This window comes from Leptodactylus fuscus, chromosome 1 (assembly GCF_031893055.1).
Source record: "Leptodactylus fuscus isolate aLepFus1 chromosome 1, aLepFus1.hap2, whole genome shotgun sequence".
Taxonomy (NCBI): Eukaryota; Metazoa; Chordata; class Amphibia; order Anura; family Leptodactylidae; genus Leptodactylus; species Leptodactylus fuscus.
In genome coordinates, this window is record NC_134265.1 from 35189353 (window position 1) to 35259862 (window position 70510).

Here is a 70510-nt window from a genome sequence, read left to right on the forward strand (position 1 = left end):
GGGGACGGAAACCCAGCAGTCAGTTTTCAAACCCATTGAAGTGAATGGGTTTGAAAAGTGAGCACCCGTGAGCGTTTTGTACCTGTCCACGACGAAACCTTTTGTTTGTAACCGGATACAAAGTCGGACATGCAGGACTTTGTGTCCTGTTAAAAGAAAAAAACGTCTTCTGCAGAAAACGGAAATCTGCAAAATAGAGATCAGGTGCTGGTGTGAACCCGCCCTAAGGCGCTAGCACTTACAAGTGAAGAGTACATGGCTCCTAGGAAACATCTGCTTACTGTAGTGTCCTATTACAGTGTAGGGCAGGAAGAGGTTAATTGCTAGCTGAGATTATGAGGGGGCCTCTGCAAATAAAAGGGGTCTAGTTATGTTCTTCATATGGGGAATGGAGGACACTCTGATAGTCGTGAAGTGTTTGGTGCTGTGACAGGAACATTATGCAGTAAAAACAGCTATTTGTGGGTTGTATTATGAGGGCAGAGGGGAATCTGACAGTAAGTTGATAATGTGACAGTATTTAGTCCTGGCATAGCGGTCAGCGGGTGATGTGACCGTATTTAGTCCTGGTATAGCGGTCAGGGGGTGAAGTGACAGTATTTAGTCCTGGTATAGCGGTCAACGGGTGACATGACAGCATTTAGTCCTGGTACGGCGGTCAGTGGCTGATGTGACAGTATTTAGTCCTGGTACGGTGGTCAGTGGCTGATGTGACAGTATTTAGTCCTGGTATAGCGGTCAACAGGTGATGTGAGTGTATTTAGTCCTGGTATAGCGGTCAGCGGGTGACGTGACAATATTTAGTCCTGGTACAGCGGTCAGTGGCTGATGTGACAGTATTTAGTCCTGGTATAGCGGTCAGGGGGTGAAGTGACAGTATTTAGTCCTGGTATAGCGGTCAACGGGTGACATGACAGCATTTAGTCCTGGTACGGCGGTCAGTGGCTGATGTGACAGTATTTAGTCCTGGTACGGTGGTCAGTGGCTGATGTGACAGTATTTAGTCCTGGTATAGCGGTCAACAGGTGATGTGAGTGTATTTAGTCCTGGTATAGCGGTCAGCGGGTGACGTGACAATATTTAGTCCTGGTACAGCGGTCAGTGGCTGATGTGACAGTATTTAGTCCTGGTATAGCGGTCAACAGGTGACGTGACAGTATTTAGTCCTGGTATATCGGTCAGCGGGTGACGTGAAATACTCACAGTGGACACATTGCAATTTCCAAAACTGTTGCAATTTTGGAAATCGCATCATGTCACTTATACCTACAGAATCACCTATAGTGTCCCTATAGGTATAAAGGAAGCAGAAAGTCCTCAGAGAAAAGCTCTGCGGAATTTCTGCAAAAAGCGCTGGGGGAAAACTGATGCGTTGCCGTCGGGGATTTTCCTGCAGCGCTTTTTTGCTGCGGGACGCTGTGTTAGGCCTTATCCAACAGCACCCCATTGTCCCTGCCTGTGTCTGTTCAGTTTAATGGCCTTATTTCTGGAAATCCTGCACCTATTTGGTCTCAGCAATCACATGAGGTGAAGGACTCCCAGCAAGGAGGCGGCGAGACTAAATTGACACTGGCGGCAGACAGCGGAGCAACGGGGACAGGTGAATATGAATATTTTTCACCTCCCACCCAGCACATGGTTTGCTCCTGGACAAACCTTTAAGGGTAAGTTCACAAGGGGTTTTTTGGTCAGGATTTTGAGGCCGTATCCTCCTCAAAATTCTGACCAAATAGACGGCTCCCATTAGAATCAATTGAAGCTGGTCAGTTCTTTTTTTTCCCGGGAGCTGGAAAAAAAAGCGAAATGCTCATTCTTTCAAGCAGATTCGCCTCGCGACATCCGCCTGAAGACACTGCCTCCTGACTAGTCCCATTCATTTGGGCCTAATCCGGAGCACCAGCATCCAGTCGCAGCTACCCATATTTTGGTTCCGGTCCAAAAAAACCCGTGTGAACTTACCCTAAAAGTAAGTTCACACAGAGTTTTTTGGTCAGGATTTTGAGGCCGTATTTGCCTCAAAATCCTGACCAAAAAGACGGCTCCCATTGAAATCAATGGGAGCCGCTCAGGAGCTTTTTCCAGGAGCTGGCTTGTGCCTCGCGATTCGGCCTGAAGACACACCCTCCTCCGGACTAGGCCCATTCATTTGGGCCTAATCCGGAGCAGAGAGCGTGGCTGGATACCGGAGCAGTGCACCGGCTTTCAATCGTGACTCCCCGGTTTTTGGATTGGAACCTCAGGTGGCCTCCGCCTCAGGTTCCGATCCAAAAAAAACCCGTGTGAACTTACCCTCAAGGATTTATCCATCTTTCTAATATTGATGGCCTGTCCTTAGGATAGGCCATCAATATTACATCTGTGATGATACAACAGCCAGGACCTCTGCAGATCAGCTCTTCCAGGACAGCGTGGTATAGCGGGTTTTTGCACCGAGAGTGACGCGGTGAGCCGCGTCACTCTTGGGTCAAAACCTGCCTGCCACAACTGTTGCGGTCGCGGCTTCCCCCCTGGAATCGGCTCAAATTAATGGGCCAACTCCGGAGGTTGCTGCCACCAGGTGGATGCCTCTGCTGAGCCGTGGAATCCACCTGAAGAAAGTGCAGCCTGCTTCTTTTTTCAGTGAACGGCAGCATTCCGCTCATGGAAAAAAGAAGCCTGGCGGTCTACATAGACCACCATTGTGAGGGAGCGGATTATGACGTGGATTACGTGCCATAATCCACCCCCTCTGTGCCCACGTGAACGAGCCCTTACATTTCTAGGAGCCATGCTGCTCACATTCCATACAGTGTGTAGCAGTGGGTTTAGGTACTGTAGTGGTGCACATCGTGTGGTGGGTGAGCAGCATGGCTCCCGACATGTTTTTAACTTTAGTCGCCCTGTCTCGATAACGCTGGTCTGCAGGGGTCCTGATGGTGGGCCCCTAGAAACAATTCCACTGGTGGGCCCTAGACACCCCAGTCCGACACTGGAGGAGTCATTCCAGCAGTCCCATTCAACAGGTATTGTGCGTGGATGGGGGGATGCAGAAGAGACTATAGTCAGCTTAGATTAGTTGGACAGTGATGAATCGCCACCAGGTACATTGGCACACGTGTGATTTCATGCTTAATTGTCTTCTGGAAGATAAACGTGTGAAAAACATCCTGGCAGATCCTGAATACTGGGTGGCAACCCTACTTGAACCTCGCTTCAGGGATAAAGTTCCGGGCTTCATTTCCATCACACCACAGGCTTATAGGGATATCGATATGTACCATCAAACACTGTTGGACGACTTAATGGACACATTTCCTACAGAAAGCAGTGAGTCAAGATCATCTCCATCTCCTGCACAACTTTCACAACGCCGTGGTGGTCCCAGAGACAGAAGCACAGCCTGTTGCAAGGGAAGTGTGGGCATAATGGCTAGTGTTTGGCTGTCTTTGTTGAGGCCTACTACACCAACATTAAATGTAGAGGTATCAGTCCGGAGACGGCATTTTTTGTTGCAGGTGAAAGACTATATGAAAACGCACATAGACATCTTACCACAAGAGTCTTTCCTGCTGGACTACTGGGTGTCAAAGATGGAAATGTGGCCTGAACTTGCCCAGTATGCCCTGGAGTTACATTCCTGTCCAGCAGCTAGCGTCTTTTCTGAACGACTGTTCAGCACTGCAGGTGGTGTTGTGACAGAGCTTCGGACAAGACTCTCTGCTGACAATGTCGATCGCCTGAGTTTTATAAAGATGAACGAGTCCTGGATTGAGAAGGGCTATAACACACCATTGGCATTATAAAGAAATCGATGTTTTTAAAAAATATATCATCGATTTTCTGTAGCTCCTACTGCACATATTTATTTATTTTTTTTTAAGTTACAATTTTTCAGAGGCTCATGTGCTTCAATTTTTGGACTACATGCTCTGTAGTGATTAGAAAACAATGTTTTTATGGCCATTTAAGTGTTCCCTTGCTGTTTCTATGCATTCTAAGAACTTGTATGTGTTTTTAGGTACAAGTTGCTTTTAAAAAACAATCTTAGAAAGAAAAAAAAAAATCCCATAGACTTGCATTGGGATCGGAATTGGTATCGAGATCGGGTTTGAATGAAAAATGATAGGAAATCGGAATTCAAAATCGATCCTGAAAAGTCAAGATCAGCTCAACCCTAGTCATAATAATGTACATTAGCACCGAGCAACAGAATAAAACCTCTATTGGAAATGTGTGTATAAAGGTTGCACTGTTGTCTATGAGAGAATTCTGACCTCAAAACATACAAATCTGGTGATATATGGTAATACCTCTCTTGATAACAGTACTAACCTCTGCCCACAACTTTGTCTGCATGTTGTTGGCGTTGATGATCCGCCTGTATTCAGCAAATTGATGCCATTGATGGTTTGCCTGCTCTGGCGTTTTGGCAGCTCTCACGATGTCCTGCTGCTGAACTTGTTCCTCACGCCAGGCTTGTGATTGTTCCGGCATCTCAGTAGCTCGCTGGGACGCCATATAATGAGCATGTTGTTGGCGTTGATGATCTGCTTGCTCTGGCGTTTCAGCAGCTGTCAAGCTGGCCTGTCGCTGAACTCATTCCTCTGTTGGCGCCGATGATCCCCCTCAGCTCCGCTTCAGAAGTCTGTAACTTCTAGCTACGTTCATAGCTCTCATTGTTCTGGAATTTTGCGACAAATTAGATTTTCTTTTCCCCGGCATATTTAAAAGTAGCAAACTGCCAATTTAGATTAAAGTTTTCCCATCCAGTGGGTCAGCACTGCCTGGAGCAGATCAGATAATATGCAAATGTGTGTACAGAATTCACTGAGGGTTAGCTGAGTGTTTACATAGAGAGATAACAGACCTGGTTATCAGAACCTGAGATAAGCTGCTGCAAGAGCAGTGTAATACAGTATGTGAACATAAATTCATAACAGTCATGAAGCCATGTGCCGAATTTCATTCAAATCCGTTCAACTGTTTTTACATGATTGAGGAACAAACATCTAAACACACAAACTTTCACATTTATAATGTTAGTAGAATTACCATATGGAAGACAACTACATCTTAAAAGTTACAGATTTCAGTAATGTTACTTAAAAAAGAAGCTCAAAAATAATTACAAAAAATATTTTCTGTATCTCTTCTGTCTTTTTGAATTGCCTGGAAATTTGTACAAAATAGAAAGTTGAGCACAAAATAATAAAAAAGTTATAAAGAAGTTAGATCAGATTGTGTCAAAAAAAAGACAATAATACCCAAAAATCTCTTGTTACAAAGAGGACCTGAACATTGATGATATTGGATTGCCTATCATATAACTAAATAACTCTGTCCATTATAAAGAAACTAGCAGTTACCCGCAACTTCTTCCGGGGGTTGGCGGTGGCGCTGAACCGCTTCTATTTCTTCTTCTCCCATGTCTGCCCCCAGTTTCTTGTCCCCCCCATCTCTGCCTCCAGTTTCTTGTCCCCCCATCTCTGCCCCCAGTTTCTTGTCCCCCTATCTCTGCCCCCAGTGTCTTGTCCCCCCCATCTCTGCCCCCAGTTTCTTGTCTCTCCCTTCATCTGACCCGAGTTTCTTGTCCCCTATCTCTGCCCCCAGTTTCTTGTTCCCCCTTTCATCGGCCCCCAGTTTCTTGTCCCCCTATCTCTGCCCCCAGTTTCTTGTCCCCCCTTTCATCGGCCCCCAGTTTTTTGTCCCCCGATCTCTGCCTCCAGTTGCTTGTCCCCCTTTCATCTGCCCCCAGTTTGTTGCCCCCCCATCTCTGCCTCCAGTTTGTTCCCCCCACCTTATCTCTGCCCCCAGTTTGTTGTCCCCCCATCTTTGCCTCCAGGTGCTTGTCCCCCCCTTCATCTGCCACCAGTTTCTTGTCCCCCATCTCTGCTCCCAGCCTCATGCCCCCCACCCCACATCGTCCCCAGTGTATTTGGACTTACCTTGCCACACTCCACTGCTGCTCTCGCTGCTCGCTTGATGCACATCAGTGTCGGGCGGCTGGCTGCATGTGGCATATAGGAGGCAGAGCGAGGGCGTCAGGTTGCTATGACAGCCGGAGCCTCGCTCTGCCAGGCGTGCACTTGTATTGCAGCCTAGGCAGGTAGACTGCAATCCAGGCACCGGTATCATACAGTGCATTGCCGAATACCGACGCCTGTATTGAAAGGTACCTGCCATACGCAGCCAGCCGCCGGACACCTTTGTGCATCGAGCGAGCGGAGAGAGCGTCGGGGGAGCGTGGCAAGGTGTGTCCAACTACACTAGGGCCAATGAAGGGGGGGGACATGAAGCTGGGGAATTGCCCCCCCCACCCCCACCCCCGGGACACCCCAACCACCTGTACCCGCTGCACTTACCTGTGGTATGTCGGGTGCAGCAGCCTCCTCCGTCCGATTGCTGTGTAGGTGGGCTGGGACAGCTGCGGCGCCGGGAGCATGTGGGCTGCCGCCATCTTCCTCAGTGCTTCCCTGCTGAATCAACATGCCCACCTTCAGCCCCAACCTATGGTGCCGCAGCCCTGGCTCCAGAGCCCGCCCACAGCCTGCCATGCACCAATAGGAGGTGCGTGCACAGACCAGCGCTGGCAGAATGCCAGCTGCTGCAGCCGAGCCGGAGGATTGTTTGGAGGGTCACGGTGGCGATTTGGGGTGAGTTACCCACATTTAAAGTAGCCTACTACTTGAGGATCACTACGTGATTGAGGAACAAACATCCAAACACACAAATCCACAAACATCCAAACTCACAAACTTTCACCTTTATAATATTGATAGGATAATTCATATACTTTGCCAAATTCACTACTTCAGGCAAAATACATGAAAAAAAATAACAAACGTATAAAGGGAGGGGAAAAGGGATCCCTGACTGGTTACCATGATCATGAAGGTGGTTCTCCCAGGGTGAGGCTCATCCATTGCACTCCGGGTGTGCTGACCCCTGCGATTTCCCCAAATGCGGGAAACTCGACTGCATAATTTGTGGTAGTGGGGGACTGCGTTCGCGCTTTCCCCTGATTTTCTCTGGTTGAAAGACAGTGCTCGTTCCTTGCTTCCTCTCGCTTGCTAGTTTGTTGCTCGATGCTGCGTACCTGTGCAGTACACTCAGATGGTTAGACTATCGCAACCGGGTTGCTGGCAGAGAGGCACGCTGCTGCTGCTGCTGCCGCTGCCACAGTGTAAGCAAAGCATTCCAGGTGGCCTTTGTCTCCCTCTAGTGGATGAGCGACAGTCCACTCATTCAGTCACACCGTTGGAACGTTAGAGTTTCAACTGTTATGGTGATGCAGCAAGTTCTCCGCTTCAGGCCTGAACCCGCCGCTTTCCATACCTGCCATTCATAGTTACATAGTAGATGAAGTTGGATAAAGACATGAGTCCATCAAGTCCAACCTATAGCCCTACAATCCCCTACAGTGTTGATCCAGGGGAAGGCAAAAACCCCCATGAGGCTCATGCCAATTGCCCTATTTCAGAGGAAAAAATTCCTTCCCGACTCCAAATCTGGCAGTCAGTATAAAACCCTGGATCAACGTGTCCTTAAAATCTAGAGACCATAACCCATTATATTTTTCTCTTCAAGAAAGGCATCCAGGCCCACTTTGAACTTGTTCAGTGAATCCGCCATCACCACTTCCTGGGGCAGAGACTTCCAGAGCCTCGCTGTTCTTACTGTGAAGAATCCCCTTCTATGTTTCTGGTGAAACCTTCTCTCCTCCATACGTAGTGGATGTCCTCTTGTCACTGTCACTGGCCTAGGAGTAAAAAGATCCTTAGAAAGTTCTTTGTATTGTCCCTTCATGTATTTGTACATTGTTATTAGATCTCCCCGTAGACGTCTTTTCTCTAAGCTGAATAACCCCAAGTTTGTTAATCTATCGTTGTACTCCAGTCCACCCATTCCCCTAATCATTTTGGTTGCCCGTCTTTGCACTTTTTCAAGTTCACGTATGTCTTTCTTGTATATCGGGGCCCAAAATTGTGCACAATATTCTAAGTGTGGCCGTACCAGTGATTTGTATAGAGGCATAACTATGTCCTTGTCATGAGAATCTAGACCTCTTTTGATGCATCCCATAATTTTATTTGCCTTGGCAGCAGCTGCCTGACACTGGTCATTAAAGGTAAGCTTGCTGTCCACCAAAATCCCTAAGTCTTTTTCATTGACAGTCTTACCCAGTAATTTACTATTTAGTACATAGTCATACATTTTATTACGTCGCCCAAAGTGCATTACTTTACATTTGTCAACATTAAACTTCATTTGCCAAGTCTCCGCCCATGCTTCCAGTTTCCTTAGATCCCCTTGTAATATTCTACTATCCTCCTCATTATTGATTACCCTACAAAGTTTAGTATCATCTGCAAATATAGACACCCTGCTTTGTAAACCCTCTACCAGGTCATTAATAAAGATGTTAAACAAGAGAGGACCTAATACTGACCCCTGCGGCACCCCACTGGTGACTGTGGCCCCGTCTGAATATTTACCATTAACAAGTACCCTCTGTTTCCTATCAGTGAGCCAGTTGCTAACCCAAATGCATATGTTTCCCCCCAGTCCCAACAATCTCATTTTGCATCCCAACCGTTTATCTGGAACAGTATCAAAAGCCTTTGAAAAGTCCAGGTACACCACGTCTACTGCATTAGCCATGTCCAGTCTTGAACTGACCTCCTCATAGAAGCTGATCAGATTAGTCTGACAGGACCGATTCCTCATAAACCCATGCTGATTGGGTGTTATAAGATTATTTACATTGAGATACCCCAGGATAGCATCTCTTAGAAAGCCCTCAAATATCTTTCCCACCACAGAAGTTAAACTTACTGGCCTATAGTTTCCAGGTTCCCTTTTACACCCCTTTTTGAAAATTGGCACCACATTTGCTATTCGCCAATCCTGTGGAACAGACCCAGTCATTACTGAATCCTTAAATATTAGATACAAGGGTCTATCTATGACCATGCTTAATTCCCTCAGAACTCGGGGGTGTATACCATCTGGACCGGGCGATTTCTCTATTTTAGTGTTTTGCAGGCGGCGCTGCACTTCTTCCTGGGTTAAGCAGGTGACATTTAATTGAGAGTTAACATTACCCCTAATCATGTTGCCGGCCAATGGATATTCTTGTGTAAACACTGTAGAGAAGAAGGCATTTAATACTTGTGCTCTTTCCTCATCCTCCTCCACCATTACACCCAGATTATTTTTGAGAGTGCCGACATTGTCAGTTTTTATTCTCTTATTATTTATGTAATTGAAGAATAATTTTGGATTACTTTTACTTTCCTTGGCAATTTTTCTCTCAGCCTCAATCTTCGCCTCCTTTATTTGTTTTTTGCACAATTTATTTTTCTCTGTTATAGTTTTTTAATGCTGTGTCGCTACTCTCTTGTTTTAGTACTTTAAATGCTTCCTTTTTATCCCTCATTGCATTCTGTACTGTTTTAGTTAGCCATATTGGTTTTCTATGATTTCTAGCCCGCTTATTCCCATAGGGTATGTGTTTTCTAGTGCTCTTATTTAGTATATTTTTGAAGATGTCCCATTTAGTTTGTGTTCCCGTCACGTTGAGGACATTGTCCCAGTTTATGCTGCTAGGCTCCTCTCTCAGCTGGTTAAAATTTGCCTTCCTGAAGTTTAGTGTTTTTGTACCCCCTCTAATGAACGTCTTCTTAATGTGTACAAGAAAACTTATTCTGTTATGGTCACTATTACCCAGATGTCCCCCAACCTCCACTTTTGATAGTGTGTCAGGTTCATTTGTTAAAATTAGGTCTAAAAGGGCCTGGCCTCTTGTTGGGTCCTGCACTAGTTGCGATAGGTAATTGTCTTTTATTACTGACAAGAACCTGCTCCCTTTGTTGGATCTGCAGGTTTCTGCCTCCCAGTTGATATCTGGGTAGTTGAAATCCCCCATAATAATGACTTTATTCTGCTTTGCGGCCTCATCTATTTGTTTTATTAGTACATTTTCAGCTTCTTCCATTATATTTGGAGATTTATAACAAACCCCTATCAGTATTTTATTATTTTTTGTTCCTCCCGTAATCTCCACCCATAAGGACTCCACATAATCATTTTCCTCCCAGATGTCCTCACGCAGGACTGGCTTAAGGCCGTTTTTTACGTATAAGCAAACCCCTCCCCCTTTCTTATTTGTACGCTCCTTTCTAAACATACTGTACCCTTGTTTATTTACAGCCCAGTCATAGCTAGAGTCCAGCCATGTCTCACTTACCCCCCACCATGTCATAATTGTCTTCCAACATCATCACTTCTAGTTCCTCCATCTTGTTAGTAAGACTTCGGGCATTCGTATGCATACATTTCATAGATTTATCTTCCCTACTCTTCCACTGCCTACTGACTGCTCTAACCCGACCCCCTGCTCCACCCCCAGTTTCAGTATCTAGCCCTCTTTCCATTTCTACACTATCTTGCCCTCTACATGTTACCCTCTCCCCCCAGTACCTAGTTTAAACACTCCTCCAACCGTCTAGCCATCTTCTCTTCTAATTCTAATGAGCCATCCCGGCTTAAGTAAACCAAAGGCACGCAGCTGCCTCGTGCCTGACTCTGCTGCCCAGCCGGAGCTCGGTTTCTGGAAGCCGCCACCCATTCGCCCCCTCCCCTTTCGTTTTATGCTAATGCCCTTGCTGCACTGCATCTTGGAAATGCCTAGCCGGGAACATTTGAATGCAGGCAGCGGGGTGTCGGGGCGAGGAATGGAGCGCAGCCTGTGCTACGGCCGCCTACCGAGGAAAACGCATGCGGTGTGGCATTGCACCATGCGGACCTCTGTTGGCCAAGGGCCAATGCCTCCCCAATGCGGCAGGGCTGCGGGGGAGGGGCGCTGGCCTAGCAGTCGGTGAATAACTCATACTTACCTGGCAGGGGAGATACCATGATCATGAAGGTGGTTCTCCCAGGGTGAGGCTCATCCATTGCACTCCGGGTGTGCTGACCCCTGCGATTTCCCCAAATGCGGGAAACTCGACTGCATAATTTGTGGTAGTGGGGGACTGCGTTCGCTCTTTCCCCTGATTTTCTCTGGTTGAAAGACAGTGCTTGTTCCTTGCTTCCTCTCGCTTGCTAGTTTGTTGCTCGATGCTGCGTACCTGTGCAGTACACTCAGATGGTTAGACTATCGCAACTGGGTTGCTGGCAGAGAGGCACGCTGCTGCTGCTGCTGCCGCCGCTGCCACAGTGTAAGCAAAGCATTCCAGGTGGCCTTTGTCTCCCTCTAGTGGATGAGCGACAGTCCACTCATTCAGTCACACCGTTGGAACGTTAGAGTTTCAACTGTTATGGTGATGCAGCAAGTTCTCCGCTTCAGGCCTGAACCCGCCGCTTTCCATACCTGCCATTCATAGTTACATAGTAGATGAAGTTGGATAAAGACATGAGTCCATCAAGTCCAACCTATAGCCCTACAATCCCCTACAGTGTTGATCCAGGGGAAGGCAAAAACCCCCATGAGGCTCATGCCAATTGCCCTATTTCAGAGGAAAAAATTCCTTCCCGACTCCAAATCTGGCAGTCAGTATAAAACCCTGGATCAACGTGTCCTTAAAATCTAGAGACCATAACCCATTATATTTTTCTCTTCAAGAAAGGCATCCAGGCCCACTTTGAACTTGTTCAGTGAATCCGCCATCACCACTTCCTGGGGCAGAGACTTCCAGAGCCTCGCTGTTCTTACTGTGAAGAATCCCCTTCTATGTTTCTGGTGAAACCTTCTCTCCTCCATACGTAGTGGATGTCCTCTTGTCACTGTCACTGGCCTAGGAGTAAAAAGATCCTTAGAAAGTTCTTTGTATTGTCCCTTCATGTATTTGTACATTGTTATTAGATCTCCCCGTAGACGTCTTTTCTCTAAGCTGAATAACCCCAAGTTTGTTAATCTATCGTTGTACTCCAGTCCACCCATTCCCCTAATCATTTTGGTTGCCCGTCTTTGCACTTTTTCAAGTTCACGTATGTCTTTCTTGTATATCGGGGCCCAAAATTGTGCACAATATTCTAAGTGTGGCCGTACCAGTGATTTGTATAGAGGCATAACTATGTCCTTGTCATGAGAATCTAGACCTCTTTTGATGCATCCCATAATTTTATTTGCCTTGGCAGCAGCTGCCTGACACTGGTCATTAAAGGTAAGCTTGCTGTCCACCAAAATCCCTAAGTCTTTTTCATTGACAGTCTTACCCAGTAATTTACTATTTAGTACATAGTCATACATTTTATTACGTCGCCCAAAGTGCATTACTTTACATTTGTCAACATTAAACTTCATTTGCCAAGTCTCCGCCCATGCTTCCAGTTTCCTTAGATCCCCTTGCAATATTCTACTATCCTCCTCATTATTGATTACCCTACAAAGTTTAGTATCATCTGCAAATATAGACACCCTGCTTTGTAAACCCTCTACCAGGTCATTAATAAAGATGTTAAACAAGAGAGGACCTAATACTGACCCCTGCGGCACCCCACTGGTGACTGTGGCCCCGTCTGAATATTTACCATTAACAAGTACCCTCTGTTTCCTATCAGTGAGCCAGTTGCTAACCCAAATGCATATGTTTCCCCCCAGTCCCAACAATCTCATTTTGCATCCCAACCGTTTATCTGGAACAGTATCAAAAGCCTTTGAAAAGTCCAGGTACACCACGTCTACTGCATTAGCCATGTCCAGTCTTGAACTGACCTCCTCATAGAAGCTGATCAGATTAGTCTGACAGGACCGATTCCTCATAAACCCATGCTGATTGGGTGTTATAAGATTATTTACATTGAGATACCCCAGGATAGCATCTCTTAGAAAGCCCTCAAATATCTTTCCCACCACAGAAGTTAAACTTACTGGCCTATAGTTTCCAGGTTCCCTTTTACACCCCTTTTTGAAAATTGGCACCACATTTGCTATTCGCCAATCCTGTGGAACAGACCCAGTCATTACTGAATCCTTAAATATTAGATACAAGGGTCTATCTATGACCATGCTTAATTCCCTCAGAACTCGGGGGTGTATACCATCTGGACCGGGCGATTTCTCTATTTTAGTGTTTTGCAGGCGGCGCTGCACTTCTTCCTGGGTTAAGCAGGTGACATTTAATTGAGAGTTAACATTACCCCTAATCATGTTGCCGGCCAATGGATATTCTTGTGTAAACACTGTAGAGAAGAAGGCATTTAATACTTGTGCTCTTTCCTCATCCTCCTCCACCATTACACCCAGATTATTTTTGAGAGTGCCGACATTGTCAGTTTTTATTCTCTTATTATTTATGTAATTGAAGAATAATTTTGGATTACTTTTACTTTCCTTGGCAATTTTTCTCTCAGCCTCAATCTTCGCCTCCTTTATTTGTTTTTTGCACAATTTATTTTTCTCTGTTATAGTTTTTTAATGCTGTGTCGCTACTCTCTTGTTTTAGTACTTTAAATGCTTCCTTTTTATCCCTCATTGCATTCTGTACTGTTTTAGTTAGCCATATTGGTTTTCTATGATTTCTAGCCCGCTTATTCCCATAGGGTATGTGTTTTCTAGTGCTCTTATTTAGTATATTTTTGAAGATGTCCCATTTAGTTTGTGTTCCCGTCACGTTGAGGACATTGTCCCAGTTTATGCTGCTAGGCTCCTCTCTCAGCTGGTTAAAATTTGCCTTCCTGAAGTTTAGTGTTTTTGTACCCCCTCTAATGAACGTCTTCTTAATGTGTACAAGAAAACTTATTCTGTTATGGTCACTATTACCCAGATGTCCCCCAACCTCCACTTTTGATAGTGTGTCAGGTTCATTTGTTAAAATTAGGTCTAAAAGGGCCTGGCCTCTTGTTGGGTCCTGCACTAGTTGCGATAGGTAATTGTCTTTTATTACTGACAAGAACCTGCTCCCTTTGTTGGATCTGCAGGTTTCTGCCTCCCAGTTGATATCTGGGTAGTTGAAATCCCCCATAATAATGACTTTATTCTGCTTTGCGGCCTCATCTATTTGTTTTATTAGTACATTTTCAGCTTCTTCCATTATATTTGGAGATTTATAACAAACCCCTATCAGTATTTTATTATTTTTTGTTCCTCCCGTAATCTCCACCCATAAGGACTCCACATAATCATTTTCCTCCCAGATGTCCTCACGCAGGACTGGCTTAAGGCCGTTTTTTACGTATAAGCAAACCCCTCCCCCTTTCTTATTTGTACGCTCCTTTCTAAACATACTGTACCCTTGTTTATTTACAGCCCAGTCATAGCTAGAGTCCAGCCATGTCTCACTTACCCCCCACCATGTCATAATTGTCTTCCAACATCATCACTTCTAGTTCCTCCATCTTGTTAGTAAGACTTCGGGCATTCGTATGCATACATTTCATAGATTTATCTTCCCTACTCTTCCACTGCCTACTGACTGCTCTAACCCGACCCCCTGCTCCACCCCCAGTTTCAGTATCTAGCCCTCTTTCCATTTCTACACTATCTTGCCCTCTACATGTTACCCTCTCCCCCCAGTACCTAGTTTAAACACTCCTCCAACCGTCTAGCCATCTTCTCTTCTAATTCTAATGAGCCATCCCGGCTTAAGTAAACCAAAGGCACGCAGCTGCCTCGTGCCTGACTCTGCTGCCCAGCCGGAGCTCGGTTTCTGGAAGCCGCCACCCATTCGCCCCCTCCCCTTTCGTTTTATGCTAATGCCCTTGCTGCACTGCATCTTGGAAATGCCTAGCCGGGAACATTTGAATGCAGGCAGCGGGGTGTCGGGGCGAGGAATGGAGCGCAGCCTGTGCTACGGCCGCCTACCGAGGAAAACGCATGCGGTGTGGCATTGCACCATGCGGACCTCTGTTGGCCAAGGGCCAATGCCTCCCCAATGCGGCAGGGCTGCGGGGGAGGGGCGCTGGCCTAGCAGTCGGTGAATAACTCATACTTACCTGGCAGGGGAGATACCATGATCATGAAGGTGGTTCTCCCAGGGTGAGGCTCATCCATTGCACTCCGGGTGTGCTGACCCCTGCGATTTCCCCAAATGCGGGAAACTCGACTGCATAATTTGTGGTAGTGGGGGACTGCGTTCGCGCTTTCCCCTGATTTTCTCTGGTTGAAAGACAGTGCTCGTTCCTTGCTTCCTCTCGCTTGCTAGTTTGTTGCTCGATGCTGCGTACCTGTGCAGTACACTCAGATGGTTAGACTATCGCAACCGGGTTGCTGGCAGAGAGGCACGCTGCTGCTGCCGCCGCTGCCACAGTGTAAGCAAAGCATTCCAGGTGGCCTTTGTCTCCCTCTAGTGGATGAGCGACAGTCCACTCATTCAGTCACACCGTTGGAACGTTAGAGTTTCAACTGTTATGGTGATGCAGCAAGTTCTCCGCTTCAGGCCTGAACCCGCCGCTTTCCATACCTGCCATTCATAGTTACATAGTAGATGAAGTTGGATAAAGACATGAGTCCATCAAGTCCAACCTATAGCCCTACAATCCCCTACAGTGTTGATCCAGGGGAAGGCAAAAACCCCCATGAGGCTCATGCCAATTGCCCTATTTCAGAGGAAAAAATTCCTTCCCGACTCCAAATCTGGCAGTCAGTATAAAACCCTGGATCAACGTGTCCTTAAAATCTAGAGACCATAACCCATTATATTTTTCTCTTCAAGAAAGGCATCCAGGCCCACTTTGAACTTGTTCAGTGAATCCGCCATCACCACTTCCTGGGGCAGAGACTTCCAGAGCCTCGCTGTTCTTACTGTGAAGAATCCCCTTCTATGTTTCTGGTGAAACCTTCTCTCCTCCATACGTAGTGGATGTCCTCTTGTCACTGTCACTGGCCTAGGAGTAAAAAGATCCTTAGAAAGTTCTTTGTATTGTCCCTTCATGTATTTGTACATTGTTATTAGATCTCCCCGTAGACGTCTTTTCTCTAAGCTGAATAACCCCAAGTTTGTTAATCTATCGTTGTACTCCAGTCCACCCATTCCCCTAATCATTTTGGTTGCCCGTCTTTGCACTTTTTCAAGTTCACGTATGTCTTTCTTGTATATCGGGGCCCAAAATTGTGCACAATATTCTAAGTGTGGCCGTACCAGTGATTTGTATAGAGGCATAACTATGTCCTTGTCATGAGAATCTAGACCTCTTTTGATGCATCCCATAATTTTATTTGCCTTGGCAGCAGCTGCCTGACACTGGTCATTAAAGGTAAGCTTGCTGTCCACCAAAATCCCTAAGTCTTTTTCATTGACAGTCTTACCCAGTAATTTACTATTTAGTACATAGTCATACATTTTATTACGTCGCCCAAAGTGCATTACTTTACATTTGTCAACATTAAACTTCATTTGCCAAGTCTCCGCCCATGCTTCCAGTTTCCTTAGATCCCCTTGCAATATTCTACTATCCTCCTCATTATTGATTACCCTACAAAGTTTAGTATCATCTGCAAATATAGACACCCTGCTTTGTAAACCCTCTACCAGGTCATTAATAAAGATGTTAAACAAGAGAGGACCTAATACTGACCCCTGCGGCACCCCACTGGTGACTGTGGCCCCGTCTGAATATTTACCATTAACAAGTACCCTCTGTTTCCTATCAGTGAGCCAGTTGCTAACCCAAATGCATATGTTTCCCCCCAGTCCCAACAATCTCATTTTGCATCCCAACTGTTTATCTGGAACAGTATCAAAAGCCTTTGAAAAGTCCAGGTACACCACGTCTACTGCATTAGCCATGTCCAGTCTTGAACTGACCTCCTCATAGAAGCTGATCAGATTAGTCTGACAGGACCGATTCCTCATAAACCCATGCTGATTGGGTGTTATAAGATTATTTACATTGAGATACCCCAGGATAGCATCTCTTAGAAAGCCCTCAAATATCTTTCCCACCACAGAAGTTAAACTTACTGGCCTATAGTTTCCAGGTTCCCTTTTACACCCCTTTTTGAAAATTGGCACCACATTTGCTATTCGCCAATCCTGTGGAACAGACCCAGTCATTACTGAATCCTTAAATATTAGATACAAGGGTCTATCTATGACCATGCTTAATTCCCTCAGAACTCGGGGGTGTATACCATCTGGACCGGGCGATTTCTCTATTTTAGTGTTTTGCAGGCGGCGCTGCACTTCTTCCTGGGTTAAGCAGGTGACATTTAATTGAGAGTTAACATTACCCCTAATCATGTTGCCGGCCAATGGATATTCTTGTGTAAACACTGTAGAGAAGAAGGCATTTAATACTTGTGCTCTTTCCTCATCCTCCTCCACCATTACACCCAGATTATTTTTGAGAGTGCCGACATTGTCAGTTTTTATTCTCTTATTATTTATGTAATTGAAGAATAATTTTGGATTACTTTTACTTTCCTTGGCAATTTTTCTCTCAGCCTCAATCTTCGCCTCCTTTATTTGTTTTTTGCACAATTTATTTTTCTCTGTTATAGTTTTTTAATGCTGTGTCGCTACTCTCTTGTTTTAGTACTTTAAATGCTTCCTTTTTATCCCTCATTGCATTCTGTACTGTTTTAGTTAGCCATATTGGTTTTCTATGATTTCTAGCCCGCTTATTCCCATAGGGTATGTGTTTTCTAGTGCTCTTATTTAGTATATTTTTGAAGATGTCCCATTTAGTTTGTGTTCCCGTCACGTTGAGGACATTGTCCCAGTTTATGCTGCTAGGCTCCTCTCTCAGCTGGTTAAAATTTGCCTTCCTGAAGTTTAGTGTTTTTGTACCCCCTCTAATGAACGTCTTCTTAATGTGTACAAGAAAACTTATTCTGTTATGGTCACTATTACCCAGATGTCCCCCAACCTCCACTTTTGATAGTGTGTCAGGTTCATTTGTTAAAATTAGGTCTAAAAGGGCCTGGCCTCTTGTTGGGTCCTGCACTAGTTGCGATAGGTAATTGTCTTTTATTACTGACAAGAACCTGCTCCCTTTGTTGGATCTGCAGGTTTCTGCCTCCCAGTTGATATCTGGGTAGTTGAAATCCCCCATAATAATGACTTTATTCTGCTTTGCGGCCTCATCTATTTGTTTTATTAGTACATTTTCAGCTTCTTCCATTATATTTGGAGATTTATAACAAACCCCTATCAGTATTTTATTATTTTTTGTTCCTCCCGTAATCTCCACCCATAAGGACTCCACATAATCATTTTCCTCCCAGATGTCCTCACGCAGGACTGGCTTAAGGCCGTTTTTTACGTATAAGCAAACCCCTCCCCCTTTCTTATTTGTACGCTCCTTTCTAAACATACTGTACCCTTGTTTATTTACAGCCCAGTCATAGCTAGAGTCCAGCCATGTCTCACTTACCCCCCACCATGTCATAATTGTCTTCCAACATCATCACTTCTAGTTCCTCCATCTTGTTAGTAAGACTTCGGGCATTCGTATGCATACATTTCATAGATTTATCTTCCCTACTCTTCCACTGCCTACTGACTGCTCTAACCCGACCCCCTGCTCCACCCCCAGTTTCAGTATCTAGCCCTCTTTCCATTTCTACACTATCTTGCCCTCTACATGTTACCCTCTCCCCCCAGTACCTAGTTTAAACACTCCTCCAACCGTCTAGCCATCTTCTCTTCTAATTCTAATGAGCCATCCCGGCTTAAGTAAACCAAAGGCACGCAGCTGCCTCGTGCCTGACTCTGCTGCCCAGCCGGAGCTCGGTTTCTGGAAGCCGCCACCCATTCGCCCCCTCCCCTTTCGTTTTATGCTAATGCCCTTGCTGCACTGCATCTTGGAAATGCCTAGCCGGGAACATTTGAATGCAGGCAGCGGGGTGTCGGGGCGAGGAATGGAGCGCAGCCTGTGCTACGGCCGCCTACCGAGGAAAACGCATGCGGTGTGGCATTGCACCATGCGGACCTCTGTTGGCCAAGGGCCAATGCCTCCCCAATGCGGCAGGGCTGCGGGGGAGGGGCGCTGGCCTAGCAGTCGGTGAATAACTCATACTTACCTGGCAGGGGAGATACCATGATCATGAAGGTGGTTCTCCCAGGGTGAGGCTCATCCATTGCACTCCGGGTGTGCTGACCCCTGCGATTTCCCCAAATGCGGGAAACTCGACTGCATAATTTGTGGTAGTGGGGGACTGCGTTCGCGCTTTCCCCTGATTTTCTCTGGTTGAAAGACAGTGCTCGTTGCTTGCTTCCTCTCGCTTGCTAGTTTGTTGCTCGATGCTGCGTACCTGTGCAGTACACTCAGATGGTTAGACTATCGCAACCGGGTTGCTGGCAGAGAGGCACGCTGCTGCTGCTGCTGCCGCCGCTGCCACAGTGTAAGCAAAGCATTCCAGGTGGCCTTTGTCTCCCTCTAGTGGATGAGCGACAGTCCACTCATTCAGTCACACCGTTGGAACGTTAGAGTTTCAACTGTTATGGTGATGCAGCAAGTTCTCCGCTTCAGGCCTGAACCCGCCGCTTTCCATACCTGCCATTCATAGTTACATAGTAGATGAAGTTGGATAAAGACATGAGTCCATCAAGTCCAACCTATAGCCCTACAATCCCCTACAGTGTTGATCCAGGGGAAGGCAAAAACCCCCATGAGGCTCATGCCAATTGCCCTATTTCAGAGGAAAAAATTCCTTCCCGACTCCAAATCTGGCAGTCAGTATAAAACCCTGGATCAACGTGTCCTTAAAATCTAGAGACCATAACCCATTATATTTTTCTCTTCAAGAAAGGCATCCAGGCCCACTTTGAACTTGTTCAGTGAATCCGCCATCACCACTTCCTGGGGCAGAGACTTCCAGAGCCTCGCTGTTCTTACTGTGAAGAATCCCCTTCTATGTTTCTGGTGAAACCTTCTCTCCTCCATACGTAGTGGATGTCCTCTTGTCACTGTCACTGGCCTAGGAGTAAAAAGATCCTTAGAAAGTTCTTTGTATTGTCCCTTCATGTATTTGTACATTGTTATTAGATCTCCCCGTAGACGTCTTTTCTCTAAGCTGAATAACCCCAAGTTTGTTAATCTATCGTTGTACTCCAGTCCACCCATTCCCCTAATCATTTTGGTTGCCCGTCTTTGCACTTTTTCAAGTTCACGTATGTCTTTCTTGTATATCGGGGCCCAAAATTGTGCACAATATTCTAAGTGTGGCCGTACCAGTGATTTGTATAGAGGCATAACTATGTCCTTGTCATGAGAATCTAGACCTCTTTTGATGCATCCCATAATTTTATTTGCCTTGGCAGCAGCTGCCTGACACTGGTCATTAAAGGTAAGCTTGCTGTCCACCAAAATCCCTAAGTCTTTTTCATTGACAGTCTTACCCAGTAATTTACTATTTAGTACATAGTCATACATTTTATTACGTCGCCCAAAGTGCATTACTTTACATTTGTCAACATTAAACTTCATTTGCCAAGTCTCCGCCCATGCTTCCAGTTTCCTTAGATCCCCTTGTAATATTCTACTATCCTCCTCATTATTGATTACCCTACAAAGTTTAGTATCATCTGCAAATATAGACACCCTGCTTTGTAAACCCTCTACCAGGTCATTAATAAAGATGTTAAACAAGAGAGGACCTAATACTGACCCCTGCGGCACCCCACTGGTGACTGTGGCCCCGTCTGAATATTTACCATTAACAAGTACCCTCTGTTTCCTATCAGTGAGCCAGTTGCTAACCCAAATGCATATGTTTCCCCCCAGTCCCAACAATCTCATTTTGCATCCCAACCGTTTATCTGGAACAGTATCAAAAGCCTTTGAAAAGTCCAGGTACACCACGTCTACTGCATTAGCCATGTCCAGTCTTGAACTGACCTCCTCATAGAAGCTGATCAGATTAGTCTGACAGGACCGATTCCTCATAAACCCATGCTGATTGGGTGTTATAAGATTATTTACATTGAGATACCCCAGGATAGCATCTCTTAGAAAGCCCTCAAATATCTTTCCCACCACAGAAGTTAAACTTACTGGCCTATAGTTTCCAGGTTCCCTTTTACACCCCTTTTTGAAAATTGGCACCACATTTGCTATTCGCCAATCCTGTGGAACAGACCCAGTCATTACTGAATCCTTAAATATTAGATACAAGGGTCTATCTATGACCATGCTTAATTCCCTCAGAACTCGGGGGTGTATACCATCTGGACCGGGCGATTTCTCTATTTTAGTGTTTTGCAGGCGGCGCTGCACTTCTTCCTGGGTTAAGCAGGTGACATTTAATTGAGAGTTAACATTACCCCTAATCATGTTGCCGGCCAATGGATATTCTTGTGTAAACACTGTAGAGAAGAAGGCATTTAATACTTGTGCTCTTTCCTCATCCTCCTCCACCATTACACCCAGATTATTTTTGAGAGTGCCGACATTGTCAGTTTTTATTCTCTTATTATTTATGTAATTGAAGAATAATTTTGGATTACTTTTACTTTCCTTGGCAATTTTTCTCTCAGCCTCAATCTTCGCCTCCTTTATTTGTTTTTTGCACAATTTATTTTTCTCTGTTATAGTTTTTTAATGCTGTGTCGCTACTCTCTTGTTTTAGTACTTTAAATGCTTCCTTTTTATCCCTCATTGCATTCTGTACTGTTTTAGTTAGCCATATTGGTTTTCTATGATTTCTAGCCCGCTTATTCCCATAGGGTATGTGTTTTCTAGTGCTCTTATTTAGTATATTTTTGAAGATGTCCCATTTAGTTTGTGTTCCCGTCACGTTGAGGACATTGTCCCAGTTTATGCTGCTAGGCTCCTCTCTCAGCTGGTTAAAATTTGCCTTCCTGAAGTTTAGTGTTTTTGTACCCCCTCTAATGAACGTCTTCTTAATGTGTACAAGAAAACTTATTCTGTTATGGTCACTATTACCCAGATGTCCCCCAACCTCCACTTTTGATAGTGTGTCAGGTTCATTTGTTAAAATTAGGTCTAAAAGGGCCTGGCCTCTTGTTGGGTCCTGCACTAGTTGCGATAGGTAATTGTCTTTTATTACTGACAAGAACCTGCTCCCTTTGTTGGATCTGCAGGTTTCTGCCTCCCAGTTGATATCTGGGTAGTTGAAATCCCCCATAATAATGACTTTATTCTGCTTTGCGGCCTCATCTATTTGTTTTATTAGTACATTTTCAGCTTCTTCCATTATATTTGGAGATTTATAACAAACCCCTATCAGTATTTTATTATTTTTTGTTCCTCCCGTAATCTCCACCCATAAGGACTCCACATAATCATTTTCCTCCCAGATGTCCTCACGCAGGACTGGCTTAAGGCCGTTTTTTACGTATAAGCAAACCCCTCCCCCTTTCTTATTTGTACGCTCCTTTCTAAACATACTGTACCCTTGTTTATTTACAGCCCAGTCATAGCTAGAGTCCAGCCATGTCTCACTTACCCCCCACCATGTCATAATTGTCTTCCAACATCATCACTTCTAGTTCCTCCATCTTGTTAGTAAGACTTCGGGCATTCGTATGCATACATTTCATAGATTTATCTTCCCTACTCTTCCACTGCCTACTGACTGCTCTAACCCGACCCCCTGCTCCACCCCCAGTTTCAGTATCTAGCCCTCTTTCCATTTCTACACTATCTTGCCCTCTACATGTTACCCTCTCCCCCCAGTACCTAGTTTAAACACTCCTCCAACCGTCTAGCCATCTTCTCTTCTAATTCTAATGAGCCATCCCGGCTTAAGTAAACCAAAGGCACGCAGCTGCCTCGTGCCTGACTCTGCTGCCCAGCCGGAGCTCGGTTTCTGGAAGCCGCCACCCATTCGCCCCCTCCCCTTTCGTTTTATGCTAATGCCCTTGCTGCACTGCATCTTGGAAATGCCTAGCCGGGAACATTTGAATGCAGGCAGCGGGGTGTCGGGGCGAGGAATGGAGCGCAGCCTGTGCTACGGCCGCCTACCGAGGAAAACGCATGCGGTGTGGCATTGCACCATGCGGACCTCTGTTGGCCAAGGGCCAATGCCTCCCCAATGCGGCAGGGCTGCGGGGGAGGGGCGCTGGCCTAGCAGTCGGTGAATAACTCATACTTACCTGGCAGGGGAGATACCATGATCATGAAGGTGGTTCTCCCAGGGTGAGGCTCATCCATTGCACTCCGGGTGTGCTGACCCCTGCGATTTCCCCAAATGCGGGAAACTCGACTGCATAATTTGTGGTAGTGGGGGACTGCGTTCGCGCTTTCCCCTGATTTTCTCTGGTTGAAAGACAGTGCTCGTTCCTTGCTTCCTCTCGCTTGCTAGTTTGTTGCTCGATGCTGCGTACCTGTGCAGTACACTCAGATGGTTAGACTATCGCAACCGGGTTGCTGGCAGAGAGGCACGCTGCTGCCGCCGCTGCCACAGTGTAAGCAAAGCATTCCAGGTGGCCTTTGTCTCCCTCTAGTGGATGAGCGACAGTCCACTCATTCAGTCACACCGTTGGAACGTTAGAGTTTCAACTGTTATGGTGATGCAGCAAGTTCTCCGCTTCAGGCCTGAACCCGCCGCTTTCCATACCTGCCATTCATAGTTACATAGTAGATGAAGTTGGATAAAGACATGAGTCCATCAAGTCCAACCTATAGCCCTACAATCCCCTACAGTGTTGATCCAGGGGAAGGCAAAAACCCCCATGAGGCTCATGCCAATTGCCCTATTTCAGAGGAAAAAATTCCTTCCCGACTCCAAATCTGGCAGTCAGTATAAAACCCTGGATCAACGTGTCCTTAAAATCTAGAGACCATAACCCATTATATTTTTCTCTTCAAGAAAGGCATCCAGGCCCACTTTGAACTTGTTCAGTGAATCCGCCATCACCACTTCCTGGGGCAGAGACTTCCAGAGCCTCGCTGTTCTTACTGTGAAGAATCCCCTTCTATGTTTCTGGTGAAACCTTCTCTCCTCCATACGTAGTGGATGTCCTCTTGTCACTGTCACTGGCCTAGGAGTAAAAAGATCCTTAGAAAGTTCTTTGTATTGTCCCTTCATGTATTTGTACATTGTTATTAGATCTCCCCGTAGACGTCTTTTCTCTAAGCTGAATAACCCCAAGTTTGTTAATCTATCGTTGTACTCCAGTCCACCCATTCCCCTAATCATTTTGGTTGCCCGTCTTTGCACTTTTTCAAGTTCACGTATGTCTTTCTTGTATATCGGGGCCCAAAATTGTGCACAATATTCTAAGTGTGGCCGTACCAGTGATTTGTATAGAGGCATAACTATGTCCTTGTCATGAGAATCTAGACCTCTTTTGATGCATCCCATAATTTTATTTGCCTTGGCAGCAGCTGCCTGACACTGGTCATTAAAGGTAAGCTTGCTGTCCACCAAAATCCCTAAGTCTTTTTCATTGACAGTCTTACCCAGTAATTTACTATTTAGTACATAGTCATACATTTTATTACGTCGCCCAAAGTGCATTACTTTACATTTGTCAACATTAAACTTCATTTGCCAAGTCTCCGCCCATGCTTCCAGTTTCCTTAGATCCCCTTGCAATATTCTACTATCCTCCTCATTATTGATTACCCTACAAAGTTTAGTATCATCTGCAAATATAGACACCCTGCTTTGTAAACCCTCTACCAGGTCATTAATAAAGATGTTAAACAAGAGAGGACCTAATACTGACCCCTGCGGCACCCCACTGGTGACTGTGGCCCCGTCTGAATATTTACCATTAACAAGTACCCTCTGTTTCCTATCAGTGAGCCAGTTGCTAACCCAAATGCATATGTTTCCCCCCAGTCCCAACAATCTCATTTTGCATCCCAACCGTTTATCTGGAACAGTATCAAAAGCCTTTGAAAAGTCCAGGTACACCACGTCTACTGCATTAGCCATGTCCAGTCTTGAACTGACCTCCTCATAGAAGCTGATCAGATTAGTCTGACAGGACCGATTCCTCATAAACCCATGCTGATTGGGTGTTATAAGATTATTTACATTGAGATACCCCAGGATAGCATCTCTTAGAAAGCCCTCAAATATCTTTCCCACCACAGAAGTTAAACTTACTGGCCTATAGTTTCCAGGTTCCCTTTTACACCCCTTTTTGAAAATTGGCACCACATTTGCTATTCGCCAATCCTGTGGAACAGACCCAGTCATTACTGAATCCTTAAATATTAGATACAAGGGTCTATCTATGACCATGCTTAATTCCCTCAGAACTCGGGGGTGTATACCATCTGGACCGGGCGATTTCTCTATTTTAGTGTTTTGCAGGCGGCGCTGCACTTCTTCCTGGGTTAAGCAGGTGACATTTAATTGAGAGTTAACATTACCCCTAATCATGTTGCCGGCCAATGGATATTCTTGTGTAAACACTGTAGAGAAGAAGGCATTTAATACTTGTGCTCTTTCCTCATCCTCCTCCACCATTACACCCAGATTATTTTTGAGAGTGCCGACATTGTCAGTTTTTATTCTCTTATTATTTATGTAATTGAAGAATAATTTTGGATTACTTTTACTTTCCTTGGCAATTTTTCTCTCAGCCTCAATCTTCGCCTCCTTTATTTGTTTTTTGCACAATTTATTTTTCTCTGTTATAGTTTTTTAATGCTGTGTCGCTACTCTCTTGTTTTAGTACTTTAAATGCTTCCTTTTTATCCCTCATTGCATTCTGTACTGTTTTAGTTAGCCATATTGGTTTTCTATGATTTCTAGCCCGCTTATTCCCATAGGGTATGTGTTTTCTAGTGCTCTTATTTAGTATATTTTTGAAGATGTCCCATTTAGTTTGTGTTCCCGTCACGTTGAGGACATTGTCCCAGTTTATGCTGCTAGGCTCCTCTCTCAGCTGGTTAAAATTTGCCTTCCTGAAGTTTAGTGTTTTTGTACCCCCTCTAATGAACGTCTTCTTAATGTGTACAAGAAAACTTATTCTGTTATGGTCACTATTACCCAGATGTCCCCCAACCTCCACTTTTGATAGTGTGGCAGGTTCATTTGTTAAAATTAGGTCTAAAAGGGCCTGGCCTCTTGTTGGGTCCTGCACTAGTTGCGATAGGTAATTGTCTTTTATTACTGACAAGAACCTGCTCCCTTTGTTGGATCTGCAGGTTTCTGCCTCCCAGTTGATATCTGGGTAGTTGAAATCCCCCATAATAATGACTTTATTCTGCTTTGCGGCCTCATCTATTTGTTTTATTAGTACATTTTCAGCTTCTTCCATTATATTTGGAGATTTATAACAAACCCCTATCAGTATTTTATTATTTTTTGTTCCTCCCGTAATCTCCACCCATAAGGACTCCACATAATCATTTTCCTCCCAGATGTCCTCACGCAGGACTGGCTTAAGGCCGTTTTTTACGTATAAGCAAACCCCTCCCCCTTTCTTATTTGTACGCTCCTTTCTAAACATACTGTACCCTTGTTTATTTACAGCCCAGTCATAGCTAGAGTCCAGCCATGTCTCACTTACCCCCCACCATGTCATAATTGTCTTCCAACATCATCACTTCTAGTTCCTCCATCTTGTTAGTAAGACTTCGGGCATTCGTATGCATACATTTCATAGATTTATCTTCCCTACTCTTCCACTGCCTACTGACTGCTCTAACCCGACCCCCTGCTCCACCCCCAGTTTCAGTATCTAGCCCTCTTTCCATTTCTACACTATCTTGCCCTCTACATGTTACCCTCTCCCCCCAGTACCTAGTTTAAACACTCCTCCAACCGTCTAGCCATCTTCTCTTCTAATTCTAATGAGCCATCCCGGCTTAAGTAAACCAAAGGCACGCAGCTGCCTCGTGCCTGACTCTGCTGCCCAGCCGGAGCTCGGTTTCTGGAAGCCGCCACCCATTCGCCCCCTCCCCTTTCGTTTTATGCTAATGCCCTTGCTGCACTGCATCTTGGAAATGCCTAGCCGGGAACATTTGAATGCAGGCAGCGGGGTGTCGGGGCGAGGAATGGAGCGCAGCCTGTGCTACGGCCGCCTACCGAGGAAAACGCATGCGGTGTGGCATTGCACCATGCGGACCTCTGTTGGCCAAGGGCCAATGCCTCCCCAATGCGGCAGGGCTGCGGGGGAGGGGCGCTGGCCTAGCAGTCGGTGAATAACTCATACTTACCTGGCAGGGGAGATACCATGAAGGTGGTTCTCCCAGGGTGAGGCTCATCCATTGCACTCCGGGTGTGCTGACCCCTGCGATTTCCCCAAATGCGGGAAACTCGACTGCATAATTTGTGGTAGTGGGGGACTGCGTTCGCGCTTTCCCCTGATTTTCTCTGGTTGAAAGACAGTGCTCGTTCCTTGCTTCCTCTCGCTTGCTAGTTTGTTGCTCGATGCTGCGTACCTGTGCAGTACACTCAGATGGTTAGACTATCGCAACCGGGTTGCTGGCAGAGAGGCACGCTGCTGCTGCCGCCGCTGCCACAGTGTAAGCAAAGCATTCCAGGTGGCCTTTGTCTCCCTCTAGTGGATGAGCGACAGTCCACTCATTCAGTCACACCGTTGGAACGTTAGAGTTTCAACTGTTATGGTGATGCAGCAAGTTCTCCGCTTCAGGCCTGAACCCGCCGCTTTCCATACCTGCCATTCATAGTTACATAGTAGATGAAGTTGGATAAAGACATGAGTCCATCAAGTCCAACCTATAGCCCTACAATCCCCTACAGTGTTGATCCAGGGGAAGGCAAAAACCCCCATGAGGCTCATGCCAATTGCCCTATTTCAGAGGAAAAAATTCCTTCCCGACTCCAAATCTGGCAGTCAGTATAAAACCCTGGATCAACGTGTCCTTAAAATCTAGAGACCATAACCCATTATATTTTTCTCTTCAAGAAAGGCATCCAGGCCCACTTTGAACTTGTTCAGTGAATCCGCCATCACCACTTCCTGGGGCAGAGACTTCCAGAGCCTCGCTGTTCTTACTGTGAAGAATCCCCTTCTATGTTTCTGGTGAAACCTTCTCTCCTCCATACGTAGTGGATGTCCTCTTGTCACTGTCACTGGCCTAGGAGTAAAAAGATCCTTAGAAAGTTCTTTGTATTGTCCCTTCATGTATTTGTACATTGTTATTAGATCTCCCCGTAGACGTCTTTTCTCTAAGCTGAATAACCCCAAGTTTGTTAATCTATCGTTGTACTCCAGTCCACCCATTCCCCTAATCATTTTGGTTGCCCGTCTTTGCACTTTTTCAAGTTCACGTATGTCTTTCTTGTATATCGGGGCCCAAAATTGTGCACAATATTCTAAGTGTGGCCGTACCAGTGATTTGTATAGAGGCATAACTATGTCCTTGTCATGAGAATCTAGACCTCTTTTGATGCATCCCATAATTTTATTTGCCTTGGCAGCAGCTGCCTGACACTGGTCATTAAAGGTAAGCTTGCTGTCCACCAAAATCCCTAAGTCTTTTTCATTGACAGTCTTACCCAGTAATTTACTATTTAGTACATAGTCATACATTTTATTACGTCGCCCAAAGTGCATTACTTTACATTTGTCAACATTAAACTTCATTTGCCAAGTCTCCGCCCATGCTTCCAGTTTCCTTAGATCCCCTTGCAATATTCTACTATCCTCCTCATTATTGATTACCCTACAAAGTTTAGTATCATCTGCAAATATAGACACCCTGCTTTGTAAACCCTCTACCAGGTCATTAATAAAGATGTTAAACAAGAGAGGACCTAATACTGACCCCTGCGGCACCCCACTGGTGACTGTGGCCCCGTCTGAATATTTACCATTAACAAGTACCCTCTGTTTCCTATCAGTGAGCCAGTTGCTAACCCAAATGCATATGTTTCCCCCCAGTCCCAACAATCTCATTTTGCATCCCAACCGTTTATCTGGAACAGTATCAAAAGCCTTTGAAAAGTCCAGGTACACCACGTCTACTGCATTAGCCATGTCCAGTCTTGAACTGACCTCCTCATAGAAGCTGATCAGATTAGTCTGACAGGACCGATTCCTCATAAACCCATGCTGATTGGGTGTTATAAGATTATTTACATTGAGATACCCCAGGATAGCATCTCTTAGAAAGCCCTCAAATATCTTTCCCACCACAGAAGTTAAACTTACTGGCCTATAGTTTCCAGGTTCCCTTTTACACCCCTTTTTGAAAATTGGCACCACATTTGCTATTCGCCAATCCTGTGGAACAGACCCAGTCATTACTGAATCCTTAAATATTAGATACAAGGGTCTATCTATGACCATGCTTAATTCCCTCAGAACTCGGGGGTGTATACCATCTGGACCGGGCGATTTCTCTATTTTAGTGTTTTGCAGGCGGCGCTGCACTTCTTCCTGGGTTAAGCAGGTGACATTTAATTGAGAGTTAACATTACCCCTAATCATGTTGCCGGCCAATGGATATTCTTGTGTAAACACTGTAGAGAAGAAGGCATTTAATACTTGTGCTCTTTCCTCATCCTCCTCCACCATTACACCCAGATTATTTTTGAGAGTGCCGACATTGTCAGTTTTTATTCTCTTATTATTTATGTAATTGAAGAATAATTTTGGATTACTTTTACTTTCCTTGGCAATTTTTCTCTCAGCCTCAATCTTCGCCTCCTTTATTTGTTTTTTGCACAATTTATTTTTCTCTGTTATAGTTTTTTAATGCTGTGTCGCTACTCTCTTGTTTTAGTACTTTAAATGCTTCCTTTTTATCCCTCATTGCATTCTGTACTGTTTTAGTTAGCCATATTGGTTTTCTATGATTTCTAGCCCGCTTATTCCCATAGGGTATGTGTTTTCTAGTGCTCTTATTTAGTATATTTTTGAAGATGTCCCATTTAGTTTGTGTTCCCGTCACGTTGAGGACATTGTCCCAGTTTATGCTGCTAGGCTCCTCTCTCAGCTGGTTAAAATTTGCCTTCCTGAAGTTTAGTGTTTTTGTACCCCCTCTAATGAACGTCTTCTTAATGTGTACAAGAAAACTTATTCTGTTATGGTCACTATTACCCAGATGTCCCCCAACCTCCACTTTTGATAGTGTGTCAGGTTCATTTGTTAAAATTAGGTCTAAAAGGGCCTGGCCTCTTGTTGGGTCCTGCACTAGTTGCGATAGGTAATTGTCTTTTATTACTGACAAGAACCTGCTCCCTTTGTTGGATCTGCAGGTTTCTGCCTCCCAGTTGATATCTGGGTAGTTGAAATCCCCCATAATAATGACTTTATTCTGCTTTGCGGCCTCATCTATTTGTTTTATTAGTACATTTTCAGCTTCTTCCATTATATTTGGAGATTTATAACAAACCCCTATCAGTATTTTATTATTTTTTGTTCCTCCCGTAATCTCCACCCATAAGGACTCCACATAATCATTTTCCTCCCAGATGTCCTCACGCAGGACTGGCTTAAGGCCGTTTTTTACGTATAAGCAAACCCCTCCCCCTTTCTTATTTGTACGCTCCTTTCTAAACATACTGTACCCTTGTTTATTTACAGCCCAGTCATAGCTAGAGTCCAGCCATGTCTCACTTACCCCCCACCATGTCATAATTGTCTTCCAACATCATCACTTCTAGTTCCTCCATCTTGTTAGTAAGACTTCGGGCATTCGTATGCATACATTTCATAGATTTATCTTCCCTACTCTTCCACTGCCTACTGACTGCTCTAACCCGACCCCCTGCTCCACCCCCAGTTTCAGTATCTAGCCCTCTTTCCATTTCTACACTATCTTGCCCTCTACATGTTACCCTCTCCCCCCAGTACCTAGTTTAAACACTCCTCCAACCGTCTAGCCATCTTCTCTTCTAATTCTAATGAGCCATCCCGGCTTAAGTAAACCAAAGGCACGCAGCTGCCTCGTGCCTGACTCTGCTGCCCAGCCGGAGCTCGGTTTCTGGAAGCCGCCACCCATTCGCCCCCTCCCCTTTCGTTTTATGCTAATGCCCTTGCTGCACTGCATCTTGGAAATGCCTAGCCGGGAACATTTGAATGCAGGCAGCGGGGTGTCGGGGCGAGGAATGGAGCGCAGCCTGTGCTACGGCCGCCTACCGAGGAAAACGCATGCGGTGTGGCATTGCACCATGCGGACCTCTGTTGGCCAAGGGCCAATGCCTCCCCAATGCGGCAGGGCTGCGGGGGAGGGGCGCTGGCCTAGCAGTCGGTGAATAACTCATACTTACCTGGCAGGGGAGATACCATGATCATGAAGGTGGTTCTCCCAGGGTGAGGCTCATCCATTGCACTCCGGGTGTGCTGACCCCTGCGATTTCCCCAAATGCGGGAAACTCGACTGCATAATTTGTGGTAGTGGGGGACTGCGTTCGCGCTTTCCCCTGATTTTCTCTGGTTGAAAGACAGTGCTCGTTCCTTGCTTCCTCTCGCTTGCTAGTTTGTTGCTCGATGCTGCGTACCTGTGCAGTACACTCAGATGGTTAGACTATCGCAACTGGGTTGCTGGCAGAGAGGCACGCTGCTGCTGCTGCTGCTGCCGCCGCTGCCACAGTGTAAGCAAAGCATTCCAGGTGGCCTTTGTCTCCCTCTAGTGGATGAGCGACAGTCCACTCATTCAGTCACACCGTTGGAACGTTAGAGTTTCAACTGTTATGGTGATGCAGCAAGTTCTCCGCTTCAGGCCTGAACCCGCCGCTTTCCATACCTGCCATTCATAGTTACATAGTAGATGAAGTTGGATAAAGACATGAGTCCATCAAGTCCAACCTATAGCCCTACAATCCCCTACAGTGTTGATCCAGGGGAAGGCAAAAACCCCCATGAGGCTCATGCCAATTGCCCTATTTCAGAGGAAAAAATTCCTTCCCGACTCCAAATCTGGCAGTCAGTATAAAACCCTGGATCAACGTGTCCTTAAAATCTAGAGACCATAACCCATTATATTTTTCTCTTCAAGAAAGGCATCCAGGCCCACTTTGAACTTGTTCAGTGAATCCGCCATCACCACTTCCTGGGGCAGAGACTTCCAGAGCCTCGCTGTTCTTACTGTGAAGAATCCCCTTCTATGTTTCTGGTGAAACCTTCTCTCCTCCATACGTAGTGGATGTCCTCTTGTCACTGTCACTGGCCTAGGAGTAAAAAGATCCTTAGAAAGTTCTTTGTATTGTCCCTTCATGTATTTGTACATTGTTATTAGATCTCCCCGTAGACGTCTTTTCTCTAAGCTGAATAACCCCAAGTTTGTTAATCTATCGTTGTACTCCAGTCCACCCATTCCCCTAATCATTTTGGTTGCCCGTCTTTGCACTTTTTCAAGTTCACGTATGTCTTTCTTGTATATCGGGGCCCAAAATTGTGCACAATATTCTAAGTGTGGCCGTACCAGTGATTTGTATAGAGGCATAACTATGTCCTTGTCATGAGAATCTAGACCTCTTTTGATGCATCCCATAATTTTATTTGCCTTGGCAGCAGCTGCCTGACACTGGTCATTAAAGGTAAGCTTGCTGTCCACCAAAATCCCTAAGTCTTTTTCATTGACAGTCTTACCCAGTAATTTACTATTTAGTACATAGTCATACATTTTATTACGTCGCCCAAAGTGCATTACTTTACATTTGTCAACATTAAACTTCATTTGCCAAGTCTCCGCCCATGCTTCCAGTTTCCTTAGATCCCCTTGCAATATTCTACTATCCTCCTCATTATTGATTACCCTACAAAGTTTAGTATCATCTGCAAATATAGACACCCTGCTTTGTAAACCCTCTACCAGGTCATTAATAAAGATGTTAAACAAGAGAGGACCTAATACTGACCCCTGCGGCACCCCACTGGTGACTGTGGCCCCGTCTGAATATTTACCATTAACAAGTACCCTCTGTTTCCTATCAGTGAGCCAGTTGCTAACCCAAATGCATATGTTTCCCCCCAGTCCCAACAATCTCATTTTGCATCCCAACCGTTTATCTGGAACAGTATCAAAAGCCTTTGAAAAGTCCAGGTACACCACGTCTACTGCATTAGCCATGTCCAGTCTTGAACTGACCTCCTCATAGAAGCTGATCAGATTAGTCTGACAGGACCGATTCCTCATAAACCCATGCTGATTGGGTGTTATAAGATTATTTACATTGAGATACCCCAGGATAGCATCTCTTAGAAAGCCCTCAAATATCTTTCCCACCACAGAAGTTAAACTTACTGGCCTATAGTTTCCAGGTTCCCTTTTACACCCCTTTTTGAAAATTGGCACCACATTTGCTATTCGCCAATCCTGTGGAACAGACCCAGTCATTACTGAATCCTTAAATATTAGATACAAGGGTCTATCTATGACCATGCTTAATTCCCTCAGAACTCGGGGGTGTATACCATCTGGACCGGGCGATTTCTCTATTTTAGTGTTTTGCAGGCGGCGCTGCACTTCTTCCTGGGTTAAGCAGGTGACATTTAATTGAGAGTTAACATTACCCCTAATCATGTTGCCGGCCAATGGATATTCTTGTGTAAACACTGTAGAGAAGAAGGCATTTAATACTTGTGCTCTTTCCTCATCCTCCTCCACCATTACACCCAGATTATTTTTGAGAGTGCCGACATTGTCAGTTTTTATTCTCTTATTATTTATGTAATTGAAGAATAATTTTGGATTACTTTTACTTTCCTTGGCAATTTTTCTCTCAGCCTCAATCTTCGCCTCCTTTATTTGTTTTTTGCACAATTTATTTTTCTCTGTTATAGTTTTTTAATGCTGTGTCGCTACTCTCTTGTTTTAGTACTTTAAATGCTTCCTTTTTATCCCTCATTGCATTCTGTACTGTTTTAGTTAGCCATATTGGTTTTCTATGATTTCTAGCCCGCTTATTCCCATAGGGTATGTGTTTTCTAGTGCTCTTATTTAGTATATTTTTGAAGATGTCCCATTTAGTTTGTGTTCCCGTCACGTTGAGGACATTGTCCCAGTTTATGCTGCTAGGCTCCTCTCTCAGCTGGTTAAAATTTGCCTTCCTGAAGTTTAGTGTTTTTGTACCCCCTCTAATGAACGTCTTCTTAATGTGTACAAGAAAACTTATTCTGTTATGGTCACTATTACCCAGATGTCCCCCAACCTCCACTTTTGATAGTGTGTCAGGTTCATTTGTTAAAATTAGGTCTAAAAGGGCCTGGCCTCTTGTTGGGTCCTGCACTAGTTGCGATAGGTAATTGTCTTTTATTACTGACAAGAACCTGCTCCCTTTGTTGGATCTGCAGGTTTCTGCCTCCCAGTTGATATCTGGGTAGTTGAAATCCCCCATAATAATGACTTTATTCTGCTTTGCGGCCTCATCTATTTGTTTTATTAGTACATTTTCAGCTTCTTCCATTATATTTGGAGATTTATAACAAACCCCTATCAGTATTTTATTATTTTTTGTTCCTCCCGTAATCTCCACCCATAAGGACTCCACATAATCATTTTCCTCCCAGATGTCCTCACGCAGGACTGGCTTAAGGCCGTTTTTTACGTATAAGCAAACCCCTCCCCCTTTCTTATTTGTACGCTCCTTTCTAAACATACTGTACCCTTGTTTATTTACAGCCCAGTCATAGCTAGAGTCCAGCCATGTCTCACTTACCCCCCACCATGTCATAATTGTCTTCCAACATCATCACTTCTAGTTCCTCCATCTTGTTAGTAAGACTTCGGGCATTCGTATGCATACATTTCATAGATTTATCTTCCCTACTCTTCCACTGCCTACTGACTGCTCTAACCCGACCCCCTGCTCCACCCCCAGTTTCAGTATCTAGCCCTCTTTCCATTTCTACACTATCTTGCCCTCTACATGTTACCCTCTCCCCCCAGTACCTAGTTTAAACACTCCTCCAACCGTCTAGCCATCTTCTCTTCTAATTCTAATGAGCCATCCCGGCTTAAGTAAACCAAAGGCACGCAGCTGCCTCGTGCCTGACTCTGCTGCCCAGCCGGAGCTCGGTTTCTGGAAGCCGCCACCCATTCGCCCCCTCCCCTTTCGTTTTATGCTAATGCCCTTGCTGCACTGCATCTTGGAAATGCCTAGCCGGGAACATTTGAATGCAGGCAGCGGGGTGTCGGGGCGAGGAATGGAGCGCAGCCTGTGCTACGGCCGCCTACCGAGGAAAACGCATGCGGTGTGGCATTGCACCATGCGGACCTCTGTTGGCCAAGGGCCAATGCCTCCCCAATGCGGCAGGGCTGCGGGGGAGGGGCGCTGGCCTAGCAGTCGGTGAATAACTCATACTTACCTGGCAGGGGAGATACCATGATCATGAAGGTGGTTCTCCCAGGGTGAGGCTCATCCATTGCACTCCGGGTGTGCTGACCCCTGCGATTTCCCCAAATGCGGGAAACTCGACTGCATAATTTGTGGTAGTGGGGGACTGCGTTCGCGCTTTCCCCTGATTTTCTCTGGTTGAAAGACAGTGCTCGTTCCTTGCTTCCTCTCGCTTGCTAGTTTGTTGCTCGATGCTGCGTACCTGTGCAGTACACTCAGATGGTTAGACTATCGCAACCGGGTTGCTGGCAGAGAGGCACGCTGCTGCTGCTGCTGCTGCCGCCGCTGCCACAGTGTAAGCAAAGCATTCCAGGTGGCCTTTGTCTCCCTCTAGTGGATGAGCGACAGTCCACTCATTCAGTCACACCGTTGGAACGTTAGAGTTTCAACTGTTATGGTGATGCAGCAAGTTCTCCGCTTCAGGCCTGAACCCGCCGCTTTCCATACCTGCCATTCATAGTTACATAGTAGATGAAGTTGGATAAAGACATGAGTCCATCAAGTCCAACCTATAGCCCTACAATCCCCTACAGTGTTGATCCAGGGGAAGGCAAAAACCCCCATGAGGCTCATGCCAATTGCCCTATTTCAGAGGAAAAAATTCCTTCCCGACTCCAAATCTGGCAGTCAGTATAAAACCCTGGATCAACGTGTCCTTAAAATCTAGAGACCATAACCCATTATATTTTTCTCTTCAAGAAAGGCATCCAGGCCCACTTTGAACTTGTTCAGTGAATCCGCCATCACCACTTCCTGGGGCAGAGACTTCCAGAGCCTCGCTGTTCTTACTGTGAAGAATCCCCTTCTATGTTTCTGGTGAAACCTTCTCTCCTCCATACGTAGTGGATGTCCTCTTGTCACTGTCACTGGCCTAGGAGTAAAAAGATCCTTAGAAAGTTCTTTGTATTGTCCCTTCATGTATTTGTACATTGTTATTAGATCTCCCCGTAGACGTCTTTTCTCTAAGCTGAATAACCCCAAGTTTGTTAATCTATCGTTGTACTCCAGTCCACCCATTCCCCTAATCATTTTGGTTGCCCGTCTTTGCACTTTTTCAAGTTCACGTATGTCTTTCTTGTATATCGGGGCCCAAAATTGTGCACAATATTCTAAGTGTGGCCGTACCAGTGATTTGTATAGAGGCATAACTATGTCCTTGTCATGAGAATCTAGACCTCTTTTGATGCATCCCATAATTTTATTTGCCTTGGCAGCAGCTGCCTGACACTGGTCATTAAAGGTAAGCTTGCTGTCCACCAAAATCCCTAAGTCTTTTTCATTGACAGTCTTACCCAGTAATTTACTATTTAGTACATAGTCATACATTTTATTACGTCGCCCAAAGTGCATTACTTTACATTTGTCAACATTAAACTTCATTTGCCAAGTCTCCGCCCATGCTTCCAGTTTCCTTAGATCCCCTTGCAATATTCTACTATCCTCCTCATTATTGATTACCCTACAAAGTTTAGTATCATCTGCAAATATAGACACCCTGCTTTGTAAACCCTCTACCAGGTCATTAATAAAGATGTTAAACAAGAGAGGACCTAATACTGACCCCTGCGGCACCCCACTGGTGACTGTGGCCCCGTCTGAATATTTACCATTAACAAGTACCCTCTGTTTCCTATCAGTGAGCCAGTTGCTAACCCAAATGCATATGTTTCCCCCCAGTCCCAACAATCTCATTTTGCATCCCAACCGTTTATCTGGAACAGTATCAAAAGCCTTTGAAAAGTCCAGGTACACCACGTCTACTGCATTAGCCATGTCCAGTCTTGAACTGACCTCCTCATAGAAGCTGATCAGATTAGTCTGACAGGACCGATTCCTCATAAACCCATGCTGATTGGGTGTTATAAGATTATTTACATTGAGATACCCCAGGATAGCATCTCTTAGAAAGCCCTCAAATATCTTTCCCACCACAGAAGTTAAACTTACTGGCCTATAGTTTCCAGGTTCCCTTTTACACCCCTTTTTGAAAATTGGCACCACATTTGCTATTCGCCAATCCTGTGGAACAGACCCAGTCATTACTGAATCCTTAAATATTAGATACAAGGGTCTATCTATGACCATGCTTAATTCCCTCAGAACTCGGGGGTGTATACCATCTGGACCGGGCGATTTCTCTATTTTAGTGTTTTGCAGGCGGCGCTGCACTTCTTCCTGGGTTAAGCAGGTGACATTTAATTGAGAGTTAACATTACCCCTAATCATGTTGCCGGCCAATGGATATTCTTGTGTAAACACTGTAGAGAAGAAGGCATTTAATACTTGTGCTCTTTCCTCATCCTCCTCCACCATTACACCCAGATTATTTTTGAGAGTGCCGACATTGTCAGTTTTTATTCTCTTATTATTTATGTAATTGAAGAATAATTTTGGATTACTTTTACTTTCCTTGGCAATTTTTCTCTCAGCCTCAATCTTCGCCTCCTTTATTTGTTTTTTGCACAATTTATTTTTCTCTGTTATAGTTTTTTAATGCTGTGTCGCTACTCTCTTGTTTTAGTACTTTAAATGCTTCCTTTTTATCCCTCATTGCATTCTGTACTGTTTTAGTTAGCCATATTGGTTTTCTATGATTTCTAGCCCGCTTATTCCCATAGGGTATGTGTTTTCTAGTGCTCTTATTTAGTATATTTTTGAAGATGTCCCATTTAGTTTGTGTTCCCGTCACGTTGAGGACATTGTCCCAGTTTATGCTGCTAGGCTCCTCTCTCAGCTGGTTAAAATTTGCCTTCCTGAAGTTTAGTGTTTTTGTACCCCCTCTAATGAACGTCTTCTTAATGTGTACAAGAAAACTTATTCTGTTATGGTCACTATTACCCAGATGTCCCCCAACCTCCACTTTTGATAGTGTGTCAGGTTCATTTGTTAAAATTAGGTCTAAAAGGGCCTGGCCTCTTGTTGGGTCCTGCACTAGTTGCGATAGGTAATTGTCTTTTATTACTGACAAGAACCTGCTCCCTTTGTTGGATCTGCAGGTTTCTGCCTCCCAGTTGATATCTGGGTAGTTGAAATCCCCCATAATAATGACTTTATTCTGCTTTGCGGCCTCATCTATTTGTTTTATTAGTACATTTTCAGCTTCTTCCATTATATTTGGAGATTTATAACAAACCCCTATCAGTATTTTATTATTTTTTGTTCCTCCCGTAATCTCCACCCATAAGGACTCCACATAATCATTTTCCTCCCAGATGTCCTCACGCAGGACTGGCTTAAGGCCGTTTTTTACGTATAAGCAAACCCCTCCCCCTTTCTTATTTGTACGCTCCTTTCTAAACATACTGTACCCTTGTTTATTTACAGCCCAGTCATAGCTAGAGTCCAGCCATGTCTCACTTACCCCCCACCATGTCATAATTGTCTTCCAACATCATCACTTCTAGTTCCTCCATCTTGTTAGTAAGACTTCGGGCATTCGTATGCATACATTTCATAGATTTATCTTCCCTACTCTTCCACTGCCTACTGACTGCTCTAACCCGACCCCCTGCTCCACCCCCAGTTTCAGTATCTAGCCCTCTTTCCATTTCTACACTATCTTGCCCTCTACATGTTACCCTCTCCCCCCAGTACCTAGTTTAAACACTCCTCCAACCGTCTAGCCATCTTCTCTTCTAATTCTAATGAGCCATCCCGGCTTAAGTAAACCAAAGGCACGCAGCTGCCTCGTGCCTGACTCTGCTGCCCAGCCGGAGCTCGGTTTCTGGAAGCCGCCACCCATTCGCCCCCTCCCCTTTCGTTTATGCTAATGCCCTTGCTGCACTGCATCTTGGAAATGCCTAGCCGGGAACATTTGAATGCAGGCAGCGGGGTGTCGGGGCGAGGAATGGAGCGCAGCCTGTGCTACGGCCGCCTACCGAGGAAAACGCATGCGGTGTGGCATTGCACCATGTGGACCTCTGTTGGCCAAGGGCCAATGCCTCCCCAATGCGGCAGGGCTGCGGGGGAGGGGCGCTGGCCTAGCAGTCGGTGAATAACTCATACTTACCTGGCAGGGGAGATACCATGATCATGAAGGTGGTTCTCCCAGGGTGAGGCTCATCCATTGCACTCCGGGTGTGCTGACCCCTGCGATTTCCCCAAATGCGGGAAACTCGACTGCATAATTTGTGGTAGTGGGGGACTGCGTTCGCGCTTTCCCCTGATTTTCTCTGGTTGAAAGACAGTGCTCGTTCCTTGCTTCCTCTCGCTTGCTAGTTTGTTGCTCGATGCTGCGTACCTGTGCAGTACACTCAGATGGTTAGACTATCGCAACTGGGTTGCTGGCAGAGAGGCACGCTGCTGCTGCTGCTGCTGCCGCCGCTGCCACAGTGTAAGCAAAGCATTCCAGGTGGCCTTTGTCTCCCTCTAGTGGATGAGCGACAGTCCACTCATTCAGTCACACCGTTGGAACGTTAGAGTTTCAACTGTTATGGTGATGCAGCAAGTTCTCCGCTTCAGGCCTGAACCCGCCGCTTTCCATACCTGCCATTCATAGTTACATAGTAGATGAAGTTGGATAAAGACATGAGTCCATCAAGTCCAACCTATAGCCCTACAATCCCCTACAGTGTTGATCCAGGGGAAGGCAAAAACCCCCATGAGGCTCATGCCAATTGCCCTATTTCAGAGGAAAAAATTCCTTCCCGACTCCAAATCTGGCAGTCAGTATAAAACCCTGGATCAACGTGTCCTTAAAATCTAGAGACCATAACCCATTATATTTTTCTCTTCAAGAAAGGCATCCAGGCCCACTTTGAACTTGTTCAGTGAATCCGCCATCACCACTTCCTGGGGCAGAGACTTCCAGAGCCTCGCTGTTCTTACTGTGAAGAATCCCCTTCTATGTTTCTGGTGAAACCTTCTCTCCTCCATACGTAGTGGATGTCCTCTTGTCACTGTCACTGGCCTAGGAGTAAAAAGATCCTTAGAAAGTTCTTTGTATTGTCCCTTCATGTATTTGTACATTGTTATTAGATCTCCCCGTAGACGTCTTTTCTCTAAGCTGAATAACCCCAAGTTTGTTAATCTATCGTTGTACTCCAGTCCACCCATTCCCCTAATCATTTTGGTTGCCCGTCTTTGCACTTTTTCAAGTTCACGTATGTCTTTCTTGTATATCGGGGCCCAAAATTGTGCACAATATTCTAAGTGTGGCCGTACCAGTGATTTGTATAGAGGCATAACTATGTCCTTGTCATGAGAATCTAGACCTCTTTTGATGCATCCCATAATTTTATTTGCCTTGGCAGCAGCTGCCTGACACTGGTCATTAAAGGTAAGCTTGCTGTCCACCAAAATCCCTAAGTCTTTTTCATTGACAGTCTTACCCAGTAATTTACTATTTAGTACATAGTCATACATTTTATTACGTCGCCCAAAGTGCATTACTTTACATTTGTCAACATTAAACTTCATTTGCCAAGTCTCCGCCCATGCTTCCAGTTTCCTTAGATCCCCTTGTAATATTCTACTATCCTCCTCATTATTGATTACCCTACAAAGTTTAGTATCATCTGCAAATATAGACACCCTGCTTTGTAAACCCTCTACCAGGTCATTAATAAAGATGTTAAACAAGAGAGGACCTAATACTGACCCCTGCGGCACCCCACTGGTGACTGTGGCCCCGTCTGAATATTTACCATTAACAAGTACCCTCTGTTTCCTATCAGTGAGCCAGTTGCTAACCCAAATGCATATGTTTCCCCCCAGTCCCAACAATCTCATTTTGCATCCCAACCGTTTATCTGGAACAGTATCAAAAGCCTTTGAAAAGTCCAGGTACACCACGTCTACTGCATTAGCCATGTCCAGTCTTGAACTGACCTCCTCATAGAAGCTGATCAGATTAGTCTGACAGGACCGATTCCTCATAAACCCATGCTGATTGGGTGTTATAAGATTATTTACATTGAGATACCCCAGGATAGCATCTCTTAGAAAGCCCTCAAATATCTTTCCCACCACAGAAGTTAAACTTACTGGCCTATAGTTTCCAGGTTCCCTTTTACACCCCTTTTTGAAAATTGGCACCACATTTGCTATTCGCCAATCCTGTGGAACAGACCCAGTCATTACTGAATCCTTAAATATTAGATACAAGGGTCTATCTATGACCATGCTTAATTCCCTCAGAACTCGGGGGTGTATACCATCTGGACCGGGCGATTTCTCTATTTTAGTGTTTTGCAGGCGGCGCTGCACTTCTTCCTGGGTTAAGCAGGTGACATTTAATTGAGAGTTAACATTACCCCTAATCATGTTGCCGGCCAATGGATATTCTTGTGTAAACACTGTAGAGAAGAAGGCATTTAATACTTGTGCTCTTTCCTCATCCTCCTCCACCATTACACCCAGATTATTTTTGAGAGTGCCGACATTGTCAGTTTTTATTCTCTTATTATTTATGTAATTGAAGAATAATTTTGGATTACTTTTACTTTCCTTGGCAATTTTTCTCTCAGCCTCAATCTTCGCCTCCTTTATTTGTTTTTTGCACAATTTATTTTTCTCTGTTATAGTTTTTTAATGCTGTGTCGCTACTCTCTTGTTTTAGTACTTTAAATGCTTCCTTTTTATCCCTCATTGCATTCTGTACTGTTTTAGTTAGCCATATTGGTTTTCTATGATTTCTAGCCCGCTTATTCCCATAGGGTATGTGTTTTCTAGTGCTCTTATTTAGTATATTTTTGAAGATGTCCCATTTAGTTTGTGTTCCCGTCACGTTGAGGACATTGTCCCAGTTTATGCTGCTAGGCTCCTCTCTCAGCTGGTTAAAATTTGCCTTCCTGAAGTTTAGTGTTTTTGTACCCCCTCTAATGAACGTCTTCTTAATGTGTACAAGAAAACTTATTCTGTTATGGTCACTATTACCCAGATGTCCCCCAACCTCCACTTTTGATAGTGTGTCAGGTTCATTTGTTAAAATTAGGTCTAAAAGGGCCTGGCCTCTTGTTGGGTCCTGCACTAGTTGCGATAGGTAATTGTCTTTTATTACTGACAAGAACCTGCTCCCTTTGTTGGATCTGCAGGTTTCTGCCTCCCAGTTGATATCTGGGTAGTTGAAATCCCCCATAATAATGACTTTATTCTGCTTTGCGGCCTCATCTATTTGTTTTATTAGTACATTTTCAGCTTCTTCCATTATATTTGGAGATTTATAACAAACCCCTATCAGTATTTTATTATTTTTTGTTCCTCCCGTAATCTCCACCCATAAGGACTCCACATAATCATTTTCCTCCCAGATGTCCTCACGCAGGACTGGCTTAAGGCCGTTTTTTACGTATAAGCAAACCCCTCCCCCTTTCTTATTTGTACGCTCCTTTCTAAACATACTGTACCCTTGTTTATTTACAGCCCAGTCATAGCTAGAGTCCAGCCATGTCTCACTTACCCCCCACCATGTCATAATTGTCTTCCAACATCATCACTTCTAGTTCCTCCATCTTGTTAGTAAGACTTCGGGCATTCGTATGCATACATTTCATAGATTTATCTTCCCTACTCTTCCACTGCCTACTGACTGCTCTAACCCGACCCCCTGCTCCACCCCCAGTTTCAGTATCTAGCCCTCTTTCCATTTCTACACTATCTTGCCCTCTACATGTTACCCTCTCCCCCCAGTACCTAGTTTAAACACTCCTCCAACCGTCTAGCCATCTTCTCTTCTAATTCTAATGAGCCATCCCGGCTTAAGTAAACCAAAGGCACGCAGCTGCCTCGTGCCTGACTCTGCTGCCCAGCCGGAGCTCGGTTTCTGGAAGCCGCCACCCATTCGCCCCCTCCCCTTTCGTTTTATGCTAATGCCCTTGCTGCACTGCATCTTGGAAATGCCTAGCCGGGAACATTTGAATGCAGGCAGCGGGGTGTCGGGGCGAGGAATGGAGCGCAGCCTGTGCTACGGCCGCCTACCGAGGAAAACGCATGCGGTGTGGCATTGCACCATGCGGACCTCTGTTGGCCAAGGGCCAATGCCTCCCCAATGCGGCAGGGCTGCGGGGGAGGGGCGCTGGCCTAGCAGTCGGTGAATAACTCATACTTACCTGGCAGGGGAGATACCATGATCATGAAGGTGGTTCTCCCAGGGTGAGGCTCATCCATTGCACTCCGGGTGTGCTGACCCCTGCGATTTCCCCAAATGCGGGAAACTCGACTGCATAATTTGTGGTAGTGGGGGACTGCGTTCGCGCTTTCCCCTGATTTTCTCTGGTTGAAAGACAGTGCTCGTTCCTTGCTTCCTCTCGCTTGCTAGTTTGTTGCTCGATGCTGCGTACCTGTGCAGTACACTCAGATGGTTAGACTATCGCAACCGGGTTGCTGGCAGAGAGGCACGCTGCTGCTGCTGCTGCTGCCGCCGCTGCCACAGTGTAAGCAAAGCATTCCAGGTGGCCTTTGTCTCCCTCTAGTGGATGAGCGACAGTCCACTCATTCAGTCACACCGTTGGAACGTTAGAGTTTCAACTGTTATGGTGATGCAGCAAGTTCTCCGCTTCAGGCCTGAACCCGCCGCTTTCCATACCTGCCATTCATAGTTACATAGTAGATGAAGTTGGATAAAGACATGAGTCCATCAAGTCCAACCTATAGCCCTACAATCCCCTACAGTGTTGATCCAGGGGAAGGCAAAAACCCCCATGAGGCTCATGCCAATTGCCCTATTTCAGAGGAAAAAATTCCTTCCCGACTCCAAATCTGGCAGTCAGTATAAAACCCTGGATCAACGTGTCCTTAAAATCTAGAGACCATAACCCATTATATTTTTCTCTTCAAGAAAGGCATCCAGGCCCACTTTGAACTTGTTCAGTGAATCCGCCATCACCACTTCCTGGGGCAGAGACTTCCAGAGCCTCGCTGTTCTTACTGTGAAGAATCCCCTTCTATGTTTCTGGTGAAACCTTCTCTCCTCCATACGTAGTGGATGTCCTCTTGTCACTGTCACTGGCCTAGGAGTAAAAAGATCCTTAGAAAGTTCTTTGTATTGTCCCTTCATGTATTTGTACATTGTTATTAGATCTCCCCGTAGACGTCTTTTCTCTAAGCTGAATAACCCCAAGTTTGTTAATCTATCGTTGTACTCCAGTCCACCCATTCCCCTAATCATTTTGGTTGCCCGTCTTTGCACTTTTTCAAGTTCACGTATGTCTTTCTTGTATATCGGGGCCCAAAATTGTGCACAATATTCTAAGTGTGGCCGTACCAGTGATTTGTATAGAGGCATAACTATGTCCTTGTCATGAGAATCTAGACCTCTTTTGATGCATCCCATAATTTTATTTGCCTTGGCAGCAGCTGCCTGACACTGGTCATTAAAGGTAAGCTTGCTGTCCACCAAAATCCCTAAGTCTTTTTCATTGACAGTCTTACCCAGTAATTTACTATTTAGTACATAGTCATACATTTTATTACGTCGCCCAAAGTGCATTACTTTACATTTGTCAACATTAAACTTCATTTGCCAAGTCTCCGCCCATGCTTCCAGTTTCCTTAGATCCCCTTGCAATATTCTACTATCCTCCTCATTATTGATTACCCTACAAAGTTTAGTATCATCTGCAAATATAGACACCCTGCTTTGTAAACCCTCTACCAGGTCATTAATAAAGATGTTAAACAAGAGAGGACCTAATACTGACCCCTGCGGCACCCCACTGGTGACTGTGGCCCCGTCTGAATATTTACCATTAACAAGTACCCTCTGTTTCCTATCAGTGAGCCAGTTGCTAACCCAAATGCATATGTTTCCCCCCAGTCCCAACAATCTCATTTTGCATCCCAACCGTTTATCTGGAACAGTATCAAAAGCCTTTGAAAAGTCCAGGTACACCACGTCTACTGCATTAGCCATGTCCAGTCTTGAACTGACCTCCTCATAGAAGCTGATCAGATTAGTCTGACAGGACCGATTCCTCATAAACCCATGCTGATTGGGTGTTATAAGATTATTTACATTGAGATACCCCAGGATAGCATCTCTTAGAAAGCCCTCAAATATCTTTCCCACCACAGAAGTTAAACTTACTGGCCTATAGTTTCCAGGTTCCCTTTTACACCCCTTTTTGAAAATTGGCACCACATTTGCTATTCGCCAATCCTGTGGAACAGACCCAGTCATTACTGAATCCTTAAATATTAGATACAAGGGTCTATCTATGACCATGCTTAATTCCCTCAGAACTCGGGGGTGTATACCATCTGGACCGGGCGATTTCTCTATTTTAGTGTTTTGCAGGCGGCGCTGCACTTCTTCCTGGGTTAAGCAGGTGACATTTAATTGAGAGTTAACATTACCCCTAATCATGTTGCCGGCCAATGGATATTCTTGTGTAAACACTGTAGAGAAGAAGGCATTTAATACTTGTGCTCTTTCCTCATCCTCCTCCACCATTACACCCAGATTATTTTTGAGAGTGCCGACATTGTCAGTTTTTATTCTCTTATTATTTATGTAATTGAAGAATAATTTTGGATTACTTTTACTTTCCTTGGCAATTTTTCTCTCAGCCTCAATCTTCGCCTCCTTTATTTGTTTTTTGCACAATTTATTTTTCTCTGTTATAGTTTTTTAATGCTGTGTCGCTACTCTCTTGTTTTAGTACTTTAAATGCTTCCTTTTTATCCCTCATTGCATTCTGTACTGTTTTAGTTAGCCATATTGGTTTTCTATGATTTCTAGCCCGCTTATTCCCATAGGGTATGTGTTTTCTAGTGCTCTTATTTAGTATATTTTTGAAGATGTCCCATTTAGTTTGTGTTCCCGTCACGTTGAGGACATTGTCCCAGTTTATGCTGCTAGGCTCCTCTCTCAGCTGGTTAAAATTTGCCTTCCTGAAGTTTAGTGTTTTTGTACCCCCTCTAATGAACGTCTTCTTAATGTGTACAAGAAAACTTATTCTGTTATGGTCACTATTACCCAGATGTCCCCCAACCTCCACTTTTGATAGTGTGTCAGGTTCATTTGTTAAAATTAGGTCTAAAAGGGCCTGGCCTCTTGTTGGGTCCTGCACTAGTTGCGATAGGTAATTGTCTTTTATTACTGACAAGAACCTGCTCCCTTTGTTGGATCTGCAGGTTTCTGCCTCCCAGTTGATATCTGGGTAGTTGAAATCCCCCATAATAATGACTTTATTCTGCTTTGCGGCCTCATCTATTTGTTTTATTAGTACATTTTCAGCTTCTTCCATTATATTTGGAGATTTATAACAAACCCCTATCAGTATTTTATTATTTTTTGTTCCTCCCGTAATCTCCACCCATAAGGACTCCACATAATCATTTTCCTCCCAGATGTCCTCACGCAGGACTGGCTTAAGGCCGTTTTTTACGTATAAGCAAACCCCTCCCCCTTTCTTATTTGTACGCTCCTTTCTAAACATACTGTACCCTTGTTTATTTACAGCCCAGTCATAGCTAGAGTCCAGCCATGTCTCACTTACCCCCCACCATGTCATAATTGTCTTCCAACATCATCACTTCTAGTTCCTCCATCTTGTTAGTAAGACTTCGGGCATTCGTATGCATACATTTCATAGATTTATCTTCCCTACTCTTCCACTGCCTACTGACTGCTCTAACCCGACCCCCTGCTCCACCCCCAGTTTCAGTATCTAGCCCTCTTTCCATTTCTACACTATCTTGCCCTCTACATGTTACCCTCTCCCCCCAGTACCTAGTTTAAACACTCCTCCAACCGTCTAGCCATCTTCTCTTCTAATTCTAATGAGCCATCCCGGCTTAAGTAAACCAAAGGCACGCAGCTGCCTCGTGCCTGACTCTGCTGCCCAGCCGGAGCTCGGTTTCTGGAAGCCGCCACCCATTCGCCCCCTCCCCTTTCGTTTTATGCTAATGCCCTTGCTGCACTGCATCTTGGAAATGCCTAGCCGGGAACATTTGAATGCAGGCAGCGGGGTGTCGGGGCGAGGAATGGAGCGCAGCCTGTGCTACGGCCGCCTACCGAGGAAAACGCATGCGGTGTGGCATTGCACCATGCGGATCTCTGTTGGCCAAGGGCCAATGCCTCCCCAATGCGGCAGGGCTGCGGGGGAGGGGCGCTGGCCTAGCAGTCGGTGAATAACTCATACTTACCTGGCAGGGGAGATACCATGATCATGAAGGTGGTTCTCCCAGGGTGAGGCTCATCCATTGCACTCCGGGTGTGCTGACCCCTGCGATTTCCCCAAATGCGGGAAACTCGACTGCATAATTTGTGGTAGTGGGGGACTGCGTTCGCGCTTTCCCCTGATTTTCTCTGGTTGAAAGACAGTGCTCGTTCCTTGCTTCCTCTCGCTTGCTAGTTTGTTGCTCGATGCTGCGTACCTGTGCAGTACACTCAGATGGTTAGACTATCGCAACTGGGTTGCTGGCAGAGAGGCACGCTGCTGCTGCTGCTGCCGCCGCTGCCACAGTGTAAGCAAAGCATTCCAGGTGGCCTTTGTCTCCCTCTAGTGGATGAGCGACAGTCCACTCATTCAGTCACACCGTTGGAACGTTAGAGTTTCAACTGTTATGGTGATGCAGCAAGTTCTCCGCTTCAGGCCTGAACCCGCCGCTTTCCATACCTGCCATTCATAGTTACATAGTAGATGAAGTTGGATAAAGACATGAGTCCATCAAGTCCAACCTATAGCCCTACAATCCCCTACAGTGTTGATCCAGGGGAAGGCAAAAACCCCCATGAGGCTCATGCCAATTGCCCTATTTCAGAGGAAAAAATTCCTTCCCGACTCCAAATCTGGCAGTCAGTATAAAACCCTGGATCAACGTGTCCTTAAAATCTAGAGACCATAACCCATTATATTTTTCTCTTCAAGAAAGGCATCCAGGCCCACTTTGAACTTGTTCAGTGAATCCGCCATCACCACTTCCTGGGGCAGAGACTTCCAGAGCCTCGCTGTTCTTACTGTGAAGAATCCCCTTCTATGTTTCTGGTGAAACCTTCTCTCCTCCATACGTAGTGGATGTCCTCTTGTCACTGTCACTGGCCTAGGAGTAAAAAGATCCTTAGAAAGTTCTTTGTATTGTCCCTTCATGTATTTGTACATTGTTATTAGATCTCCCCGTAGACGTCTTTTCTCTAAGCTGAATAACCCCAAGTTTGTTAATCTATCGTTGTACTCCAGTCCACCCATTCCCCTAATCATTTTGGTTGCCCGTCTTTGCACTTTTTCAAGTTCACGTATGTCTTTCTTGTATATCGGGGCCCAAAATTGTGCACAATATTCTAAGTGTGGCCGTACCAGTGATTTGTATAGAGGCATAACTATGTCCTTGTCATGAGAATCTAGACCTCTTTTGATGCATCCCATAATTTTATTTGCCTTGGCAGCAGCTGCCTGACACTGGTCATTAAAGGTAAGCTTGCTGTCCACCAAAATCCCTAAGTCTTTTTCATTGACAGTCTTACCCAGTAATTTACTATTTAGTACATAGTCATACATTTTATTACGTCGCCCAAAGTGCATTACTTTACATTTGTCAACATTAAACTTCATTTGCCAAGTCTCCGCCCATGCTTCCAGTTTCCTTAGATCCCCTTGCAATATTCTACTATCCTCCTCATTATTGATTACCCTACAAAGTTTAGTATCATCTGCAAATATAGACACCCTGCTTTGTAAACCCTCTACCAGGTCATTAATAAAGATGTTAAACAAGAGAGGACCTAATACTGACCCCTGCGGCACCCCACTGGTGACTGTGGCCCCGTCTGAATATTTACCATTAACAAGTACCCTCTGTTTCCTATCAGTGAGCCAGTTGCTAACCCAAATGCATATGTTTCCCCCCAGTCCCAACAATCTCATTTTGCATCCCAACCGTTTATCTGGAACAGTATCAAAAGCCTTTGAAAAGTCCAGGTACACCACGTCTACTGCATTAGCCATGTCCAGTCTTGAACTGACCTCCTCATAGAAGCTGATCAGATTAATCTGACAGGACCGATTCCTCATAAACCCATGCTGATTGGGTGTTATAAGATTATTTACATTGAGATACCCCAGGATAGCATCTCTTAGAAAGCCCTCAAATATCTTTCCCACCACAGAAGTTAAACTTACTGGCCTATAGTTTCCAGGTTCCCTTTTACACCCCTTTTTGAAAATTGGCACCACATTTGCTATTCGCCAATCCTGTGGAACAGACCCAGTCATTACTGAATCCTTAAATATTAGATACAAGGGTCTATCTATGACCATGCTTAATTCCCTCAGAACTCGGGGGTGTATACCATCTGGACCGGGCGATTTCTCTATTTTAGTGTTTTGCAGGCGGCGCTGCACTTCTTCCTGGGTTAAGCAGGTGACATTTAATTGAGAGTTAACATTACCCCTAATCATGTTGCCGGCCAATGGATATTCTTGTGTAAACACTGTAGAGAAGAAGGCATTTAATACTTGTGCTCTTTCCTCATCCTCCTCCACCATTACACCCAGATTATTTTTGAGAGTGCCGACATTGTCAGTTTTTATTCTCTTATTATTTATGTAATTGAAGAATAATTTTGGATTACTTTTACTTTCCTTGGCAATTTTTCTCTCAGCCTCAATCTTCGCCTCCTTTATTTGTTTTTTGCACAATTTATTTTTCTCTGTTATAGTTTTTTAATGCTGTGTCGCTACTCTCTTGTTTTAGTACTTTAAATGCTTCCTTTTTATCCCTCATTGCATTCTGTACTGTTTTAGTTAGCCATATTGGTTTTCTATGATTTCTAGCCCGCTTATTCCCATAGGGTATGTGTTTTCTAGTGCTCTTATTTAGTATATTTTTGAAGATGTCCCATTTAGTTTGTGTTCCCGTCACGTTGAGGACATTGTCCCAGTTTATGCTGCTAGGCTCCTCTCTCAGCTGGTTAAAATTTGCCTTCCTGAAGTTTAGTGTTTTTGTACCCCCTCTAATGAACGTCTTCTTAATGTGTACAAGAAAACTTATTCTGTTATGGTCACTATTACCCAGATGTCCCCCAACCTCCACTTTTGATAGTGTGTCAGGTTCATTTGTTAAAATTAGGTCTAAAAGGGCCTGGCCTCTTGTTGGGTCCTGCACTAGTTGCGATAGGTAATTGTCTTTTATTACTGACAAGAACCTGCTCCCTTTGTTGGATCTGCAGGTTTCTGCCTCCCAGTTGATATCTGGGTAGTTGAAATCCCCCATAATAATGACTTTATTCTGCTTTGCGGCCTCATCTATTTGTTTTATTAGTACATTTTCAGCTTCTTCCATTATATTTGGAGATTTATAACAAACCCCTATCAGTATTTTATTATTTTTTGTTCCTCCCGTAATCTCCACCCATAAGGACTCCACATAATCATTTTCCTCCCAGATGTCCTCACGCAGGACTGGCTTAAGGCCGTTTTTTACGTATAAGCAAACCCCTCCCCCTTTCTTATTTGTACGCTCCTTTCTAAACATACTGTACCCTTGTTTATTTACAGCCCAGTCATAGCTAGAGTCCAGCCATGTCTCACTTACCCCCCACCATGTCATAATTGTCTTCCAACATCATCACTTCTAGTTCCTCCATCTTGTTAGTAAGACTTCGGGCATTCGTATGCATACATTTCATAGATTTATCTTCCCTACTCTTCCACTGCCTACTGACTGCTCTAACCCGACCCCCTGCTCCACCCCCAGTTTCAGTATCTAGCCCTCTTTCCATTTCTACACTATCTTGCCCTCTACATGTTACCCTCTCCCCCCAGTACCTAGTTTAAACACTCCTCCAACCGTCTAGCCATCTTCTCTTCTAATTCTAATGAGCCATCCCGGCTTAAGTAAACCAAAGGCACGCAGCTGCCTCGTGCCTGACTCTGCTGCCCAGCCGGAGCTCGGTTTCTGGAAGCCGCCACCCATTCGCCCCCTCCCCTTTCGTTTTATGCTAATGCCCTTGCTGCACTGCATCTTGGAAATGCCTAGCCGGGAACATTTGAATGCAGGCAGCGGGGTGTCGGGGCGAGGAATGGAGCGCAGCCTGTGCTACGGCCGCCTACCGAGGAAAACGCATGCGGTGTGGCATTGCACCATGCGGACCTCTGTTGGCCAAGGGCCAATGCCTCCCCAATGCGGCAGGGCTGCGGGGGAGGGGCGCTGGCCTAGCAGTCGGTGAATAACTCATACTTACCTGGCAGGGGAGATACCATGATCATGAAGGTGGTTCTCCCAGGGTGAGGCTCATCCATTGCACTCCGGGTGTGCTGACCCCTGCGATTTCCCCAAATGCGGGAAACTCGACTGCATAATTTGTGGTAGTGGGGGACTGCGTTCGCGCTTTCCCCTGATTTTCTCTGGTTGAAAGACAGTGCTCGTTCCTTGCTTCCTCTCGCTTGCTAGTTTGTTGCTCGATGCTGCGTACCTGTGCAGTACACTCAGATGGTTAGACTATCGCAACCGGGTTGCTGGCAGAGAGGCACGCTGCTGCCGCCGCTGCCACAGTGTAAGCAAAGCATTCCAGGTGGCCTTTGTCTCCCTCTAGTGGATGAGCGACAGTCCACTCATTCAGTCACACCGTTGGAACGTTAGAGTTTCAACTGTTATGGTGATGCAGCAAGTTCTCCGCTTCAGGCCTGAACCCGCCGCTTTCCATACCTGCCATTCATAGTTACATAGTAGATGAAGTTGGATAAAGACATGAGTCCATCAAGTCCAACCTATAGCCCTACAATCCCCTACAGTGTTGATCCAGGGGAAGGCAAAAACCCCCATGAGGCTCATGCCAATTGCCCTATTTCAGAGGAAAAAATTCCTTCCCGACTCCAAATCTGGCAGTCAGTATAAAACCCTGGATCAACGTGTCCTTAAAATCTAGAGACCATAACCCATTATATTTTTCTCTTCAAGAAAGGCATCCAGGCCCACTTTGAACTTGTTCAGTGAATCCGCCATCACCACTTCCTGGGGCAGAGACTTCCAGAGCCTCGCTGTTCTTACTGTGAAGAATCCCCTTCTATGTTTCTGGTGAAACCTTCTCTCCTCCATACGTAGTGGATGTCCTCTTGTCACTGTCACTGGCCTAGGAGTAAAAAGATCCTTAGAAAGTTCTTTGTATTGTCCCTTCATGTATTTGTACATTGTTATTAGATCTCCCCGTAGACGTCTTTTCTCTAAGCTGAATAACCCCAAGTTTGTTAATCTATCGTTGTACTCCAGTCCACCCATTCCCCTAATCATTTTGGTTGCCCGTCTTTGCACTTTTTCAAGTTCACGTATGTCTTTCTTGTATATCGGGGCCCAAAATTGTGCACAATATTCTAAGTGTGGCCGTACCAGTGATTTGTATAGAGGCATAACTATGTCCTTGTCATGAGAATCTAGACCTCTTTTGATGCATCCCATAATTTTATTTGCCTTGGCAGCAGCTGCCTGACACTGGTCATTAAAGGTAAGCTTGCTGTCCACCAAAATCCCTAAGTCTTTTTCATTGACAGTCTTACCCAGTAATTTACTATTTAGTACATAGTCATACATTTTATTACGTCGCCCAAAGTGCATTACTTTACATTTGTCAACATTAAACTTCATTTGCCAAGTCTCCGCCCATGCTTCCAGTTTCCTTAGATCCCCTTGTAATATTCTACTATCCTCCTCATTATTGATTACCCTACAAAGTTTAGTATCATCTGCAAATATAGACACCCTGCTTTGTAAACCCTCTACCAGGTCATTAATAAAGATGTTAAACAAGAGAGGACCTAATACTGACCCCTGCGGCACCCCACTGGTGACTGTGGCCCCGTCTGAATATTTACCATTAACAAGTACCCTCTGTTTCCTATCAGTGAGCCAGTTGCTAACCCAAATGCATATGTTTCCCCCCAGTCCCAACAATCTCATTTTGCATCCCAACCGTTTATGTGGAACAGTATCAAAAGCCTTTGAAAAGTCCAGGTACACCACGTCTACTGCATTAGCCATGTCCAGTCTTGAACTGACCTCCTCATAGAAGCTGATCAGATTAGTCTGACAGGACCGATTCCTCATAAACCCATGCTGATTGGGTGTTATAAGATTATTTACATTGAGATACCCCAGGATAGCATCTCTTAGAAAGCCCTCAAATATCTTTCCCACCACAGAAGTTAAACTTACTGGCCTATAGTTTCCAGGTTCCCTTTTACACCCCTTTTTGAAAATTGGCACCACATTTGCTATTCGCCAATCCTGTGGAACAGACCCAGTCATTACTGAATCCTTAAATATTAGATACAAGGGTCTATCTATGACCATGCTTAATTCCCTCAGAACTCGGGGGTGTATACCATCTGGACCGGGCGATTTCTCTATTTTAGTGTTTTGCAGGCGGCGCTGCACTTCTTCCTGGGTTAAGCAGGTGACATTTAATTGAGAGTTAACATTACCCCTAATCATGTTGCCGGCCAATGGATATTCTTGTGTAAACACTGTAGAGAAGAAGGCATTTAATACTTGTGCTCTTTCCTCATCCTCCTCCACCATTACACCCAGATTATTTTTGAGAGTGCCGACATTGTCAGTTTTTATTCTCTTATTATTTATGTAATTGAAGAATAATTTTGGATTACTTTTACTTTCCTTGGCAATTTTTCTCTCAGCCTCAATCTTCGCCTCCTTTATTTGTTTTTTGCACAATTTATTTTTCTCTGTTATAGTTTTTTAATGCTGTGTCGCTACTCTCTTGTTTTAGTACTTTAAATGCTTCCTTTTTATCCCTCATTGCATTCTGTACTGTTTTAGTTAGCCATATTGGTTTTCTATGATTTCTAGCCCGCTTATTCCCATAGGGTATGTGTTTTCTAGTGCTCTTATTTAGTATATTTTTGAAGATGTCCCATTTAGTTTGTGTTCCCGTCACGTTGAGGACATTGTCCCAGTTTATGCTGCTAGGCTCCTCTCTCAGCTGGTTAAAATTTGCCTTCCTGAAGTTTAGTGTTTTTGTACCCCCTCTAATGAACGTCTTCTTAATGTGTACAAGAAAACTTATTCTGTTATGGTCACTATTACCCAGATGTCCCCCAACCTCCACTTTTGATAGTGTGTCAGGTTCATTTGTTAAAATTAGGTCTAAAAGGGCCTGGCCTCTTGTTGGGTCCTGCACTAGTTGCGATAGGTAATTGTCTTTTATTACTGACAAGAACCTGCTCCCTTTGTTGGATCTGCAGGTTTCTGCCTCCCAGTTGATATCTGGGTAGTTGAAATCCCCCATAATAATGACTTTATTCTGCTTTGCGGCCTCATCTATTTGTTTTATTAGTACATTTTCAGCTTCTTCCATTATATTTGGAGATTTATAACAAACCCCTATCAGTATTTTATTATTTTTTGTTCCTCCCGTAATCTCCACCCATAAGGACTCCACATAATCATTTTCCTCCCAGATGTCCTCACGCAGGACTGGCTTAAGGCCGTTTTTTACGTATAAGCAAACCCCTCCCCCTTTCTTATTTGTACGCTCCTTTCTAAACATACTGTACCCTTGTTTATTTACAGCCCAGTCATAGCTAGAGTCCAGCCATGTCTCACTTACCCCCCACCATGTCATAATTGTCTTCCAACATCATCACTTCTAGTTCCTCCATCTTGTTAGTAAGACTTCGGGCATTCGTATGCATACATTTCATAGATTTATCTTCCCTACTCTTCCACTGCCTACTGACTGCTCTAACCCGACCCCCTGCTCCACCCCCAGTTTCAGTATCTAGCCCTCTTTCCATTTCTACACTATCTTGCCCTCTACATGTTACCCTCTCCCCCCAGTACCTAGTTTAAACACTCCTCCAACCGTCTAGCCATCTTCTCTTCTAATTCTAATGAGCCATCCCGGCTTAAGTAAACCAAAGGCACGCAGCTGCCTCGTGCCTGACTCTGCTGCCCAGCCGGAGCTCGGTTTCTGGAAGCCGCCACCCATTCGCCCCCTCCCCTTTCGTTTTATGCTAATGCCCTTGCTGCACTGCATCTTGGAAATGCCTAGCCGGGAACATTTGAATGCAGGCAGCGGGGTGTCGGGGCGAGGAATGGAGCGCAGCCTGTGCTACGGCCGCCTACCGAGGAAAACGCATGCGGTGTGGCATTGCACCATGCGGACCTCTGTTGGCCAAGGGCCAATGCCTCCCCAATGCGGCAGGGCTGCGGGGGAGGGGCGCTGGCCTAGCAGTCGGTGAATAACTCATACTTACCTGGCAGGGGAGATACCATGATCATGAAGGTGGTTCTCCCAGGGTGAGGCTCATCCATTGCACTCCGGGTGTGCTGACCCCTGCGATTTCCCCAAATGCGGGAAACTCGACTGCATAATTTGTGGTAGTGGGGGACTGCGTTCGCGCTTTCCCCTGATTTTCTCTGGTTGAAAGACAGTGCTCGTTCCTTGCTTCCTCTCGCTTGCTAGTTTGTTGCTCGATGCTGCGTACCTGTGCAGTACACTCAGATGGTTAGACTATCGCAACCGGGTTGCTGGCAGAGAGGCACGCTGCTGCTGCCGCCGCTGCCACAGTGTAAGCAAAGCATTCCAGGTGGCCTTTGTCTCCCTCTAGTGGATGAGCGACAGTCCACTCATTCAGTCACACCGTTGGAACGTTAGAGTTTCAACTGTTATGGTGATGCAGCAAGTTCTCCGCTTCAGGCCTGAACCCGCCGCTTTCCATACCTGCCATTCATAGTTACATAGTAGATGAAGTTGGATAAAGACATGAGTCCATCAAGTCCAACCTATAGCCCTACAATCCCCTACAGTGTTGATCCAGGGGAAGGCAAAAACCCCCATGAGGCTCATGCCAATTGCCCTATTTCAGAGGAAAAAATTCCTTCCCGACTCCAAATCTGGCAGTCAGTATAAAACCCTGGATCAACGTGTCCTTAAAATCTAGAGACCATAACCCATTATATTTTTCTCTTCAAGAAAGGCATCCAGGCCCACTTTGAACTTGTTCAGTGAATCCGCCATCACCACTTCCTGGGGCAGAGACTTCCAGAGCCTCGCTGTTCTTACTGTGAAGAATCCCCTTCTATGTTTCTGATGAAACCTTCTCTCCTCCATACGTAGTGGATGTCCTCTTGTCACTGTCACTGGCCTAGGAGTAAAAAGATCCTTAGAAAGTTCTTTGTATTGTCCCTTCATGTATTTGTACATTGTTATTAGATCTCCCCGTAGACGTCTTTTCTCTAAGCTGAATAACCCCAAGTTTGTTAATCTATCGTTGTACTCCAGTCCACCCATTCCCCTAATCATTTTGGTTGCCCGTCTTTGCACTTTTTCAAGTTCACGTATGTCTTTCTTGTATATCGGGGCCCAAAATTGTGCACAATATTCTAAGTGTGGCCGTACCAGTGATTTGTATAGAGGCATAACTATGTCCTTGTCATGAGAATCTAGACCTCTTTTGATGCATCCCATAATTTTATTTGCCTTGGCAGCAGCTGCCTGACACTGGTCATTAAAGGTAAGCTTGCTGTCCACCAAAATCCCTAAGTCTTTTTCATTGACAGTCTTACCCAGTAATTTACTATTTAGTACATAGTCATACATTTTATTACGTCGCCCAAAGTGCATTACTTTACATTTGTCAACATTAAACTTCATTTGCCAAGTCTCCGCCCATGCTTCCAGTTTCCTTAGATCCCCTTGTAATATTCTACTATCCTCCTCATTATTGATTACCCTACAAAGTTTAGTATCATCTGCAAATATAGACACCCTGCTTTGTAAACCCTCTACCAGGTCATTAATAAAGATGTTAAACAAGAGAGGACCTAATACTGACCCCTGCGGCACCCCACTGGTGACTGTGGCCCCGTCTGAATATTTACCATTAACAAGTACCCTCTGTTTCCTATCAGTGAGCCAGTTGCTAACCCAAATGCATATGTTTCCCCCCAGTCCCAACAATCTCATTTTGCATCCCAACCGTTTATCTGGAACAGTATCAAAAGCCTTTGAAAAGTCCAGGTACACCACGTCTACTGCATTAGCCATGTCCAGTCTTGAACTGACCTCCTCATAGAAGCTGATCAGATTAGTCTGACAGGACCGATTCCTCATAAACCCATGCTGATTGGGTGTTATAAGATTATTTACATTGAGATACCCCAGGATAGCATCTCTTAGAAAGCCCTCAAATATCTTTCCCACCACAGAAGTTAAACTTACTGGCCTATAGTTTCCAGGTTCCCTTTTACACCCCTTTTTGAAAATTGGCACCACATTTGCTATTCGCCAATCCTGTGGAACAGACCCAGTCATTACTGAATCCTTAAATATTAGATACAAGGGTCTATCTATGACCATGCTTAATTCCCTCAGAACTCGGGGGTGTATACCATCTGGACCGGGCGATTTCTCTATTTTAGTGTTTTGCAGGCGGCGCTGCACTTCTTCCTGGGTTAAGCAGGTGACATTTAATTGAGAGTTAACATTACCCCTAATCATGTTGCCGGCCAATGGATATTCTTGTGTAAACACTGTAGAGAAGAAGGCATTTAATACTTGTGCTCTTTCCTCATCCTCCTCCACCATTACACCCAGATTATTTTTGAGAGTGCCGACATTGTCAGTTTTTATTCTCTTATTATTTATGTAATTGAAGAATAATTTTGGATTACTTTTACTTTCCTTGGCAATTTTTCTCTCAGCCTCAATCTTCGCCTCCTTTATTTGTTTTTTGCACAATTTATTTTTCTCTGTTATAGTTTTTTAATGCTGTGTCGCTACTCTCTTGTTTTAGTACTTTAAATGCTTCCTTTTTATCCCTCATTGCATTCTGTACTGTTTTAGTTAGCCATATTGGTTTTCTATGATTTCTAGCCCGCTTATTCCCATAGGGTATGTGTTTTCTAGTGCTCTTATTTAGTATATTTTTGAAGATGTCCCATTTAGTTTGTGTTCCCGTCACGTTGAGGACATTGTCCCAGTTTATGCTGCTAGGCTCCTCTCTCAGCTGGTTAAAATTTGCCTTCCTGAAGTTTAGTGTTTTTGTACCCCCTCTAATGAACGTCTTCTTAATGTGTACAAGAAAACTTATTCTGTTATGGTCACTATTACCCAGATGTCCCCCAACCTCCACTTTTGATAGTGTGTCAGGTTCATTTGTTAAAATTAGGTCTAAAAGGGCCTGGCCTCTTGTTGGGTCCTGCACTAGTTGCGATAGGTAATTGTCTTTTATTACTGACAAGAACCTGCTCCCTTTGTTGGATCTGCAGGTTTCTGCCTCCCAGTTGATATCTGGGTAGTTGAAATCCCCCATAATAATGACTTTATTCTGCTTTGCGGCCTCATCTATTTGTTTTATTAGTACATTTTCAGCTTCTTCCATTATATTTGGAGATTTATAACAAACCCCTATCAGTATTTTATTATTTTTTGTTCCTCCCGTAATCTCCACCCATAAGGACTCCACATAATCATTTTCCTCCCAGATGTCCTCACGCAGGACTGGCTTAAGGCCGTTTTTTACGTATAAGCAAACCCCTCCCCCTTTCTTATTTGTACGCTCCTTTCTAAACATACTGTACCCTTGTTTATTTACAGCCCAGTCATAGCTAGAGTCCAGCCATGTCTCACTTACCCCCCACCATGTCATAATTGTCTTCCAACATCATCACTTCTAGTTCCTCCATCTTGTTAGTAAGACTTCGGGCATTCGTATGCATACATTTCATAGATTTATCTTCCCTACTCTTCCACTGCCTACTGACTGCTCTAACCCGACCCCCTGCTCCACCCCCAGTTTCAGTATCTAGCCCTCTTTCCATTTCTACACTATCTTGCCCTCTACATGTTACCCTCTCCCCCCAGTACCTAGTTTAAACACTCCTCCAACCGTCTAGCCATCTTCTCTTCTAATTCTAATGAGCCATCCCGGCTTAAGTAAACCAAAGGCACGCAGCTGCCTCGTGCCTGACTCTGCTGCCCAGCCGGAGCTCGGTTTCTGGAAGCCGCCACCCATTCGCCCCCTCCCCTTTCGTTTTATGCTAATGCCCTTGCTGCACTGCATCTTGGAAATGCCTAGCCGGGAACATTTGAATGCAGGCAGCGGGGTGTCGGGGCGAGGAATGGAGCGCAGCCTGTGCTACGGCCGCCTACCGAGGAAAACGCATGCGGTGTGGCATTGCACCATGCGGACCTCTGTTGGCCAAGGGCCAATGCCTCCCCAATGCGGCAGGGCTGCGGGGGAGGGGCGCTGGCCTAGCAGTCGGTGAATAACTCATACTTACCTGGCAGGGGAGATACCATGATCATGAAGGTGGTTCTCCCAGGGTGAGGCTCATCCATTGCACTCCGGGTGTGCTGACCCCTGCGATTTCCCCAAATGCGGGAAACTCGACTGCATAATTTGTGGTAGTGGGGGACTGCGTTCGCGCTTTCCCCTGATTTTCTCTGGTTGAAAGACAGTGCTCGTTCCTTGCTTCCTCTCGCTTGCTAGTTTGTTGCTCGATGCTGCGTACCTGTGCAGTACACTCAGATGGTTAGACTATCGCAACCGGGTTGCTGGCAGAGAGGCACGCTGCTGCTGCCGCCGCTGCCACAGTGTAAGCAAAGCATTCCAGGTGGCCTTTGTCTCCCTCTAGTGGATGAGCGACAGTCCACTCATTCAGTCACACCGTTGGAACGTTAGAGTTTCAACTGTTATGGTGATGCAGCAAGTTCTCCGCTTCAGGCCTGAACCCGCCGCTTTCCATACCTGCCATTCATAGTTACATAGTAGATGAAGTTGGATAAAGACATGAGTCCATCAAGTCCAACCTATAGCCCTACAATCCCCTACAGTGTTGATCCAGGGGAAGGCAAAAACCCCCATGAGGCTCATGCCAATTGCCCTATTTCAGAGGAAAAAATTCCTTCCCGACTCCAAATCTGGCAGTCAGTATAAAACCCTGGATCAACGTGTCCTTAAAATCTAGAGACCATAACCCATTATATTTTTCTCTTCAAGAAAGGCATCCAGGCCCACTTTGAACTTGTTCAGTGAATCCGCCATCACCACTTCCTGGGGCAGAGACTTCCAGAGCCTCGCTGTTCTTACTGTGAAGAATCCCCTTCTATGTTTCTGATGAAACCTTCTCTCCTCCATACGTAGTGGATGTCCTCTTGTCACTGTCACTGGCCTAGGAGTAAAAAGATCCTTAGAAAGTTCTTTGTATTGTCCCTTCATGTATTTGTACATTGTTATTAGATCTCCCCGTAGACGTCTTTTCTCTAAGCTGAATAACCCCAAGTTTGTTAATCTATCGTTGTACTCCAGTCCACCCATTCCCCTAATCATTTTGGTTGCCCGTCTTTGCACTTTTTCAAGTTCACGTATGTCTTTCTTGTATATCGGGGCCCAAAATTGTGCACAATATTCTAAGTGTGGCCGTACCAGTGATTTGTATAGAGGCATAACTATGTCCTTGTCATGAGAATCTAGACCTCTTTTGATGCATCCCATAATTTTATTTGCCTTGGCAGCAGCTGCCTGACACTGGTCATTAAAGGTAAGCTTGCTGTCCACCAAAATCCCTAAGTCTTTTTCATTGACAGTCTTACCCAGTAATTTACTATTTAGTACATAGTCATACATTTTATTACGTCGCCCAAAGTGCATTACTTTACATTTGTCAACATTAAACTTCATTTGCCAAGTCTCCGCCCATGCTTCCAGTTTCCTTAGATCCCCTTGTAATATTCTACTATCCTCCTCATTATTGATTACCCTACAAAGTTTAGTATCATCTGCAAATATAGACACCCTGCTTTGTAAACCCTCTACCAGGTCATTAATAAAGATGTTAAACAAGAGAGGACCTAATACTGACCCCTGCGGCACCCCACTGGTGACTGTGGCCCCGTCTGAATATTTACCATTAACAAGTACCCTCTGTTTCCTATCAGTGAGCCAGTTGCTAACCCAAATGCATATGTTTCCCCCCAGTCCCAACAATCTCATTTTGCATCCCAACCGTTTATCTGGAACAGTATCAAAAGCCTTTGAAAAGTCCAGGTACACCACGTCTACTGCATTAGCCATGTCCAGTCTTGAACTGACCTCCTCATAGAAGCTGATCAGATTAGTCTGACAGGACCGATTCCTCATAAACCCATGCTGATTGGGTGTTATAAGATTATTTACATTGAGATACCCCAGGATAGCATCTCTTAGAAAGCCCTCAAATATCTTTCCCACCACAGAAGTTAAACTTACTGGCCTATAGTTTCCAGGTTCCCTTTTACACCCCTTTTTGAAAATTGGCACCACATTTGCTATTCGCCAATCCTGTGGAACAGACCCAGTCATTACTGAATCCTTAAATATTAGATACAAGGGTCTATCTATGACCATGCTTAATTCCCTCAGAACTCGGGGGTGTATACCATCTGGACCGGGCGATTTCTCTATTTTAGTGTTTTGCAGGCGGCGCTGCACTTCTTCCTGGGTTAAGCAGGTGACATTTAATTGAGAGTTAACATTACCCCTAATCATGTTGCCGGCCAATGGATATTCTTGTGTAAACACTGTAGAGAAGAAGGCATTTAATACTTGTGCTCTTTCCTCATCCTCCTCCACCATTACACCCAGATTATTTTTGAGAGTGCCGACATTGTCAGTTTTTATTCTCTTATTATTTATGTAATTGAAGAATAATTTTGGATTACTTTTACTTTCCTTGGCAATTTTTCTCTCAGCCTCAATCTTCGCCTCCTTTATTTGTTTTTTGCACAATTTATTTTTCTCTGTTATAGTTTTTTAATGCTGTGTCGCTACTCTCTTGTTTTAGTACTTTAAATGCTTCCTTTTTATCCCTCATTGCATTCTGTACTGTTTTAGTTAGCCATATTGGTTTTCTATGATTTCTAGCCCGCTTATTCCCATAGGGTATGTGTTTTCTAGTGCTCTTATTTAGTATATTTTTGAAGATGTCCCATTTAGTTTGTGTTCCCGTCACGTTGAGGACATTGTCCCAGTTTATGCTGCTAGGCTCCTCTCTCAGCTGGTTAAAATTTGCCTTCCTGAAGTTTAGTGTTTTTGTACCCCCTCTAATGAACGTCTTCTTAATGTGTACAAGAAAACTTATTCTGTTATGGTCACTATTACCCAGATGTCCCCCAACCTCCACTTTTGATAGTGTGTCAGGTTCATTTGTTAAAATTAGGTCTAAAAGGGCCTGGCCTCTTGTTGGGTCCTGCACTAGTTGCGATAGGTAATTGTCTTTTATTACTGACAAGAACCTGCTCCCTTTGTTGGATCTGCAGGTTTCTGCCTCCCAGTTGATATCTGGGTAGTTGAAATCCCCCATAATAATGACTTTATTCTGCTTTGCGGCCTCATCTATTTGTTTTATTAGTACATTTTCAGCTTCTTCCATTATATTTGGAGATTTATAACAAACCCCTATCAGTATTTTATTATTTTTTGTTCCTCCCATAATCTCCACCCATAAGGACTCCACATAATCATTTTCCTCCCAGATGTCCTCACGCAGGACTGGCTTAAGGCCGTTTTTTACGTATAAGCAAACCCCTCCCCCTTTCTTATTTGTACGCTCCTTTCTAAACATACTGTACCCTTGTTTATTTACAGCCCAGTCATAGCTAGAGTCCAGCCATGTCTCACTTACCCCCCACCATGTCATAATTGTCTTCCAACATCATCACTTCTAGTTCCTCCATCTTGTTAGTAAGACTTCGGGCATTCGTATGCATACATTTCATAGATTTATCTTCCCTACTCTTCCACTGCCTACTGACTGCTCTAACCCGACCCCCTGCTCCACCCCCAGTTTCAGTATCTAGCCCTCTTTCCATTTCTACACTATCTTGCCCTCTACATGTTACCCTCTCCCCCCAGTACCTAGTTTAAACACTCCTCCAACCGTCTAGCCATCTTCTCTTCTAATTCTAATGAGCCATCCCGGCTTAAGTAAACCAAAGGCACGCAGCTGCCTCGTGCCTGACTCTGCTGCCCAGCCGGAGCTCGGTTTCTGGAAGCCGCCACCCATTCGCCCCCTCCCCTTTCGTTTTATGCTAATGCCCTTGCTGCACTGCATCTTGGAAATGCCTAGCCGGGAACATTTGAATGCAGGCAGCGGGGTGTCGGGGCGAGGAATGGAGCGCAGCCTGTGCTACGGCCGCCTACCGAGGAAAATGCATGCGGTGTGGCATTGCACCATGCGGACCTCTGTTGGCCAAGGGCCAATGCCTCCCCAATGCGGCAGGGCTGCGGGGGAGGGGCGCTGGCCTAGCAGTCGGTGAATAACTCATACTTACCTGGCAGGGGAGATACCATGATCATGAAGGTGGTTCTCCCAGGGTGAGGCTCATCCATTGCACTCCGGGTGTGCTGACCCCTGCGATTTCCCCAAATGCGGGAAACTCGACTGCATAATTTGTGGTAGTGGGGGACTGCGTTCGCGCTTTCCCCTGATTTTCTCTGGTTGAAAGACAGTGCTCGTTCCTTGCTTCCTCTCGCTTGCTAGTTTGTTGCTCGATGCTGCGTACCTGTGCAGTACACTCAGATGGTTAGACTATCGCAACCGGGTTGCTGGCAGAGAGGCACGCTGCTGCTGCTGCTGCCGCCGCTGCCACAGTGTAAGCAAAGCATTCCAGGTGGCCTTTGTCTCCCTCTAGTGGATGAGCGACAGTCCACTCATTCAGTCACACCGTTGGAACGTTAGAGTTTCAACTGTTATGGTGATGCAGCAAGTTCTCCGCTTCAGGCCTGAACCCGCCGCTTTCCATACCTGCCATTCATAGTTACATAGTAGATGAAGTTGGATAAAGACATGAGTCCATCAAGTCCAACCTATAGCCCTACAATCCCCTACAGTGTTGATCCAGGGGAAGGCAAAAACCCCCATGAGGCTCATGCCAATTGCCCTATTTCAGAGGAAAAAATTCCTTCCCGACTCCAAATCTGGCAGTCAGTATAAAACCCTGGATCAACGTGTCCTTAAAATCTAGAGACCATAACCCATTATATTTTTCTCTTCAAGAAAGGCATCCAGGCCCACTTTGAACTTGTTCAGTGAATCCGCCATCACCACTTCCTGGGGCAGAGACTTCCAGAGCCTCGCTGTTCTTACTGTGAAGAATCCCCGTCTATGTTTCTGGTGAAACCTTCTCTCCTCCATACGTAGTGGATGTCCTCTTGTCACTGTCACTGGCCTAGGAGTAAAAAGATCCTTAGAAAGTTCTTTGTATTGTCCCTTCATGTATTTGTACATTGTTATTAGATCTCCCCGTAGACGTCTTTTCTCTAAGCTGAATAACCCCAAGTTTGTTAATCTATCGTTGTACTCCAGTCCACCCATTCCCCTAATCATTTTGGTTGCCCGTCTTTGCACTTTTTCAAGTTCACGTATGTCTTTCTTGTATATCGGGGCCCAAAATTGTGCACAATATTCTAAGTGTGGCCGTACCAGTGATTTGTATAGAGGCATAACTATGTCCTTGTCATGAGAATCTAGACCTCTTTTGATGCATCCCATAATTTTATTTGCCTTGGCAGCAGCTGCCTGACACTGGTCATTAAAGGTAAGCTTGCTGTCCACCAAAATCCCTAAGTCTTTTTCATTGACAGTCTTACCCAGTAATTTACTATTTAGTACATAGTCATACATTTTATTACGTCGCCCAAAGTGCATTACTTTACATTTGTCAACATTAAACTTCATTTGCCAAGTCTCCGCCCATGCTTCCAGTTTCCTTAGATCCCCTTGTAATATTCTACTATCCTCCTCATTATTGATTACCCTACAAAGTTTAGTATCATCTGCAAATATAGACACCCTGCTTTGTAAACCCTCTACCAGGTCATTAATAAAGATGTTAAACAAGAGAGGACCTAATACTGACCCCTGCGGCACCCCACTGGTGACTGTGGCCCCGTCTGAATATTTACCATTAACAAGTACCCTCTGTTTCCTATCAGTGAGCCAGTTGCTAACCCAAATGCATATGTTTCCCCCCCAGTCCCAACAATCTCATTTTGCATCCCAACCGTTTATCTGGAACAGTATCAAAAGCCTTTGAAAAGTCCAGGTACACCACGTCTACTGCATTAGCCATGTCCAGTCTTGAACTGACCTCCTCATAGAAGCTGATCAGATTAGTCTGACAGGACCGATTCCTCATAAACCCATGCTGATTGGGTGTTATAAGATTATTTACATTGAGATACCCCAGGATAGCATCTCTTAGAAAGCCCTCAAATATCTTTCCCACCACAGAAGTTAAACTTACTGGCCTATAGTTTCCAGGTTCCCTTTTACACCCCTTTTTGAAAATTGGCACCACATTTGCTATTCGCCAATCCTGTGGAACAGACCCAGTCATTACTGAATCCTTAAATATTAGATACAAGGGTCTATCTATGACCATGCTTAATTCCCTCAGAACTCGGGGGTGTATACCATCTGGACCGGGCGATTTCTCTATTTTAGTGTTTTGCAGGCGGCGCTGCACTTCTTCCTGGGTTAAGCAGGTGACATTTAATTGAGAGTTAACATTACCCCTAATCATGTTGCCGGCCAATGGATATTCTTGTGTAAACACTGTAGAGAAGAAGGCATTTAATACTTGTGCTCTTTCCTCATCCTCCTCCACCATTACACCCAGATTATTTTTGAGAGTGCCGACATTGTCAGTTTTTATTCTCTTATTATTTATGTAATTGAAGAATAATTTTGGATTACTTTTACTTTCCTTGGCAATTTTTCTCTCAGCCTCAATCTTCGCCTCCTTTATTTGTTTTTTGCACAATTTATTTTTCTCTGTTATAGTTTTTTAATGCTGTGTCGCTACTCTCTTGTTTTAGTACTTTAAATGCTTCCTTTTTATCCCTCATTGCATTCTGTACTGTTTTAGTTAGCCATATTGGTTTTCTATGATTTCTAGCCCGCTTATTCCCATAGGGTATGTGTTTTCTAGTGCTCTTATTTAGTATATTTTTGAAGATGTCCCATTTAGTTTGTGTTCCCGTCACGTTGAGGACATTGTCCCAGTTTATGCTGCTAGGCTCCTCTCTCAGCTGGTTAAAATTTGCCTTCCTGAAGTTTAGTGTTTTTGTACCCCCTCTAATGAACGTCTTCTTAATGTGTACAAGAAAACTTATTCTGTTATGGTCACTATTACCCAGATGTCCCCCAACCTCCACTTTTGATAGTGTGTCAGGTTCATTTGTTAAAATTAGGTCTAAAAGGGCCTGGCCTCTTGTTGGGTCCTGCACTAGTTGCGATAGGTAATTGTCTTTTATTACTGACAAGAACCTGCTCCCTTTGTTGGATCTGCAGGTTTCTGCCTCCCAGTTGATATCTGGGTAGTTGAAATCCCCCATAATAATGACTTTATTCTGCTTTGCGGCCTCATCTATTTGTTTTATTAGTACATTTTCAGCTTCTTCCATTATATTTGGAGATTTATAACAAACCCCTATCAGTATTTTATTATTTTTTGTTCCTCCCGTAATCTCCACCCATAAGGACTCCACATAATCATTTTCCTCCCAGATGTCCTCACGCAGGACTGGCTTAAGGCCGTTTTTTACGTATAAGCAAACCCCTCCCCCTTTCTTATTTGTACGCTCCTTTCTAAACATACTGTACCCTTGTTTATTTACAGCCCAGTCATAGCTAGAGTCCAGCCATGTCTCACTTACCCCCCACCATGTCATAATTGTCTTCCAACATCATCACTTCTAGTTCCTCCATCTTGTTAGTAAGACTTCGGGCATTCGTATGCATACATTTCATAGATTTATCTTCCCTACTCTTCCACTGCCTACTGACTGCTCTAACCCGACCCCCTGCTCCACCCCCAGTTTCAGTATCTAGCCCTCTTTCCATTTCTACACTATCTTGCCCTCTACATGTTACCCTCTCCCCCCAGTACCTAGTTTAAACACTCCTCCAACCGTCTAGCCATCTTCTCTTCTAATTCTAATGAGCCATCCCGGCTTAAGTAAACCAAAGGCACGCAGCTGCCTCGTGCCTGACTCTGCTGCCCAGCCGGAGCTCGGTTTCTGGAAGCCGCCACCCATTCGCCCCCTCCCCTTTCGTTTTATGCTAATGCCCTTGCTGCACTGCATCTTGGAAATGCCTAGCCGGGAACATTTGAATGCAGGCAGCGGGGTGTCGGGGCGAGGAATGGAGCGCAGCCTGTGCTACGGCCGCCTACCGAGGAAAACGCATGCGGTGTGGCATTGCACCATGCGGACCTCTGTTGGCCAAGGGCCAATGCCTCCCCAATGCGGCAGGGCTGCGGGGGAGGGGCGCTGGCCTAGCAGTCGGTGAATAACTCATACTTACCTGGCAGGGGAGATACCATGATCATGAAGGTGGTTCTCCCAGGGTGAGGCTCATCCATTGCACTCCGGGTGTGCTGACCCCTGCGATTTCCCCAAATGCGGGAAACTCGACTGCATAATTTGTGGTAGTGGGGGACTGCGTTCGCGCTTTCCCCTGATTTTCTCTGGTTGAAAGACAGTGCTCGTTCCTTGCTTCCTCTCGCTTGCTAGTTTGTTGCTCGATGCTGCGTACCTGTGCAGTACACTCAGATGGTTAGACTATCGCAACCGGGTTGCTGGCAGAGAGGCACGCTGCTGCTGCCGCCGCTGCCACAGTGTAAGCAAAGCATTCCAGGTGGCCTTTGTCTCCCTCTAGTGGATGAGCGACAGTCCACTCATTCAGTCACACCGTTGGAACGTTAGAGTTTCAACTGTTATGGTGATGCAGCAAGTTCTCCGCTTCAGGCCTGAACCCGCCGCTTTCCATACCTGCCATTCATAGTTACATAGTAGATGAAGTTGGATAAAGACATGAGTCCATCAAGTCCAACCTATAGCCCTACAATCCCCTACAGTGTTGATCCAGGGGAAGGCAAAAACCCCCATGAGGCTCATGCCAATTGCCCTATTTCAGAGGAAAAAATTCCTTCCCGACTCCAAATCTGGCAGTCAGTATAAAACCCTGGATCAACGTGTCCTTAAAATCTAGAGACCATAACCCATTATATTTTTCTCTTCAAGAAAGGCATCCAGGCCCACTTTGAACTTGTTCAGTGAATCCGCCATCACCACTTCCTGGGGCAGAGACTTCCAGAGCCTCGCTGTTCTTACTGTGAAGAATCCCCGTCTATGTTTCTGGTGAAACCTTCTCTCCTCCATACGTAGTGGATGTCCTCTTGTCACTGTCACTGGCCTAGGAGTAAAAAGATCCTTAGAAAGTTCTTTGTATTGTCCCTTCATGTATTTGTACATTGTTATTAGATCTCCCCGTAGACGTCTTTTCTCTAAGCTGAATAACCCCAAGTTTGTTAATCTATCGTTGTACTCCAGTCCACCCATTCCCCTAATCATTTTGGTTGCCCGTCTTTGCACTTTTTCAAGTTCACGTATGTCTTTCTTGTATATCGGGGCCCAAAATTGTGCACAATATTCTAAGTGTGGCCGTACCAGTGATTTGTATAGAGGCATAACTATGTCCTTGTCATGAGAATCTAGACCTCTTTTGATGCATCCCATAATTTTATTTGCCTTGGCAGCAGCTGCCTGACACTGGTCATTAAAGGTAAGCTTGCTGTCCACCAAAATCCCTAAGTCTTTTTCATTGACAGTCTTACCCAGTAATTTACTATTTAGTACATAGTCATACATTTTATTACGTCGCCCAAAGTGCATTACTTTACATTTGTCAACATTAAACTTCATTTGCCAAGTCTCCGCCCATGCTTCCAGTTTCCTTAGATCCCCTTGTAATATTCTACTATCCTCCTCATTATTGATTACCCTACAAAGTTTAGTATCATCTGCAAATATAGACACCCTGCTTTGTAAACCCTCTACCAGGTCATTAATAAAGATGTTAAACAAGAGAGGACCTAATACTGACCCCTGCGGCACCCCACTGGTGACTGTGGCCCCGTCTGAATATTTACCATTAACAAGTACCCTCTGTTTCCTATCAGTGAGCCAGTTGCTAACCCAAATGCATATGTTTCCCCCCCAGTCCCAACAATCTCATTTTGCATCCCAACCGTTTATCTGGAACAGTATCAAAAGCCTTTGAAAAGTCCAGGTACACCACGTCTACTGCATTAGCCATGTCCAGTCTTGAACTGACCTCCTCATAGAAGCTGATCAGATTAGTCTGACAGGACCGATTCCTCATAAACCCATGCTGATTGGGTGTTATAAGATTATTTACATTGAGATACCCCAGGATAGCATCTCTTAGAAAGCCCTCAAATATCTTTCCCACCACAGAAGTTAAACTTACTGGCCTATAGTTTCCAGGTTCCCTTTTACACCCCTTTTTGAAAATTGGCACCACATTTGCTATTCGCCAATCCTGTGGAACAGACCCAGTCATTACTGAATCCTTAAATATTAGATACAAGGGTCTATCTATGACCATGCTTAATTCCCTCAGAACTCGGGGGTGTATACCATCTGGACCGGGCGATTTCTCTATTTTAGTGTTTTGCAGGCGGCGCTGCACTTCTTCCTGGGTTAAGCAGGTGACATTTAATTGAGAGTTAACATTACCCCTAATCATGTTGCCGGCCAATGGATATTCTTGTGTAAACACTGTAGAGAAGAAGGCATTTAATACTTGTGCTCTTTCCTCATCCTCCTCCACCATTACACCCAGATTATTTTTGAGAGTGCCGACATTGTCAGTTTTTATTCTCTTATTATTTATGTAATTGAAGAATAATTTTGGATTACTTTTACTTTCCTTGGCAATTTTTCTCTCAGCCTCAATCTTCGCCTCCTTTATTTGTTTTTTGCACAATTTATTTTTCTCTGTTATAGTTTTTTAATGCTGTGTCGCTACTCTCTTGTTTTAGTACTTTAAATGCTTCCTTTTTATCCCTCATTGCATTCTGTACTGTTTTAGTTAGCCATATTGGTTTTCTATGATTTCTAGCCCGCTTATTCCCATAGGGTATGTGTTTTCTAGTGCTCTTATTTAGTATATTTTTGAAGATGTCCCATTTAGTTTGTGTTCCCGTCACGTTGAGGACATTGTCCCAGTTTATGCTGCTAGGCTCCTCTCTCAGCTGGTTAAAATTTGCCTTCCTGAAGTTTAGTGTTTTTGTACCCCCTCTAATGAACGTCTTCTTAATGTGTACAAGAAAACTTATTCTGTTATGGTCACTATTACCCAGATGTCCCCCAACCTCCACTTTTGATAGTGTGTCAGGTTCATTTGTTAAAATTAGGTCTAAAAGGGCCTGGCCTCTTGTTGGGTCCTGCACTAGTTGCGATAGGTAATTGTCTTTTATTACTGACAAGAACCTGCTCCCTTTGTTGGATCTGCAGGTTTCTGCCTCCCAGTTGATATCTGGGTAGTTGAAATCCCCCATAATAATGACTTTATTCTGCTTTGCGGCCTCATCTATTTGTTTTATTAGTACATTTTCAGCTTCTTCCATTATATTTGGAGATTTATAACAAACCCCTATCAGTA

The 70510-nt window shown here is 44.9% G+C and overlaps 16 non-coding genes across 16 annotated transcripts; all 16 read left to right on the plus strand.

Moving 5' to 3' along the window:
- Positions 1–6840: 6840 nt before the first annotated feature.
- Positions 6841–7000, plus strand: LOC142190743 (U1 spliceosomal RNA). Its single transcript, XR_012714422.1, has one exon. It is a non-coding gene; the product is annotated as a U1 spliceosomal RNA (small nuclear RNA).
- A 3869-nt stretch (positions 7001–10869) lies between these two features.
- On the plus strand, positions 10870–11033 carry LOC142190724 (U1 spliceosomal RNA). The gene has a single exon (XR_012714404.1). It is a non-coding gene; the product is annotated as a U1 spliceosomal RNA (small nuclear RNA).
- Positions 11034–14905: 3872 nt separating this feature from the next.
- LOC142190609 (U1 spliceosomal RNA) lies at positions 14906–15069 on the plus strand. Its single transcript, XR_012714295.1, has one exon. It is a non-coding gene; the product is annotated as a U1 spliceosomal RNA (small nuclear RNA).
- A 3866-nt stretch (positions 15070–18935) lies between these two features.
- On the plus strand, positions 18936–19099 carry LOC142190610 (U1 spliceosomal RNA). Its single transcript, XR_012714296.1, has one exon. It is a non-coding gene; the product is annotated as a U1 spliceosomal RNA (small nuclear RNA).
- A 3872-nt stretch (positions 19100–22971) lies between these two features.
- Positions 22972–23135, plus strand: LOC142190611 (U1 spliceosomal RNA). The gene has a single exon (XR_012714297.1). It is a non-coding gene; the product is annotated as a U1 spliceosomal RNA (small nuclear RNA).
- A 3863-nt stretch (positions 23136–26998) lies between these two features.
- Positions 26999–27156, plus strand: LOC142190729 (U1 spliceosomal RNA). Its single transcript, XR_012714409.1, has one exon. It is a non-coding gene; the product is annotated as a U1 spliceosomal RNA (small nuclear RNA).
- A 3866-nt stretch (positions 27157–31022) lies between these two features.
- LOC142190612 (U1 spliceosomal RNA) lies at positions 31023–31186 on the plus strand. Its single transcript, XR_012714298.1, has one exon. It is a non-coding gene; the product is annotated as a U1 spliceosomal RNA (small nuclear RNA).
- Positions 31187–35061: 3875 nt separating this feature from the next.
- On the plus strand, positions 35062–35225 carry LOC142190614 (U1 spliceosomal RNA). The gene has a single exon (XR_012714299.1). It is a non-coding gene; the product is annotated as a U1 spliceosomal RNA (small nuclear RNA).
- A 3874-nt stretch (positions 35226–39099) lies between these two features.
- Positions 39100–39263, plus strand: LOC142190615 (U1 spliceosomal RNA). Its single transcript, XR_012714300.1, has one exon. It is a non-coding gene; the product is annotated as a U1 spliceosomal RNA (small nuclear RNA).
- Positions 39264–43138: 3875 nt separating this feature from the next.
- On the plus strand, positions 43139–43302 carry LOC142190617 (U1 spliceosomal RNA). Its single transcript, XR_012714302.1, has one exon. It is a non-coding gene; the product is annotated as a U1 spliceosomal RNA (small nuclear RNA).
- Positions 43303–47177: 3875 nt separating this feature from the next.
- On the plus strand, positions 47178–47341 carry LOC142190618 (U1 spliceosomal RNA). The gene has a single exon (XR_012714303.1). It is a non-coding gene; the product is annotated as a U1 spliceosomal RNA (small nuclear RNA).
- Positions 47342–51213: 3872 nt separating this feature from the next.
- On the plus strand, positions 51214–51377 carry LOC142190619 (U1 spliceosomal RNA). Its single transcript, XR_012714304.1, has one exon. It is a non-coding gene; the product is annotated as a U1 spliceosomal RNA (small nuclear RNA).
- Positions 51378–55240: 3863 nt separating this feature from the next.
- On the plus strand, positions 55241–55404 carry LOC142190620 (U1 spliceosomal RNA). The gene has a single exon (XR_012714305.1). It is a non-coding gene; the product is annotated as a U1 spliceosomal RNA (small nuclear RNA).
- Positions 55405–59270: 3866 nt separating this feature from the next.
- On the plus strand, positions 59271–59434 carry LOC142190621 (U1 spliceosomal RNA). The gene has a single exon (XR_012714306.1). It is a non-coding gene; the product is annotated as a U1 spliceosomal RNA (small nuclear RNA).
- A 3866-nt stretch (positions 59435–63300) lies between these two features.
- LOC142190622 (U1 spliceosomal RNA) lies at positions 63301–63464 on the plus strand. The gene has a single exon (XR_012714307.1). It is a non-coding gene; the product is annotated as a U1 spliceosomal RNA (small nuclear RNA).
- A 3873-nt stretch (positions 63465–67337) lies between these two features.
- On the plus strand, positions 67338–67501 carry LOC142190623 (U1 spliceosomal RNA). Its single transcript, XR_012714308.1, has one exon. It is a non-coding gene; the product is annotated as a U1 spliceosomal RNA (small nuclear RNA).
- Positions 67502–70510: the final 3009 nt, after the last annotated feature.